Source organism: Vicia villosa, linkage group LG6 (genome assembly GCF_029867415.1).
Source record: "Vicia villosa cultivar HV-30 ecotype Madison, WI linkage group LG6, Vvil1.0, whole genome shotgun sequence".
NCBI lineage: Eukaryota > Viridiplantae > Streptophyta > Magnoliopsida > Fabales > Fabaceae > Vicia > Vicia villosa.
Genome location: NC_081185.1, coordinates 160163349 through 160229258, shown reverse-complemented (window position 1 = coordinate 160229258; position 65910 = coordinate 160163349). Strand labels below are relative to the sequence as shown.

Here is a 65910-nt window from a genome sequence, read left to right as displayed (position 1 = left end):
CTACATATCAAAGTGTTTATTAGAATTGTACCTTGTCATTATCACAACAAGTGGTGTCCACCGTAGAGCAAAGGAGTATAGTTTACAAGTAGGCATCATGGTTAAATAGGAGATCATGATATTTTCTAAAGACAACGATTTTGGGTTGTGGAAAGTGAAGATGCAGACAATTTTAATTCAGGAAAAGTTTATAGATGCTTTTAAGGGTGAAACACTGATGCCTGCAGTGCTTACACAAGCACAAAAGACCGAGATGGTAGATAAGTCCGGGACTGCCATTATCTTGTGCTTCGGGGAGAAAGTTTTAATAGAAGTCGCCATGGAGCAAACTACGGTTGCGATGTGGGTAAAACTTGAATCATTGTATATGACCAAGTCCTTGGCTCACAGGTTATGTCTGAAACAACAACTTTACTCATTCTGAATAGTGGATAAGAAATCCATAGTGGAGCAGCTTACATTATTTCACAAAATTATTGATGATCTTAAGAATATTGAAGTGAAGATTGGTGACGAGGACATGACTATACTCTTGTTGAATTCATTACCCATATCCTTCGAGCACTTTGAGAATGTCCTTCTTTATGGTAAGGAATGTACCATTACTTTGGATGAAGTCCAAACGACGGTGAAACCCAAAGAATTTTCAAAGGTGGAAGATTTGAAAATTGATGATAATGGTGAAGGCTTAAGTGTCTAAAGAGGAGGAATCGAGTGTAGAGGGATGTCCAAATTGAATAAGTTTGACAAGTCAAAGGTAAAATGTTTTAATTGTCAGAAAGGTATACATTTCATTAAGGTTTGTCCTTAGAGAAAGGTCAATGATAATTATGTTTAAGTTGTGGTTCTCTTGGATGAGGATGGTTATGAGGATATTTGTGCACTAGTGGTATCGAGTTTGGAAATTGAAAATAGTTGGGTCATAGACTCAAGTTGCTCTCATCACATGTGTATTCTCTAAGACTTTGAAGTTGATGCAAGGCGGAGTAGTTCGCCTTGGTAATATAAAGACTTGCAAGGTTCGTGGTATTGCTATGGTCATATTTAAAATATTTGATGATTGTGAATTTCTTTCTTCATGATGTGAGGTGTGTTTTAGAAGTCAAGTGAAATTTGTTATTTATAAGCATGTTCGATGATCTAGCCTATTGCATTGTAGTTAAACGTGAAATGTTTAAGATTTCTCATGATGAAGTGATTATTGCTAAAGGGTCTAAAATATGTGGTCTATATATTTTAGAAGGTTCAAATGTTGTTATTCATTCGTCATTAACTAATTGAGACTTCCATGACAAGAAAGAACTATGGGATTTGAGAGCCAGGCGCTACAGATGCCTTTAGGCTGTTTCAGAAGTGTATAATGAATTTTGCAAAGAACAAGGGATAAAGATGCATGTTACCGCTGAGTTGTTATTGAGTTTTTTGGGGAAGGTTAATGCCAAATCAACTTACTTGGTTCATAGAGAATTTCTTCAGAGGAAAAACAGTAAAAACCAAGAGATAAACCTGTTAGAAGCTATAACGGAAAAAACTCAGTTAGAGGTGGAATTTCCTACTACAGATACTAGTCGTAGTGATGGAACGGTTACATAGATCTCTAATTATCATTTGACTTGTGATAAGGTAAGGAGAGGGGATTGTTGCATCTTAAAGGAAAAATCATGTTAATCTTGGGTGTTAAGCTTTGAATGTAGCTTAAGGGTTGCAAAATACAAAAACAGGGACTTTAAGGGATGTGTTAAAGGCACGTGGAATCGACGATGGTTGAAGAATCCTACCTGTGGGCTTGTTAGATTACCTAGGCATAAAAGGGTAATTGGAAACAAGTGGATGCAAGTGGCGAGATAAATATTTAAGGGTGCCTTGAATTTGATCTAGATTATGGATTGCAGTTTCAATATGGTAGAGAGCAACAAGGTGGTTGATAGTTAAATTGGCATCAACCACCATACTCACTGCATATTCAGTCACCATTGCTAATGGTTAAGACGCCCCAATATGAAGGTGGACCCACCTCAAAAAAGGCTTCATTAAGATTACTTTTTTTAGCAACAGAGGAAGTGATTGTAAAATAAACAGTATACCCATGAAGATTGAACATTTTTTTGGGACTTTTGAGCACTCGTTTGTAATTTTGTTACCTATAATGCACTAATTATTCACATGCAGGAAAACAAAGTGTCAAAGAGGAGTATATTCGCTAAGTTGAGAAAATGACTCATAGAAAAGCAACTTTGACTCTTAAAGAACTATGCTCTAACATGTAAAAGGAAACAAAGTCTATTAAATGTGGGAGTCGCTAGTACACAATACTTAAGTGTTTCATTTTCCAATAGTTGTAATGACGTCACCTCTAAAAAGACGTTTGAAGTATGGGGCATTAAAAGCGCGAATCTCCAAGAAACTGGAACATTTACTTTTGCTCCTTCATAGACAAATAAGAAAGTGGTTGGCAGCCAATACTAATGAAACAGACCTTTGCCTTGCTACACAAAGGTAAGAGCACGATGACAACTACTCCAGTCGATTACATCGGTCACGACCGACCTCTCTGAAGGAACTACAAATACAATCCTTCCAAAATCTTCTTACCACACTAGAACTATCCTACATATGATCACAAAGAGATATGACCTTCATGTGCATCCAACAGCTCTTCGCGATCCACGCTTGATAAATAACAAGTTTGTTACTCCTTTTATACTATATGTAGAGAAGGCGCCAATTCAAGTAATAAATTTCAGACTCAATTTCAATTCACTCTTCTCCCTCGCATACTAACTAGAGTGTTGAAGTACTAACAACGTAGGTCAACCCACTCTTCACCACACCGAAAGCTCAAATATACAATTACTTTTGATCCTCACTCCATTGTTGGTTATAGTACAAAACACTTATCATATCACGAAAAACTTTCCCAAATTTTAAAGTCACAGAAAAGCATAACCAATGAAAACTCCATATTGCGAAAGTGCATTCACAAAAGAGAGAACAAAGTCAATCCTTTATAAATCTGGAAAAAATGTCATTTACATAACAATAACAAACATAGGTAAAAGTAAAAAAATAATTTTTTTTCAAATTTTACACCACATCTTAACAGTAAGACACATAGAAAAACATGTTATTTACGTATAGCTCTATCAATAACATATGACAAGAGAACCAAAAAAATGAAAAAACAAAACATAAAGGAGTAAAGTCATCTTGTTGTGAAGAGCAGAAAAGTAGAAAAGATAAACACCATTGGTCATAAACACAAAAAGAGAAAAATGCAAGAAACAAATAACACAAAGTTAGCAAAAACAAATAAACTAAATTTCATGAACATAATCAAAACTTTGAAGCAAATTAAATGATATAGAAGATACTAATGAAAAATGGATGGAAAAAAACGAAAAACAAACAAAACGTTAGCTCATGAAATCGATTAGAAGAAAGGAGGAAGAACCTGAAAATGAAAATAGCTACTGTAACAATAAGAAGCCCGTTAAATGGAAGGGAAGTTTGGAAATAAATAATGGAAGGGAAAGTAGAACACTAAGAGAGTATGAAGAGTTATTTTGATTTTTGAGAGGAAAATAGAGTGATAACGAAATAGATGGAAGATGGAGAAACCAAATATTTGAAGAATAAAGAGATGAAAAACTATCACGCGCATTCCATAGTTATAATATATTGTAAACCCTTTAAAATCCTCCAAAACCATCTTCCAATACAATTTCTGAATTATACAAATTAGAAGATTTTATGTTATTCAATTTTATTTCTTCAAGTCTGCCCTTTCATTCCTCTCCTAACTTCTAAACAAGTAAAGATCCTTTCCATTTCGTGTCTTCTTCATTTAGTTTATTATCAAAATTTTGAAAATATAAATGTAATAATATATTTGATATATATTAGCCAAATACATCAATTATTTAATAAATATAAAAAACAAAATTTACTTATAATTTAATAATAATATTTAATAAACTCATTTCTTTTTTATATACATAGATCTCTTTAAAACTATAGTAATAATAACAGAAAATAGAGAGGATACCGACCTCTTTCAAATACACTCTAAAATCATTGTTTCTTAAAACTTAAAATCAACACATATTTTAAAAAATTTAAATAAAAACTATCTATCATATAAGAAAATAGATTGTTCTTGAAAAACCAATTTTGCCCTTCTATGCATTCTAACCTGACACGTGGCTATGGCCTTCAACTTCCTTCCAATTTTGCACTTTTTCTTTCCTACTTCTATGCTTCTTTTCCTACCTTTTCAAAACAACTTTTTTGCAAAACTACCACGTACCAAAACTACTTTTCCTACCTTTTGTATAGCACTTTTTCTTCCATACTTTGCTTTTTTTCCTACCTTTTGTATAGTAATTTTTTTAATAAACTACTTTCTGCAAATGACTTTTTCTTTTGCTTTTTTTCTCGAGAGCACAAATTTTGCACCCATCCTTTCCCATCAATCCACTACCTATCAGACCTACTTTACTTGCATTTTTTGTTTTCTTGCTTCCATACAAACCATTTGTTCTTGAAAATACAACTATAGCTACTTCATCTTCCCCTCTCTCTTCAATATCCCACCCAAATACTGCTTACATTCTGTACTCATATTCCTTTTTTCCTCCATCGAAAATCTCCCTTCGTCTCTCTACCATGGCCAGACCGTTCGAAAAAATCTCCGACATCAACGACACAAAAGATTTGTGGAAGGTGGCGGTTCGTGTGGAGCATAAATGGAGTGTTATTTTCAACAACAAAGAACACTTTGAAATGATTTTCGTCGACAAACATGTAAGGCTTTAACGTTGAATATTTGAAAATGTATTGAGTCATCTAACAAAAGGATTTAACGTTTAATATTTGAAAATGTTGCATTAGGTCTTGCATTTTTAGTTTGACGCTGCTGCAACAATTAGTTGTTAGGGTTATGAGTTGAGTTATATGCTTAGACTGTAGTTTTACAATATCATATTCTTCATCGAAATATGTATGTATGTCTGTCTTAAAATTTCAATATCTACTTGGATCTATGTATAATATACTGACTCATATCCTACCTTTCTCCATCATAAATAATTTTCTAATTCTTCTAATGCTTTCATTGATGTATGCATGCTTAATGGTTTGTTGGACTCAGTATTCACTTAATTTTATTTTTAGACAAATTTACTGTGGAGTTAAGTCTTCAGTTTTTCAACCAAGTTGAGGTAATGTTTCTTCCTTTGTATATTCTCTTATGTTCATCTTTGTGTATGCTTATTATTTGTGTTCTTATATGTTTTTGTGTTTGTGTTTGTTTGAAGTAGAAAAAAAAGATATTTTGACAGATAAGTTTCCCCTTTATCCTTTTGTTGCATTTATATTTTTGTAGCTAAGGTTTACATCTACTGATTCCTTTTTTTGCATCAGATGTTTATTATGTTATTTTTTTTTCCATAAATAACATTTAAGAAGGAAGAGGAAACGAACATCAAGAAAGAGATAAAGATGAGTTGACATTGGAGTAGATTGAAACTTGATGGTAAACTGTGGTTCCATAGTTCATTGTTGTGGTGTATCTTGAACTCTGTAATTTCTCTACCCACACAAATAATTTTGTATATATTTTATACAAAAAGTCTCTATTAATTGTTATCAAAGACAATGTTTTACACTTTCTTCATTTTTTAGGAGATGGATAGAAGATTTGTGAACTTAGAAAGACATTTATATAAAGATTTGTGAACTTAGAAGATTTACTTTTTGAAGCTTGCAAAATGTGGGATAAAGATGAAGCTTGATGACTAAAAACCATCTCAGACATATTTTTGTGATTTTACTGGTCTTTCTAGGAATGAGATTTTAGGAAGTGTTATTGGGTTGTTGAATAAGACAGGATATTAGGTTGGATTTTGGAGTTTTGAGAATCTATTGAAATTTGATTTGTCGAAAATAGGTTGAAGTATTTGGATTTGTTACATAATTGTGGTCTTGAAAAACTGTGTTCTAATTTGAAGAATAAGTAATAATGTTGATAAAAATTTCAAAGAACAATTTATTTAAAATAAATAATTCTAATATAAATGAAACTATGTTTTGTTTTTCTACTTTCTAGCTACCTACAAATTTACACAACTACCTACTAATTTATAGCTTTGATGTGAATATTACAATATTATTAATATAATAAAAACTTGTTTTATAGGAAATGGTAAAAATCTCGAGTAGTGGAGTTTCAAAAGTTAATTATTAATTAGTATAATGGTGCATAGTACTCTTACAAAATAAAAGCACCTTTAATTCTGAAAAGTTACTTACTCTTGGCTCTCTTAACTGACAATTTAGAAGTCTCGTACTAGCTATACTTATTGCATCACATGCATTACATTAATGATTGTGTAACTTTTCATTTTCTCCAAATTTCAATCTCACCATTTCATACAACCAAAATTTCAATGACATAGAAAAAAGATTGATTCTTTACTGTGACACTTGCGGAACAACAAAACATGCAGGAAAAAAGTAGACAAGTTATGAAATCTTAATTTAAATTTTTATAATATTACAAGCTTTGCAAAAAATATTATAACATAAAAAAATTTAAAAAATTTAATTTAATTTAATTTTTTTATTAATATAGAAACATCTACTTATACACCTAAAAAAATAAAAAAATATATAGAAAAAATAAAACTTATATAAATCTAAATCAGATTTTATCTTTTAAATCTTATTTTTTTAATATTTATTCTATTGTTTAACTTTAATACTCCATCCGTCTCATAATAAGTGTCTCATTTACATTTTTTCCTTGTTTCAAATTAATTGTCCATTTACAATTCCAATGCATCAATCATTATTATTTTTCCACTATTATACCCCTATTTATTAACTTTCACTTTATTCAACTACTATTAATAGGGGTATTCCAGTAAATGACATTAACTTTTTTACTAAAACCAAATCCAATCATTTTCTTAAAAACCGCGCATTGCTCAAATGAGACATTTATTATGAGACGGATGAAGTATATCATATAAGAAAATTTATTGTTCTTGAATTACCAATTTTTTAAATTACACCTTTTTGAACGGATTTCTTATTCTATTTTATTTCTTCGTATTCTACTTTCTTTCAGCTTTCTTTTCTCTTTGCCACTTTTTCGATTTTCACAATATATTTTGATATCCCATCAGCTCTGTTGCGACAGGCTATAATGTCTACTTTACTTGCAAATGTGTATTTCCTTCTTTCCATACACACCACTTCTTTTGAAAACTATCATTTGTCTCTTCAACCTCCTTCCTCAAACTAAACCAAGCACCAATTGTGAGATGTTTTGTCTTCTTCATAGAAACAATATTTCAAAAAACAACTATTAGAAAAATGTTTTGTAATGGATCAATATTATTATTTTTCAATCTATTTTAAAAAAATTACAATTATTCTACTTTCTAAAAACAACTATCTTTAAAACTTATTCTATTTCATGTACTAAAAAAATCAATAAAATATAATAATTGATATTAAATTTTAGACTTATGGTATAATATTAATATTATTTTGTATTACGATTATTATTAAACTAAGGTGAAATTAAAGAAAATAAAAGTAAACATACTTAAAATAATGTATAAATTTAAATGGCTTTGGCTTACAATTGGAATATTTGGATTATGTCGTTGTTCTTTTATGCTGATTAATTCAAATGAGATTAATTTATTCTTATTCTATTTTTAAAATAAAATTCATGCATGTAGAAATATTTCTCTATTATATTTTTAGACACAAATTTAAAGTAAATGTTGTAATATTTTTAAGAATAAGAATAAAAGGATTGTAGAATGGTTAAGAAATGCACAATAAATGTTATAATTCTGTGTGTCACTCATTGTGTGACGGAAGTATAATTCTCTATTATACTTTATTACATAAGTACAATATATTAGATTTTTATTAAAATTTAAATTTGTTTAGTTGCTATTACTTTTTAAAAAGATAATAAATATTATAAAATATTAAATATAATCTTTGTTTATTTCTACTGCTATAACATTAGGGGTTTGGTATAAGGTTTGTCACTAAAGTAGAGTAAATAGGGGTAGTTGATTGGTCTTATTTTTCTAAAAATTTTGAAAAAGTATACGATGGTTCATTGTATTTATATTTTCTTAACAAATCAATTATATGAGAAAAATCATATACAATTATACATAATTATAAATAAAAAATATTTCAGATTGGTAATAAATAATAAGAATATAAAATTGTAATATCCTAAACTAAATATATTTAAAATCAATGTATCAATCCAAACACGGAATAAATTTTGTTGTTTTTATAATTATAGTAATATTTTTTAGTATTTATTTTTGGATATATTACCATAATCTTATTGATCTAAATATTTTTACGGGTACCAGACATTTTTCTAAACATTTAATTATTATTTTTCACGGGTACTAGACATTTTTTTATACATTTAATTATTATTTTTTCACGGGTACCAGATTTTTTTTCTATACATTCAATTATTATTTTTTTATGGATACCAAATATTTTCTATTAAAAAAATATATATTTAAAACAAATGCGCGTCCCGTACCAGAACCCGTGCGGATGCACGGGTTTGTTACTAGTTTATAAAATAATAAAAAACTTAACGTTCTAGTGAAGGGGAGAGTTTAAAAATAATTTTCTTAAGCAATTCTACAAATTAACTCGAAACCCAAACAGGGCCTAATTCTCTCTCGTGTCATCCTTGTCAGAACCTATCTTTCTCTCTCAAAAATTAGCTCCCAAACGGAAACCCTAACCAGTTTACGTTCTCAACTGGGAACCAAAGAGACTCACCGGGGATTGAATTCCCCTAATAACATCAACTAATTAATGCGTGTTGCTTCACACTGTAACGATATTCGTTATCAACGATGGAGCTCTGGAACGGCGATTTATCGGAGCTGGAGGTTGGGAGTTCCGTCGAGTCGTTCCAGAGGTTTTTGGCTTCTCAGAGAGAACTTTTGCATAGTCAGATCGATCAGTTTCAGGAAATCGTTGTCACGCAATGCAAACTCACCGGCGTCAATCCTCTCTCTCAAGAAATGGTGATTTCTGTTTTCTTCGAGCTGCTCTGTATCCCTTACATCTGACATTTTTTGAACTGTTTTATTGTAAATATCGTGTTGATCCTCTTTTTTATGGCAATTACATGCTTAATTATTAGTAGTTGACAATGGATGGATACTTATTAGGATAATGTAGCAAATTAGGTTTGCAATGTTGTTGGTTTATGGTAATTAGTCCATTGAGTTTTGTTTCACGCGCGCACAGCGCACGCGTTGACCGCGTGATACGCCAATCGAACACATTCTGGTTGTATATTTGCTGTTTTGTGTTAGTCAACTCTTTCAATGCATCATTATTTAGTTTGATCTTGTCCAATTTTACTTCATTTATTAATAATTTGTGTGTGTGCAGGCTGCTGGTGCTCTGTCAATAAAAATCGGTAAGTCTTCGCTGGAATTTTATTTATATTTTTGATATGATTAATTAACATTGAAAGTTGAAGTATGTGATTGTTTGTTTTATATTTTTGAGCCTAAATTCGTGTGGAATTTTTGAATTTACTTTTGTATTAGATATCATCAATGTGGCTTACTATGCTGACTTCTAACTTGACAATCCTTGTTACATTGCATTATCATTTGCTACACTTTCACATTAGGCTTATATCTAGACACAACACGAAACTGCCTCATTGACGTTGATAATAAATTGAGAAAATGAAAATGACCGAGTGTAACCAAGATAGTTAATATCAAGATTTTATGCAAAATCGGGAAGGGGAAGTGAAATCGTAACACTAATCATAATATTATACAAAAATTCTAGAACTCATTATATAAATCACACTTCAAATACTTATATAAATTTAAATTCATTCATAAGCATAATCGCAAAAACATTTCAAAGATTGTAGACTCAACGATTAACAAGGGGATATTCCACCCAATGCCACCAAAATAGGAATCTGCATACACGCTTAATCGCCGAGGGCATTAACAAAGGAGATTCCACCCAACTCCACCAAAATAGGATTCCGCATAAATTCTTAATTGCAGATTTGTAAAATTGTGGGATTTCACTATTCAAATCGGGATTTTAACTACAATGAATGTAACTACACGTGTAGGCGTCATGTTGGTGCTACATAATAGAGTAGTAATAGAGTAGTGGTTAAAATAATTTTCTATTGTGTGTGTCAATAGCATAGTGGGCAGAGTAGTGGAGGACATGTTCCACTACTACTGCTGAGCTGGCCCTAGCTGTTAGTACCTTTGTCAGTATTTGTTCCTTTTGCTTGCCTTTATATAGCAAGCTTTCTGTATCACTCTAATTAAGAAATACTATGAATATTTCTCTCATCTTATCCATTTCAATTGTTTAACAAATTCTAACATGGTATCTTGAGCTTCTTTTCGATCCATGGAGTCCCTTTTTCTTTCCTCTCAAGTGAAACTTTCTCACCTTATATCTGTCAAACTTGATGACAAAAACTTCAAACAATGGAAACAACAAATAGATGGAGTTGTTCGTGGTCATCGTCTCCAAAGGTTCGTCACTGTTCCGGTGATTCCTTCTCCCTCTCCTTCAGATCCCGCATCTCATAGTGCCTTTCTGGAGTGGGAGCAACAGGATGCTCTCATATGCACCTGGCTTCTTTCCACCATCTCTGATTCTCTTCTTCCTAAACTTGTTGAGTGTAAACACGCGTGGCAAGTCTGGACAGAGGTGCACCGCTACTTCGACACCCTTCTTTCCACCCGAGCTCGTCAGCTGCGTTCTGAACTTCGTCGCCTCACCAAAGGTTCGCTCACGATTGAGGAGCTTCTGAAGCGTACTCGTGAGATTAGCGAGTCTCTTGTTTCGATTGGGGATCCTGTCCCTCTACGTAACCTAATCGAAATAGTTCTTGATTCCCTTCCTGAGGAATACGACTCCATTGTCGCCGCCGTCAACAGTAAGGATGAGCTAAGTTCCTTGGATGAACTTGAGTCGTCTTTACTTGCTCATGAGTCGCGCCTTGAGAAACATCGCAAAGCTGCTGTTGCGGAGCCAGTGACTGTGAATCTCACTCAATCAGCGTCGTCTTCTTCACCTGTTACTACTGCTCAAACTTCTACTGAAGGTTTTCCTCAGGGAACGAGTCACGTCACTGCCAATGCTGATAATCACAACTATAGCTCTCGTGGAGGTCGTTTTGGTCGCAGCAGTGGGCGTTTTGGTCGTGGTGGAGGACGTTTTGCCAAACAATCTTGTCAAATTTGTCACAGATCTGGACATGATGCTTCAGTTTGTTATCATCGTTACTCAAGTGGTGCTGGTTATCCTCAGCAAAGAGCTCCATTCAATCCATTTCATGTGGCTCCCCGTGCTATGTTTCCTGCTCAATTTGCTCATGGTTCTCTCAGAGCTGCTTCTCCTAGATCCACAGCACCACAGGCTTTCTTTGCAGGTAATGAAGCAAGCAACAGCAATCAGTGGTGGTATCCTGACTCAGGGGCTTCTCACCATGTTACTCCTGAGGCCTCAAATGTGTCTGATTCTTCTTCTGTGCCTGGAACCGAGCAAGTCTTCATAGGAAATGGCCAAGGTTTGTCTATCAATTCTGTTGGTTCCATGTCTTTTCCTCTACCACACAAACCTCACTTATCTCTCACCCTTAGGAACCTCTTACATGTACCACAAATTACCAAAAATCTCATGAGTGTGAGCAAATTTGCTCAAGACAATAATGTATTTTTTGAGTTTCATTCTAAATTCTGTGTTGTTAAATCTCAGGCTACTTCTGAAGTTCTGCTCAGTGGTCATGTTGGAGATGATGGCCTCTATAAGTTTCCTAATCCTGCTGCATCTCCAGTGTCAAAGCCTTGTCCCAGTCTTAACTCTTGTAGTACTAGCAATAGGTTTATGTGCTCTCCTGCTATAAGCAGTTGTAATCCTTCAATTTATATGCCTAATGCTACACTTCTTTGTAATGATCCTTCTATTAATAAAACTACAAGTCTCTTTTCCAAATCTTCTCTTAATTCTGCAAATGCTAGCACTAATTTATCTTTATCTCATTCTAATAGTCCTACTGCTATAGCAACAAATCCTTATGTCCTGTGGCATACCAGATTAGGTCATCCTAATCATCATGCCCTTGTTGAAATCCTAAAACTTTGCAATCTTACTGTCCCTTCAAAACCTCCTACAGATATGTGTCATGCCTGCTGTGTTGGCAAATCTCACAGATTGCCTTCCTCTTTATCCACCACTGTCTATACCCATCCCTTTGAACTGGTTGTCTGTGATCTCTGGGGTCCAGCTCCTATGATATCCTCAAGTGGCTACACCTATTTTCTTACATGTGTAGATGCTTTCTCTAGGTTTGTTTGGGTCTTTCCTCTTAAACTGAAGTCTGACACTATGCTTCAGTTTATTCAATTTAAGAAAATGGTTGAGCTGCAGTTTAATTGTCCCATCAAGTGTGTTCAAACTGATGGAGGAGGGGAATTTAGACCCCTCACCAAATATCTAACCGATTTAGGAATTGGTCATAGATTCACATGTCCTCATACCCACCATCAAAATGGTCTTGTTGAACGCAAACATAGACACATTGTTGAGACTGGTCTCACTCTCTTAGCTCAGTCCACTCTTCCTTTAAAATATTGGGACCATGCTTTTGTTACTGCAGCCTACCTTATCAACAGAATTCCCAGCCCTACCCTTAACAATAACTCTCCCTACTTTAAACTACTCAACAAACCTCCTGACTATTCCACTCTCAAGGTTTTTGGTTGTGCTTGCTATCCTTTTCTGCGTCCCTACAATTCCCATAAGCTTGATTTTAGATCTCAACAATGTATTTTTCTAGGATATTCATCTTCTCACAAAGGTTACAAATGTTTAGCTTCCAATGGTCATATCTACATCTCTAAGGATGTTATTTTTCATGAATCTCTGTTTCCCTATTCCTCATTATTTTCAGTCTCTTCTACCTCTCCTGTTCCCTCATCCATTCCTCCTTGCCCTTCTTCTATTCCTCCCTTTCCTGCTACTGCTAGCCAGTTTTATCCTCCTCTCTCTTCATCCAATGCTCCCTCTCTCTCTTCCTATAATCCTGATGCCTTTCACAGCTCTCCTTCTAGTTCTTCTTCTTCCCCTCATATGGCTGTTCCCTCCCCTGAACTTTCCACTTCTGCAAGTCAGCAGGTGCCACATCCTATCCCACAGCCTCTCACTGCTATTCCTACCTCCTCTCCCTCTATATCTCCTGCTCTTATCCTCCATGATCCTGCTGAAACCAGTACCGTTTCCCCTACTTCTTCCAATGATCCTTCTGAACAGTCTAGCTCACACTCAAATTCCAGCCCTCCTGGTTCACCTTTACCTTTCATTCACCCTGACAATATCCATCCTATGCAAACCAGAGCCAAAAGAGGTATCATTCAACCTAGATTAAATCCTACTCTCCTTTTAACCCACATGGAACCAACTTCTGTTAGTCAAGCTTTGTCATCTCCCCATTGGTTTCAGGCAATGCAAGAAGAATACAAGGCACTGATGAGAAATCAGACCTGGACATTGGTAAAAGCTCCTACTTCCAGGAAACCTATTGGCTGTAAGTGGGTTTTCAGAACCAAGGAAAACCCTGATGGATCTATCAATAAATACAAGGCCAGATTGGTGGCAAAGGGGTTTCATCAAAGAGCTGGCAGTGATTTCCAGGAGACTTTCTCCCCTGTTATCAAACCTGTGACTGTTAGAATTGTTTTAACCATTGCTGTTAGCAACAAGTGGCCTATTCAGCAGATAGATATTAATAATGCTTTCCTCAATGGCACACTTGAGGAAGAGGTGTTTATGCAGCAGCCTCCTGGCTTTGAAGCTGCTGACAAGTCCCTAGTGTGTAAACTAAACAAGGCCATTTATGGATTAAAACAGGCCCCAAGGGCCTGGTTTGACAAACTGAAGAGTGCTCTTGTTCATTTTGGTTTTCATGCAAGCAAGTGCGACCCAAGTCTCTTTCTATTGCATCAAGGCAAGCTTCAAGTCATGATCTTGGTCTATGTTGATGACATCATCATCACAGGCAGCTCTGCTCCCTTCATTAACTCTCTCATCAACCATCTTAACAACAAATTCTCTTTAAAACAATTGGGACAGCTTGACTATTTCCTTGGTATTGAAGTCTCTCATCTTCAAAATGGTTCTTTACTTCTGTCCCAAACCAAGTACATTTCTGACCTCCTAACCAAACTGAACATGCTCAATGCCAATGGCATGCCCACTCCCATGATTTCCAGCAGCAAACTATCTAAAGTTGGCTCAGAAAATGTTGAAGATCCCACTCATTTTAGATCTGTTGTTGGTGCATTGCAATATGCAACCCTAACTAGACCTGAAATTTCTTTCTCTGTTAACAAGGTGTGTCAGTTTTTATCAAATCCCTTAGAAGATCACTGGAAGGCAGTCAAAAGGATTTTAAGGTATTTGAGTGGTACACTGTGTCATGGCTTACTTATTCAGCCTGCTCCTGTTCATCAGCCTATGCAGCTTTTAGGATTCTGTGATGCAGATTGGGCATCAGATCCTGATGACAGAAGGTCTACTTCAGGGGCATGCATCTATCTTGGTCCTAATGTTGTATCATGGTGGTCCAAGAAGCAGCAGCTTGTAGCCAGGTCTAGTGCTGAAGCTGAATACCGCAGTATGGCTCAATTGGCTGCTGAACTTATCTGGATACAGTCTCTACTTCAGGAACTTCACTGTCCTATCCAGGTGCCTAAGATTCTATGTGACAACTTGAGCACAGTCACACTTGCTCATAACCCCATTCTCCATAACAGAACCAAACATATGGAGCTAGATATATTCTTTCTAAGGGAGAAAGTTCTCAGTAAACATCTTTCTGTTGCTCATGTTCCAGCTCAAGACCAGTGGGCTGACATCCTTACCAAGCCCTTATCTGCTGCCAAGTTTGTACCTCTACGTTCCAAGTTATGTGTGTTAGACAAAATCACTTTAAAGCAACCCCCTACAGCTTCTAAGGGGGACTAATAGAGTAGTAATAGAGTAGTGGTTAAAATAATTTTCTATTGTGTGTGTCAATAGCATAGTGGGCAGAGTAGTGGAGGACATGTTCCACTACTACTGCTGAGCTGGCCCTAGCTGTTAGTACCTTTGTCAGTATTTGTTCCTTTTGCTTGCCTTTATATAGCAAGCTTTCTGTATCACTCTAATTAAGAAATACTATGAATATTTCTCTCATCTTATCCATTTCAATTGTTTAACAAATTCTAACACTACATAGGTGTTTCCCCAAACTATATAAATTTAAATTCATTCATAAGCATAATTGCAAAAACGTTTCATAGATCGTAGATTCAATGATTAACAAGGGAATGCCACCCGATTCCACAAAAATAAGATTCTGCGTATAGTCCTAAATCCTAATTGCTGAGGGCAAGCTAGAACATTAATAACAATTGAGCCTTATCACATGAAGTGAGGGCAAGCCTAATCGTATTCGTACCCAATTTTACGATTAAAGTCGGGATTTTAACTATCATGAATATAACCGCACGTGTCGGTGCCGTGTCAGTTCCACATAGGTCTTTTCGAGAACTATATTTCAATCATAACATCTTAAAAACCATCAATTCGGTAATTGAACCCTTCATTTTAACAGATGGAATAAGTGGAGCAAGACGCAAATGTCGTGTTTATGCCTCTTTCAGCCTTATTCTGAGGATTACTTGCACTAATTACAAATTTATCTACTTTTTGTTTGATGTCTTATATCTCTTATTAATTAAAACTTGCAGGAAAAAGACCTAGGGATTTATTAAATCCAAAGGCTGTAAATTACATGCAATCAGTTTTTTCTATTAAAGATGCAATTAGTAAGAAAGAGTCTCGGGAGATCAGTGCTTTATTTGGTGTAACAGTAACACAGGTTTGTATGCAGAAACATTTCCGATCCCGAACTTTTGTTGTTACTCATCTGTTTTGGATTGTTAGATTATTAGATTCACATTTATAATCAATATCCTTTTCAGAACAAAAGGGACATATTCACTTCAAATTTTGTTGTAAGATTACACGTGTTACCCTGTTCTTATGCACTAACTTTTACGAGTCTTTGTACTTCGGTTTAGGTGCGTGATTTTTTCACTAGTCAACGTTCAAGAGTGAGGAAACTAGTTCAGTTGTCAAGGGAGAGGGCATTAAAATCTAATTCTTGTGCGGAATCTCTTGATGTACAAATGAACTCTGATCCTGTGAGATCAATAAATCCAGCTCCCTTAAACTCAGATGGTGCCACCAATGTGGAAGAAGCATCCTGTTCAACACAGGAAGCTGCTCTTTCTGACCTGGACGACCTAGATAAACAATTTGTCGAGAATATTTTTGGACTAATGCAGAAAGAGGAAACATTTTGTGGACAGGAGAAGTTGATGGAGTGGATTTTGTCAATACAGAACTTTTCTGTCTTGTTATGGTGTGTTATTTGTTTTTTCAAAAGCTTTTTTGTTCAATAATAGTATTTATAATTTTCTGATTTCGTTTTATGGCTGTATACTTAGGTTTTTGACCGGAGGAGGTGCAATAACTTTAGCAAATTGGTTGACCAAAGCTGCTGTTGAAGAGCAAACGAGTGTATTGCTTCTTATCTTGAAGGTAAATCTTAATCATCTCGTTAATATGCATTGTTTGCATTATTTAAATCTGGACGCAGCTAAATACCACTACTAGACTGACTGGGTAACCGTTTTGTAGGTTCTTTGTCATTTGCCTTTACATAAAGCCCTTCCTGCACACATATCAGCTTTATTGCAGAGTGTTAATAGACTACGGTTCTACAGGACATCAGGTGTGATTTTTCTTTTCCATGCCTAGTGACCATCAAACTTGACATCGATTGTTCCTTATAATATCACCTATCCCGGTGTCCCTCAGTATGGATGTATTATGTATATTAACTTAGATTGTACCTTGATGGCAAGTGTTTGATCAATAACGACTACAGTTGAAGGATGTATAATAGCAGTGTAGCATATTTTCTTATAGCAGGAAGTATTTTAACACGTCGTTAGCTTGTATTGTAGCCTGTTTACCCTAGCAAATTTTCTTACATTAACATGTCCGATTCAAAGTTCTCAGTTATGCTTGCTTCTTTGAGTTTCATATTCGTATATTTCTCTGTTTTCCTTTTCTGTGGGATGTTGATTAGGAAAGTATTGTATGAAATTTTATTTTCATATTTTTTTAGTTGACAAATAGCTTGTTATCATTAATTTATGATGTCTCTCTTATTAGAAGTAGCAAGATAGAGAGGTGGAAGGGGGGTTGACAATTGAATCTAGTTATTCATTTGATTCATTGTCAGTCTGTCACCTTGTATCACATAGCCAATTAAGAGATGAAATGTTTTCTTTTTTTCCTTCGAGCAATAGATGACACTTTTAGATTGATTTATGTAACTAATCACTTCAAGTTCTATTGTCCTTTTTATCATTATCTTAGATGACTATAAATAGCTTCAAGTCCTGATTTGAAGGGGTGCTGTTTACAAATCTAATAATTATACTATCTTGATAAACTTTTATGAATTATAGTCTCACTGATTTGAGGATCAGACATATCTAACAGGGCAAGGGTTTTGTTATCAAAGTGGAGCAAATTGTTAACAAGGAACCAAGCCATAAAGAAACCCAATGGTGTTAAGCCTTCCTATGATGGTCAAAAAGAGATGATATTTTCTCAGAGGCAAGCTTATGTCTTGATCTCATGATCTCATTTTGATACAGAATTTGTATGACCTTCTTTCTCAATTATTATGATATTTATTTTTGCAGTATTGGTCAAATAATCAGCCCTGAATCTTGGAGTTTTGATGTTCCTGTAAGTGTCTTCTTAAACTTGCATTTCAGCTAGCAATAACTTTTCAGTTTGCATATTTCTTAGCTATCCTTTCTTTCTACCAGGAAGACATTCTTGCTCTCTCGAATGAATTTTCAGATAATTCCAGGTTTGTGTTTGTTGTGGCTGACTGCTTTATTACCTTTAGTCATCTTTTATCAAATAAGTTTCTCTGCCTACTAATTTTGTACAGATTTTGTGCCAACCTATTATAGTTGGTTGTCTCCGCTTTTACTGGCTGTGAATTATGCTCAGATTTGTTTCTTTTTTGTTCAGGAAACTGGGATCTCAATCTGTGAAATTGTTGCTGCCCAGCTCCGATGATTGTAATAAGAAACCTCCCCTTGGTGTATCTTCATCTCGTATCCTTCGAGGTTTTTTTTTGTTGACTACATATTGTTTACTGGTTCCTCAGAATGCTGATGGTATCCATCTATATTCTGCAAGGCGCAAGCATATAAAATACCAAACACATCAAATTAAAAGCTTTAGGCTGAACTTAGATAATCTTTTGGAGTGACAATTGTGGGCTAATTTTCCTTCAGAAAAGCAAACTCAGTGGCACTCTTGCAATGCCTAAAACAATTTGATCCTGTAACTTCTCTCCTCGTGACTCTTTCTGAATAACCAACTGTTTTTTTATTTATGAAAACATACTGATTTTTCAGCACAGTATAATTACCAATTTTAAGTTCGAAGGGCCTTCTTTATCTAATTTATAACTTGGGATTATTTTTCATGAAACTAGCCGGTTAACGAATAGAAATGGAATAAGCCCCCAATTTGATATTTGAAAAACTTTCAGAATGTTGAAGGACTTCCAGAATATCAATTTGGTCTTCGAAAGATTTGTAACATCAAAGTGGTTCTCTACTTAGAATCTTTGTTTACAAAACAATATTAGTTTGCTTACATTAAAGCATAACATTTTTGACTATTTTAGATGTTAAAGCAACATTCTTCAAGTGCTAAAATTGTGATTTGCTCAATAAATTTGTCAACTGTTCATGTTAGCTGTTGAATAATGGAAAATGTCAACTTAACCTATCTCAGATTCTAGAGAGCGCAGAAAAGTGCAATTGGTGGAACAGCCAGGTTCAACGAGTAGAAGTCCACAGGCGGCAAGGTCAGGGCCGGTAAGTCAAGGCCGTCCTATGTCCGCCGATGATATCCAGAAAGCAAAAATGCGTGCGTTATTTATGCAGAGTAAGCATGGGAAAACTGCTTCAAAAGAAAATAAAGAAGCTAAAATCAATAGTCTGAGTAAATCTCCGAAGGCCAGTATTGCAGTTTGCTCTTCTAAAGTTCCAGCGCCACTCAAAATTGAAGAGAAGAAGCCTCTGTTGTCTTCCTCTAAAACCACTAATAGGCTGGAAGTTTCTAATTCTAAACTGAAAACGGATTTGAAGGAACCTCTCTCGGAGAAGTGCAAGAGGGTGAAAATCTTCTGGAAAACACCAACAGGTACATTTGCGTATTTTTGTTGGCTCTATCAATTCATGCCTTTTAGGATAGAAAAATTGGTAAAACTCATTGACTGCCGAAAAAAAAAAGCTTGAAAGACTGAGAGCAGACCGTATTAAGAGGTATGCTGTCCTTGAGATTTAAGAGGTATATGCAGTAGAATCCTGCACATTTTCTGGGAGGATAATTCAGAGGCTTCTTTGCAACTCTGTTGACCCAATGGTTTTTTTGCTGTTTTTTTAACCTTATTTTACAAATGTTAAATAGAACAAAAGTCGTGATCTAACCTCATGTTATGTGTCCATATTGTCCATTTGTACATGTTCCTACAAGGTGTTATGAGATTTATAGAAGTTTGCTGTCAAATCCGACTCTTGGAATTTGATATCCAAATAATAACACTGATTTGCTCAAGGATTTTAGGACCATCCATTATCTCTCTAACATCCGTCAGTGGTTCAATTTGAATATTTTCCCCATGCCTTATTACTAATTGTGGGATAGTTCGAAGTATGTAATTATTAATACACTATTTTGGATTTTGTAATTGACTATAACGAGCTATGATAAATCAGTAAAAGGGGATCGCAAGGACGAAGAGGGTCATTTTTTTAACACCAATTATCAACAGCTTGTTAATTACTATCCGATTTTCTTTTAAAGACAATTAAATTATATTGCAATTAGCTGCTCTAATTTCCATTGCCTAAGGAGTAATAGTTCAGACATAGATGAGTTTGGTTTAGGCTTGAATCAGCAGTATAAATCCATGTTTTCCATCTTCGTTTAATGAGCTAAGCAAAGCAACGGTGAAATTCCATACAAATCCATGTTTTCCATCTTCGTTTAGTGAGCCAAGCAAAGCAACTGTGAAATTCCATACATTGCTACTGATGCAAGTATATATATGATAGAAATGTATGGGGTGCTTCAGTCAAAATAAAAGATGCAACAACAACAATCAAGCCGTATCAGTCTTTTATATGGATCAAATTACGGCATATTCATTTCGTTAATCTTAGATATTTTTAATAGTTTTTCCGTGTCTTTCTTTATCTCTAGTTGTTTGACCACTCTCCATCTAACCTACTCTCCATAAAACAGAATCCATTTGTCTTCTCTCTACATGTCCAAATTAGCTAAGCTTATTTTCCACAATCTTTTTTACTGGAGATGCTACTCCCCATTCTCTCTAATATTGTCATTTCTATTCTTTTCTCTTCTAGTCTTGCAACAATTCCAACACAACATCATGTTTGCTACACTTGGTTTATTATTGTGTTGATTCTTAATCGCCTAACTTTCTGCCCCTTACTCATCACAAGTTTTACAACTGTATGGTAAAGTTTTTCCTTTGGCTCTAGCGGCGGTACTTTTGTGTCACATAAAGTATTTGAGGCTCTCCTCCATTTCAACCACCCAGCTTCAAGCTTCAGTTAAATGATTTATGTCTTCTTCTATTTCTCCATTGTTTTGTACTATAGACCCAAGATATTTAAATCATATAATTTGTAGTACAATATGATCGCCAAGTGTCACCTCTAGGTTATAAATGCTGCTCCTTTTGCTAAACTTACATTTCATATAATCCAACTTACTTTTGTTTAGGCAAAAACAATACGCCTCTAAGACTCGTGTCCATATCTCTAATCAAATTTAAATTCTCCTCCGATTCTTCTAATAGAACTAATCATCTGAAAAAAATATATATCTCGGTGTTAACTCTTGGATGTGTTCTGTAAGCATATTTAAATTTAAAGTAAAAAGGGAAGGGTTTAGAGATGAATCTTGGTGGAACCATTTTTTTATAGAAAAATTGCCTCTCTCCATCGTGTCTTGTAAGCATGTTTAAAATTAAAGTAAAAAAAGGAAGGTGTTAGAGATGAACCTGGTGCAACCTTTTTTTATAGAAAAATTGCATCTCTCTACCGTGTCTGCACACTACTTAATACCTCCATCCCAAATAAAAGATGAAATTATGTAATTATGAATTGAATAAACAATTAACTTAGATTTTAAGTATCATTCTCTTTGATTTGGTTCTTAAGTATCTAAATAATAAGTAGTTCCTAAAGTATACAAAATCTATCAATTTAGTCCAGAAAGTATATAAAATTCCGTTGTGCTGTGTTAGTCCTTAACATCTTAATAGTAGAGACTAAATTGACAAATTTTATATAATTTAAGCCTATTTATTATATTTATGTGCTTATGAGCAATGTTGTCAATTGTGGGAAATGGAAAATGGCGGATTGTTAAAATTCCGCTATGCAATAGTGCAATAGTGACTATTTGACAATAATTCGTACTAAACAGCGTATCGTGGGGCCAATAATGGTATGTCCATATTTTGTTGAGCTATAGCAGTAGCTGCCATAATGGCTATTTAACAACACTGATTCGACGACTAAATTTGAAAGAGAATGATATTTTATGGATTATATTGATGGTTTATTTATTATTCATTTCTTGAAATATACAGTTTTTTACTTTCCGTCCCTGTTCAAGTCAGAATAAGCATTCGTGAGAACACTCTTTAAAGATAATATTTCTATACACGGTATTACCCAATGAAACAAGTATTGCATTTGGGTATTTTATTTTGTAATTTGCAGTCATGATCGCAGATCGGGTTGGATTATTGGTTCTTTATCTGCCCTGTGATGGGATTATGGTTTAATTCATGAAGTCTGCTTTGCATGTTTTTACTACAAAGCAGATCAGGCAACCGAATGTAGTTACTATTTTTGGGTAATATGTGTAGGTTTAAAGTCGGTGCTATTTGTAAATTACATCCTGTAGTCATAAGACTTCCAGCAATGTACCAATCCTGCACCTATGACTATTATTGTTGGCTGTAATATTAAGAAACTTAACAGCAAACGGTTGTTCGTTTCTTTTGGTGATTTGTATGCTACATTCTGGTCTATGATTCAATTACAAGCCTTGAAAACTCATGACGGGCTGTATGTTAATATTACCAGTCAAATGCCCGATGCCCGCAACATTTGCTTTTAATCCTTTTCCACTTCTCATAAAACATATTTGATTTGCTCCTTCTGGAACCTTGATTATTCGTTACCAAGTTATGAAGTTTGTAAATCTTGTAATTTATAAATAAATTGGGCAAATGATCTGATGGAGGCAATTGTTTGTATTGATACTTACACGGTCAACATGTCATGGATACATTTGTAGCACTTTTGATATTCTATTTTCCTGTCATTTTCATTTTTGTATTTGGCCGTGATGCCTATTGCTTCATTGCATCCACTCATACTAAAATTTTGCTCCTGCTGTTGGTTTTATGTTCTAATGTTTTGTTACTCTCAAATCAATGAATTTCTTGAAATTCCTGGCAAGTTTTTTTCGGTTTTCAAATCTTTCTTTTTTGGTTCCCTTTCCTTTTTTTGCAGAAATAATACTTAAAGATACGTGGAGAGTTGGTGCTGGTCAAAATAGCAAAGAGGTTCATATCCAGGAAAACAGAAACCGCAGGGACAAAGAAGCTATTTATCAGACAGTACAAGAGATGCCCTCTAATCCCAAGGAGCCTTGGGATATTGAAATGGACTATGACGACTCTTTGACACTGGAAATTCCTATTGAACAGCTACCAGATAGTGATGATCCAGAAATAGTAGATGCATCCAATGAAGTTGCAGCTACAACTCACGCTGCTGTTCAAGGGGCGGCCTCCTCGTCTTCAGCCAGTAATGCAGCCACTGCTGAACCTGATTTAGAGTTGCTGGCCGTACTGCTAAAAAATCCAGACTTGGTATTTGCCTTAACTTCTGGACAAATTGGCAACATCTCAAATGAGGAAACGTTGAAGCTGCTTGACATGATCAAGAGAGGCAGTGTGAACACGGGATTAAGTGAAAATGCAAATAGAAACTACGGTACTAGTGCAATGGCCCCTGAGAAGGTGGAAGTTTCTCTCCCATCTCCAACCCCTTCAAGCAATCCAAGCACGGTGCGTGATTTGAGTTCGTACTGCAACAGCTATTTGTCAAAGATCTTATCATGTCTGATGTCTCCTTTCAGAGTGCCATGCACTCTCCACTTTAGCCATGTTGGCTTGTGTTTGTTGAGAGTTGAGAGCAGATTAGTACTTGTAGCATGGGGTGTTGGGGAAATGGGTTTTTCAGTTATGGCCCAAATTGAGATCAAAATGAATTAATTTATTAGTTCTTTTTGATTCCTTGTTTGTTTTATTTAGTTTTTCACCAAGATATTTCATTGCCAAGTTCTTGGATGCCACGTAAAAATCATTCTATATTAACAAATAGCCAATTTAGAGTAACAATGGGTTAGTTTCTTAGATTTCCGTACTGTAAATAGGGTTTAATTTCCTTGGAGTATTTTGCTTATATTTTTAGAGTAGGCAATTGGTTTGATAAATTTACGGTGCCGACATCCTTTGACATCCTTAGCCTGCCCAAAAATGCATGAAGCCCCCACACTATTTCTTTACAACTGTCAGCGTGATAAAAAATTTTCAAACCATTAATACAATCATTAAACATTACAAATATTATTGATTAACTGCATTAACTGATGGCTTCCCATTTTTTCAACTTTTCAGAGTGGATGCAGCATAGAAGCACCAAAGAATCCATTTACAAGGCAAAACTTAGCACCTGATAGAAGAAGTTTCCAGAGCTCTTCTTCAATTGCAACTGCCAACTTATCATCTCATATTTCAGCAACTAGTACTACAGTAAGGCAGCAACATACATTTGTTCCATTTTCGAAGCAGCTCCCTGGCACAACAGTTTCTCCATATTCACTACCTCAGGCAAATAATACTATTCATGAAAAACAACCACTTCACTCTCTTTCCTCAGTCTATGCACAAACACCATTCTCTGATAGAGGTTTAGCTATAAAGAACACAGTCACCGCCGATGTATCTCCAGTCGGTGCACATACACATGCAATACGGGCTGATGTCATAAGTAACATAAAACCCGTAGTACCTAATTCTACTATGCAAGAGGGTTTGCCTAATTCATTCCCACAACCCTTCACGTTGAACTCACCAACATCACGCTCAGCCACACAACAACAAAGACATAGTAATATGATGCCCCACCAGCCCCATTTTTCGGAACCTTCTTATCATAACCCTGTCCATCCCTATCAACCACAGTTCGATAAATCAGTTCCTGCATCAGATTACCGGAGAGTCAGGCAGGATATGCCTCCGAGTTATCATTCTCAACAAAATCATGACAACTATAACAACACGTTGGTTGGGGGATCCATGCAATCTGGTTCTTGGGATAGAAACAATCATCAAAGAGGGGGATTTGAAACATGGAGTCCGGATAATAGTCCAACTAGGAATCCTAGGTATGTTCAAGGTAGGAATCTCCCAGATTCCAGAACGAATCATGTAAGAAATAATAGACCTGAATGGTCAAGGCAGCGGGGTTCTTCTGGACATTGGAACCCTGGTAGGCATGACAACAGAAAGTGGAATGATCAGAGACGATAATATCAGTGTTTAGATGATTTGGTCAATGAGGGTTCAATCAGTCCCTTAACATGCTGGTGTATAAATTTGGACTCTGATAACAATAATTTTTCTTTGGTTTATGGGGATCTAAATTGATTGTTGGATAAGGATGACTTTTTTTATTTGATAAACTGAGCGCGGTTGCAGTGTTTTGAATGCCATGGTTTTGACTTGGGTGTCAATTGTTAAAAAATTAAAACTTTTACCCTTCCAAAAAGGATTGGGTGTGCATGAATCTGAAGCTTAGATTGGCATTCTTGGTAACTTTTAGATTTTAAAATCTACAATTTGTGAATCCAATTTTATGTTTTGTTTTTATCTGCCTAAAAAATTTATTGAAATTAATATATTATTTTTTTTTTTACAAAAGTACTGTTTAGATGATAATATTATTTTCTAAACAATAACCAAAAATACAACAAAGGAGAAAAGATTAGCTAGACCTTAAGGGTGTGCGAGTTTGTTTTTGAAGAGTTTTGGAGGAGAGAGAATTTTGAAGGATTATGTCTAGAAGTTAAAAAAACAAGATTTATATGATAATACATCTTATATTAGTTTTTTAAAATTTTCAAAAAATTTAAATATACATTTAATATATAGCCATAATATTAATAACCCTTCAAAAAGGGTAGAGAACCTGCACTTTTTATCCAGTGAAATGTTAACAATTTATTTTTAATACAGTACATTGATTAGATGATTAGAAAAATGATTGAACGGTGGATTTGAAAACTACTGGACTACCTTCGGTGAATTTTTCACGGCGGAATCCATATCCCTTCAAAAACCTGATTACAACTAAATCTAAATGTCAAGTTACAATAAATAAATGGGTGCACTAGTCTCATTTTCTCTCTCACTTCGGATACCAGACACCTCCCAAATATATGAAAAGATAAAAATAGTTCAATTAAATTTTTTATCATTCGACAAAATTTTCAGTTAAATACCGAAATTTTCAAATTTTCAGAAGTGATTTTGGAAATTACACCCTATAATAAGAATTTTTGGTAATTTTGAGAAATTTATGATACAAAATCACAAAAATTTCAGAATTTTTTTATTAAAAATTTCAAAATTTTCGATATTTTTTTGCGGCATTTGTATTGGAAATTTTAAAAGTTTCGGTAGTTTAATTTTTATTGAAAAATACTAAAAAATTTCAGATTGGTGAAATGATTTCCACATGGCCTTGACATCTTCGTCGGTTTTCAACTCAATCAAGCTGTATTTCACTTTTCCATTACTATCACGAAACTCTATCTTCATCACCCTTCTGTTATCAGCATCATCAGTATCAAGAGTAATTAATTCACCTTGTCTCTCAAATTGGCGTGTGAGATGTGGAGCCATCCGGAAATTTGAATTCAACAAGAGGGTTGTTTCTTTTGAAATAAACTTTCGCCTTAGTAAGAAATTGAGGAAGAAATATTTTTTGAGATGTATTTTTCTATAACATATGCCCCTATTTATATAAATGACGATTCATTTTAGACCACACAAATTTGTCGGTGCAATCAGAATCCTCCAAATATGTCGGCATGAGATATGGCACCATCCGGAAGCTTGAATTCAACAAGAGGGTTGTTTTCGTTGAAATAGACTTTCGCCTTAATCAGAAATTGAGGAAGATAATTTTTTAGATGTATTTTTCTTAACACATGTCCCTATTCATACAAATGACAATTCATTTTAGATCACACAAATTTGCCGGTCAAATAAAAAATCTCTAAATATGTCGGCAAAATTCTGATTGTTAAAATGTTTTGAATGGGTACACTATCGAAAATTTTATTATACCACTAAATTTTTGGTATAGAATAGTAAATTTGAAATTTCTAATAAAAATTAAACAATAGTAAAAATTTCAAATGCACTATCGTACCTTTTAACGTACCAGATATTTCATATAAACTATCAGAAATTTAGTCTGTACTAAACATTTTGTTTTCACTACCAGAAATTTTATTCATAATGTTTTTCCTCCATTTCACCATTATTTTGAAATATTGAAAAATGAATGGGTGTCATGTAAAATTCTGGGGATAAGAAATAAAATTTTCTCACTTCTGGGGTAAAGCAAAGACCCAATTTTGTGAATAACGATAATTTTACTTGCCATCCCCAAAATTATACCCGACACCTCCTAAAATGAATGAAATAACCTAAATGTCCAACAAAAATTCATTATCATATTTTTTAAAATTTGTGTGAGAAATTGGATTTTTCAAATCTTTGGGCGATACCAGAAATTTGGCGAAAACAAGTAAGTTTCCGATAGATTTATGAAATTTCCAGTATTATGTATCGGAAGTTTAAATTTTTTTGGTATATTTATAAAATTCTAAAAATACCGACAATTTTGAAATTTCTGGTATTTTTCCCATATCTGAATTTTTTAGTGAGAACTAGAGGTAGAGATGGTATTGTTGCGGGTCGGGTCATTGATAGAGCCGATGCTCGTGCTCGGGCGGCTGCTGATGAGGCCGGTACCTCAGTCTTACTTGCTGGACGTGTTTCTCCGACCGGTTCTAACTGGGAACGGAGGACTGAGCAGGCGGGTAGGGGTTTCCGTGCACCTCGCCGTCTGGGTGGTAGAGCATCCACTGATGTGGACGAGCAGGTGCATCAGGATGAGGTTGAGGCGGTGACTGTTGTGCGGGAGCCGCCTATTGCTGAGGAGCAAGTGTTTGTTGCTGATGAGGAGGTGCCTAGAGTTGAGGAGCGGGTGGCTGTGGTTGAGGAGGGGATTATTGAGGAGCGGGTGGTGCATGATACATACACCACCACAGGTACATCTACGGAGCCATCAGTACACACTGATGGAGGTTTTCCAAGAGGACCTTCTGACATGTCCGTTTTGATAGGATATGCTGACCATGTTGCTTATAGGATATGGCAGGAGGACTATTGTTGAAATGATGTGTTATTCAATAACCCTAACACCCCTATTTATATAAATGGTGGTGCATTCTAAACCACACAAATGTATCGGTGCAACCAGGACCCTCCAAAAGTGTCGGCAAAATCTCAACCGTTTAAAAAACCAAAAACTGAAACATACCGGAAATTTAGTTAATTTGAAATTTCTGGTATATCGGAAATTTGAAAATTTCGGTATACCTGAAATTTGAAAATTCCGGTGTACTTGAAATTTGAAATTTCCGGTATATTGGAAATTTCAAATTAATTATATTTCCGGTATGTTGTACCGGAAATTTCAAATTAACTGAATTTCTGGTATTTTGTACCACAAATTTTGAGGTACATACCATAAATTTACTTCAGAAATTCTTTGTTTCTCACATTTTTTTTAACAGGGGTAAAATTGGATTAAATAAAATTAGGGGACGACAGGTATAAAAAAGGGGGTGACAAGTTAATTTCTCCCTGACTGATTTAAATTTGATGAAAACGAAATGTTCTACTACCTCTGTCTCAAAATAAATGATGAACAAAAATGTGAATTATCCTCATCCTTTGTCAATATAGCGTTGATGTTTTTTCAAAAATCCTGCCACATGCTCTACTTTAAAAGAATGAATTATCTCCTCCATGACATGTTTTACACCTCAACTACCCATCTTCCACCTTATTTTCTTTAGGCTAAGACTTCAAGAGATTATAAGATTATAAATAAGCGAGGGTTCATGAACACTAGCCATAAACATAAGTATATGCGAATATCTATTTGAACTCGCCGCGAGTTTGACGTAGAAAATCTGTTTTGATTGAGTTTGGATTTTTCTCGATTATAATGTATATGAATGGTTCGGATAATGCAGACATTAATACTAACTCTAAATCTGTCCCATTTATAAAATAGTTGCATATAGGAAGCAATCACAATAGACTACTATATTCTAAGCACTAGTACAATATGTATTAACATGTTAATACAACACTCTTTACTTCTAAAAAAATACAAACAAAACACTATCACTTTACTCCCTCTTTTTAGCCACAAATTGTTAAAAATTGAGTAAACGTAAATAGAAACCGAAAACATAGTAGCAATGGAATCAAACAGAAACACATTTTTTTGTTATATATTTTTTTTAAACAAAACAAAAAGCAGCTATCCAATCCTTTCATCTGAGGCAATTAAATTGAACTAATCTTCATCAGTATCTGAGTCAGAGTCATGTAACTGAACATGATTTTTATTGAAGGGTTTCATCTTTGTCACAAACTTCTTCCCTATCACTGATGCTCCAGTAGATGATCCAACAAATGTTACAACTTTGGACTTAACCTTCTTTGGATCAGTACTTTTATCCTTCTTGGGTTCCAGCAAATGAACCTTTTTATCATCAACATTTTTGATAGATTGGCTCATGTTGAAACACAACTTGAGAGGAGGAACAAACACTAAGATATTAAATAAACAGAGAGTTACCTTGTTTGTAACGATATCTTGCATGTAACGATAGATTAGTCAATGAGAGCATTTTAGAAGGAAATGTAATTATCCTTATTAGCAATGCACCACTCCCCATAGGAGATAGACACTCTCTTGTTTTTCTTTCTCTCTTTCAAATCTTTGATTGTTGAAAATGTTACAACATTTTAAATGACATTCTCTATGTCATTGAAAAATATTTCTCCTGAAATTGCATGCATCACTAGATGAAGGAGGAAGAAATATTGTTGACAAGCCTTCTAATCAATAATTTATATGATTCTTCAGCAGTACAAAATTCCCAAATCACCCCTCAAACTCTCAAAATGGATTGCCTCCAAAGACTTAAGAAAAAATATATCTCCCAGTATATTCTCAGGAGTCCCAAGCCTTGGAGAAACAATATTGCATGTAATAAGATCACTGACTAAGAGATGGCTAGTATTAATGAGCTTTGTCCTGCTATGCAAATTGACATCCTTGAGTATCTAGACTTAAACCAACTTTCCATAATTCAATGTCATGATATTCTGTTGGACATTGTATTCCTCAGGCATCCAAAACAATTGAGAGCAACAACTTCCTGCAACATTATGCCTAACTTTTGTGGTAGACCAAGATTATCTCATTGTTAATCCAAGAGACAAAACTTGTTTCTAAAGAAAAAACATTCTCCATTAATACTATCTCCATCAGACTTGGCCAATAATTTTATTCATAAATTCACCATAATTATATATTTAACTGAGCTCTAGAGAAAACTTTGTTGACTTGAGAGTTCTCTAATTCAGTGGCTGCTAACTCTTTTAGAATCTGTCTCATTTTCTGGAGTTCCAATGTGCTGAGATGATGTTCCAACGTCTGTTTGGACATTAGTCCCTTTCTCAACGATGGAACCAATGAATTTGGTTATGGAGTTAACATGCATAAATTCTTCTATCACCAGAGTAAATCAGAAATATCCCCTGATATCTTTGAAGGAGTTGATAAAGATCTTTGATATTTTCTTCGCTATAAATCATCTAGGTCATTTTAGAAAAATCACCAACAACCACATAGACATGCCTCTTTCCACCAAGACTTTTACCTTTATTAGATCCATAATATGAAGTTTTAGAACTTTGGAAGCTGTCTGATGTTGCAACTTCTGGAGTGACATCTAGACTTCATCTTCCTTGAACTTCAAGCACATGAATGAACAAGTAGTTCCTTGTGGTACACACAAATAGTAACTGTCTTTGGACTTAACTTCCTCATCATACTTCACATATCTCGTTAGTGACCAAACATTCTTTATTAATGAAACTTAGCTCTAGACCTTGATCACATAATTGGCTTATGTTTATCACATTAGTCATCCTTTAGCAAGAAGAACATCATCAAGACTAGGAAATCTCGTTCCATCCAGTTTCCTAATCAAGTTAACTACACTTCTAGCATTATCACCAAAGTAACATGGAATATCGAGTGATACTTAAAGTCCACCAAAAACACCTTTACTCTAGTCATGTGAACAACCAATGTCAGAGAAAATATACCAATCTTCTTTTGCTAAAAACTCTAAGATAAATAAGAGTAATAAGATAATTAGCACCTTCCTTGCATTTTATCCACTGATGGGTCAACCTTAGGCTGAGTCTTACCTTTAGGATGGCCATACAACTTTAAACAAAGTGGCCTAATATGATACTCCATCCGTCCCAAATTATAAGAGAAATTGACTTTTTAGATTCATTGAATAATTAATGTATCTGGTCTGCATATAGACCAGATACATTAATTATTCAATGAATCAAAAAAGAGAATTTCTCTTATAATTTGGGACAGAGGGAGTAAACTTTTACCACAAAAGTCATATTTCTAGTGCAAGCACCTACCATTTGCTTGAGAATTCTGATGTCTGGCACAATGTTAAGATATTTTGTTTGACATCATTAACTCATCTTTGCCTTTTGATGGAAAAAACTTTATTTAAAGTCATGAAAATTAAATCCTATCCCTTTTAGGTTTCCCGTCATCTTCCAATCTTGAAGAATCTCACAAATATACTCGAACCAATTGTTCACCATCCTCACAGTCTTGATCATGATTCTAAGTTTGGAGGTAAAAAAGGTCACCTCATCTGGCAGGTTAAAGATAGTATACAAGCAATCTTCCTTTTCATCATGTAGTTGAGAAATAGTTACCTTTTATTTTTCTTCATGGTGACATACTTCTTCACTTTGAAAAAATGTTTAGTCACAAGAATGAGTTTCTTTGTACTTAAGAGTGGGGAAACTTCCAAACTTTTAGGTCACCATCAATTAGGGGTGTTCGCGGTGCGGTTTGGGCGGTTTTGACGAAAAAAATCATCCGAACCGCAAGAGAAAAAATAGTGCGGTTTGGTTTGGTTCGGTTGCCTTTTAAAAAAAATCCGAACCAAACCAAACCAAACTAATGCGGCTCGATTCGGTTCGGTTGGTTCGGTTTTTTACAAATATTTTATTGAGCCATACATACACATATAGATGACAACATAATTTTGTATTTAGACATTCATACACTATCAAATAACAACAAAACTCGTCATATTTTGACAACAATTTTCCATTTAATATGTAAAAATTAAATTAGACAAAAGTGAAATATTAAACATAAAATAATAGCATAAAATAATATAAAAATTATTATAATGAAACAAAAAATAGAAGAGACGAAAGATTAGTGAAGGTGGAAAAAGAAAAAAAAGTGTTGAGAGATTAGAGAAGAAGTTGTGCGATAAAAACAAAACTGAAATACGGAACATTTACATAAAAATGAGAAGGTGAAAAAGAAAGAATATAAGAGAGTAGAGATTATAGAAGAAGAGGGAAGATGTATGTGGCAAAGAAGGTGAGATAATATTATTAGAGATTTGAGAAGATCGGGACTGAAATTATTTGTGTAAGGATGAGACAATTGTTCGTAATCATAAGGCTTAATATATAATAGGTTTAAGTTTGGGTTGGATGTGAGTTAAGTAAAATTTAGGTTGTAACATGCGGTTTGATTCGATTTAAAAAATACAAACCGCAAACCGAACCGAACCGTGCGGTTTTGTTAAAAAATGACCCAAACTAATCCGTACCATCAATTGAAGGAATGCAGGAATGTCTTGTGTTAAATTTTTGCCTTTGGGCTTTTGTGTTAGATTTTTGCTAAGGGTTTTAAGCCAGCTAAAAAAGTTTGTATCTGAGACAATTAAGTCTTGCATAAATTTAACAAAGAATTTTTAATAAAAATTTTCTATAAATTTAACAAAGATTATTATATAAAAATATTCTATAATTTTAAAAAAGAGTATTAATTAAATTGAAATTTTAAGATTTTAGATTTAAAATTAAACACATTTGTTAAAATTATCTTACTTTTAATTTATATATAAATAACAAATGAAAAGAATACTTAGTTTTTTAATAATTAAAATTTTTGAATTATTTCTATCTACAATATCAATAATGCACAATAATAGCTATTTATTCATTCAAGCTTTTATAAAAAAATTCAAAATAAAATATTTTTATTAATTGTTTACTGAAAAGCATAAATAAAATATTGCACAGCTATATCATCTACAATTTTCAAAATGTAAACTCGGTAATTTATTTAACGTGAATTATCTAAGCTAAAAAAAAAGAGAAAATTAAAAAAAACAAACTGAGAAAAGCATCACATAAACAAATATAGAGAAAATTTAAATTCATGAAAGAGTTATTGATCAGATAATTGTAGTCTGAAATTTGTCAATCGTCATGATAAATTCGGATCGGTATATCATCAACTCAATGGCTCTTTCAATTCATCATTTTATCAAAACAATTATAAAAACTTTTAATAATATGAATAGTATAGAAACGAAAACACAAAAAATTCAATCAGATTACTCAAATCTGCAATCATAATTGAAGGCTCAGAGGATCCATTGAAATTTTTTTAATCACGAATTTTTATTCCTTCATAAAATAGCTAATCATCATTGCCTTCAAACTAAAACTTACAGAAAGAAAAACTCACTAGAGTTTTGCAGAAAATGAAAAAAAAATTAGATATCAACTTCATCAATACACTTCTAACAACTTTTAGAAAAATAAATAGCATAGAAAAATCGAAAACCTAGCAAATTCAATCCAATTATACAAATCTACAATAAAGAACAATGAATCGAACAAAACGCATATCATAGTTGAAGGCTCAGAAGGATCCATTGGTAATTTTGTAATCACAAAGGAATTCTTATTCCTTCATAAAATAGGTAGTTGTAAACATCATTTCCTTCAAAATAAAACACATAGAACAAAAAACGATAAGAAACTTTTGCAGAAAATGAAGAAAAATATTACGGGAAACAAAGGCGTAGAGAGAACGACTGAGGCGATTTAAAACGAATAAATAATGGAGACAGAATTTCAGCGGTATAAATAGTGGTGAAAGAATTAGGTCTAGGGCTTGAACCATGGGCACAATGACAGAACTACCCTTGTATTTTGAACGGGTGAGCCTCTTACATCTTATGGGCCACAATTTTCTAGAGAGACTTTATATTGTAGGCCCAATTACTGTATTTGAATGACCAAGTCTAATCTAATAAATTAACTAACTCATACTCATTTATTTTATTTTATTTTTTTAAATACTAATACTAAGATATTCTAATTTTCCGTAAACAGTTAAATTAGAATATATAACCTTTCATGTCATTGCAAGCACTATATTAAATATTGGATTCACATATAATGGTGAAAATAATTTAATGTGTAGTTATTTTTCATATAGTAAAGAGAATAATTATTGTGTTTTTATTGTATATTGTTAAGAGTAAATTATTAGAATGGATAATTAACTCTTTAATTGTTAGTTGCATTCTTTTTTATTAAAGTTGTATTATGAATCTTTTAAATTTCGGTCTTTAAGCTTTGAGGTTTTTTCAGAAGTTGGTGATGGTTAGTCTTTGGAGTAAAATCTATAATATAAGAAAATTAATGGTTGTGGAAAAGTCCAAAATACCCTTATTTGATTTTTTGCCACCACATGAAATGTGTGATTTTTTGGTTTTTGTACCATAAAGTTCTTAATTTTATTATTAAAATAATACAACTCTTATATTTTATCAAACTTATCAAATCTCTCTCTATTCTCTATTTTTTTTCTCTTTTATCACTTTCTCACTTCTTTCTTCCAAAAAAAATCTCAATCTATCTATAATATAAGAAGATTAATGTTGTGGAAAAGTCCAAAATACCCTTATTTGATTTTTTGCCACCACATTAAAATTGTGGTTTTTTGGTATTTGAACCATAAAGTTCTTAATTTTATTATTAAAATAATACAACTCTTATATTTTATCAAACTTATCAAATTTATCTTTATTCTCTATTTTTTTTTCTCTTCCATCTCTTTCTCACTTCTTTCTTCCAAAAAAAATCTACCAATCTATCTATAATATAAGAAAATTAATGGTTGTGGAAAAGTCTAAAATACCCTTATTTGATTTTTTGCTACCACATTAAAATTGTGGTTTTTTGGTCTTTGTACCCTAAAATTCTTAATTTTATTATTAAAATAATACAACTCTTATATTTTATCAAACTTATCAAATCTCTCTCTATTCTCTATTTTTTCTCTTTCATCACTTTCTTCTTTCTTCCAAAAAAAAATCTATAAATCTATTATTGATATACATTTTTTTAAATACGAAAAGTGGTATTTATGATCGAAATATTTTTTAGTAAAAAATGATATACGGGAAAAATTTATTATTGATCTAAATATTTTTATATACGAAAATTTAATATTGATCCAAATATTTTTGTAAATGATACCTAAATAAAAATAATATTTCTATACGGAAAAAAACTATTATCTACGAAAAATGGTATTTATGATCCAAATACTTTTTATTTAAAAAGGATATTGGGAAAAAATCTATTATTGATCTAAATATTTTTATATACGAAATTTACTATTGATCCAAATATTTTTGTAAATGATACCTAAACAAAAATGAAGTTTGTATACATGAAAAAAATCTATTATTAAACTAAATATTTTTATATGCGAAAAATGTTATTTATGATCCAAATATTTTTTATTCAAAAATGGAATAGGCCAACAAAATGTATTATTGATCTAAATATTTTTATATACGAAAATTTGATATTGATCCAAATATTCTTGTAAATGACACCTAAACAAAAATAATTTTTGTATATGAAAAAAAACCAATTATTTACGAAAAATGGTATTTAAGATCCAAATATTTTTATTCCAAAATGATATACGGGAAAATAATCTAATATTGATCTAAATATTTTTATATACGAAATTTACTATTGATTCAAATATTTTTGTAAATGATACCTAAACAAAAATGAGGTATGTATACGGGAAAAAAAATCTGTTATTGATCTAAATATTTTTATATACGAGAAATAGTATTTATGATCAAATATTTTTGATCCAAAAATGGTATAAGGTAAAAAATCTATTATTGATCTGAATATTTTTTATACGAAAATTTAATATTGATCCAAATATTTTTGTAAATGATACCCAAATAAAAATAATATTTGTATTATTATTTACGAAAAATATTATTTATGATCCAAATATTTTTTATTCAAAAATGGTATATGAGAAAAAATCTATTATTGATGTAAATATTTTTATATACGAAATTTACTATTGAACCAAATATTTTTGTAAATGATACCTAAACAAAAATGAAGTCTGTATCCGTGAAAAAATATATTATTGATCTAAATATTTGTATATACGAGAAATTATATTTATGATAAAATATTTTTGATCAAAAATGGTATACGGAAAAAATATATTATTGATTTAAATATTTTAATATACGAAAATTTAATATTGATCCAAATATTTTTGTAAATGATACCTAAACAAAAATAATATTTGTATACGGAAAAAAATTCTATTATTTACGAAAAATGGTATTTATGACCCAAATATTTTTTATTTAAAAATGATATACGGGAAAAAATTTATTATTGATCTAAATATTTTTATATACAAAATTTACATAGATCTAAATATTTTTTGTAAATGATACCTAAACAAAAATGAAGTTTGTATATGGGAAAAAAATCTATTATTAATTTAAATATTTTTATATACGAGAAATTATATTTATGATTAAATATTTTTAATCCAAAAATGGTATACGGGAAAAACCTATTATTGATCTAATTATTTGTATATATGAAATAATCAATTATTTATCGAATTTTTTTTCTTTATTAACATTTTTATTTAAAATAAATGATGTATCCAAATTCGCATAACCGAACAGAACCCGTGTGTATGCACAGGTTTTTTACTAGATTATCTAAATTTTATTTAAAAAATTATGTTATAAAATCTACTCTCATATTTCAATCTATTTTGTGATAAAGTGAAACGATTGGGTAGAAATATTATTTGAATGTTTACTTTTAATGCTAAACAAACATTTAAACTCTTGAAAATTAAAACAAACTTCATCCGTCATATAATATGTGGCATCTTTTTTATTTTTATTTATTTTAAATTATTTATTTTTTTACAATAATAATATAATATTTATTATTTCTTTTCACTAATTTATCTTTATTTATTATATTTTAATCATATAACTATTTTACTATCTATTATTATTAATAAGAGCATCTGAGTAAATAGTATTTATTTTATCATTTAAATAAACATAATTTATTATTATTTTAAAAAATGCAAAAATTTTAAAAATGACGTTGATTGTGAAATGGAGTGAGCAGGAAAAAAACACTTGAATGACTTCATATGAATATTGACGCAACATAAATATCCTAAGGTGACACTTTAAAATGATACTTTGATATTCTCATGTATTTTTTTTTTTGGAATTCTCCTATATTGAAATTTGTTTAGGATGTATGGAATTCTTATATCTGTCACAATAATTTGTGTATTTTATTATACAAATATTCATTAATATTATTGTCTTTGATGTCATGTAAGGTGGCTATAATTAGGAGTATAATCGAATTGGTTTGGGCTGGTTTTTGATTTAAAAAAATTCGAACCGATGATATTTTTATCGGTTTGGTTTGGTTTGATTTTCAACATTTTTTAAAAATAGAATCGAACCAAACTATTCAGTTTGGTTCGTTTTGGTTTGATTTGGATGATCGGTTTACAATGTTTATTTTTTAAAACATTATATTCATCAGTATATTCTCTGCTATCGTGTTTTTTGGTGTATTTTATGCTATCATTTTGCAAAATATTACATTTCATGTCATTTATTTCATGCTCTATTTTTTCAAACAAATTAAAGTTTCTCTTAATCTATATGAAACAGTCACATGATTTCCATTGCATCATGAAATAAGTTCACTATCTAATATAAAAGTTAACACTTGACATAAGATTGTTGGAAAGAGATTTCAAAGCTTAACAAATAGAACACAATAAAACCCACATCAATTAACATGTTTCACACCTTAAACAGACATCAAAACTATTTTGTAATAAGATTAGAAGAAATTTTGTTGAAGAAGAAGAAGAAACAAGAAAGGTGAAAATAAATATATAAATGTTAACGAAGAGAACTTGAACACGAAGAAGAAAGCCATAACATATCAAAATGATGGTAATGAGAGGAACAATGGTTGTGGATTGCACGAGCAACAGTTCAGTGAAAACTTGTTTTTTGTGACTTATGGTTTCTACTTTCTATGTTTTAGAGTTTGGTTCTAGTTGCGTGTTTTGTTGAAAGGAATAAAGTGTAAACAAAGATGGATAATGGTTGGATTGATAAAAAAATTGAGCTTAATTATGGGTGGAATACAATATTTATAACGTCATTATTTCCATAGGTTCGGGTCATCGTTTGGCGGATTCTAATGGGATTGTTGGTTTAATTGGATATTTTAATCCGCTTACAATCCTAGCTACAACTGAGGATATCGAATTTGTTATAATTATTGTAAATAAATGGGGCCTCATAATTCATTACTATATAAAACACCTTTCACAATAGTTGAAAAATAGATACCACTATGTTTGACCAACCGCTGTAAGATAATGAGTGGTTGTATGTATGATGTTTTCCACCACGGATGTGTGACCGTTGTGTAAAGTAGGTAGCGGGCTATATGTCATAATGATTATAGTAAACAACTATTGTGAAATATATCTAAAGGTCTGGAGTTCGAAACTCAGTGATTGTTTGTGATCTTATTGGTTGATCAGAACCAGAGGTGGGCTAGAGACGCCTTACACAATGGTGGTGGTGAGGAGGATGAGGTGTACCTGCAAGGCACTCTCATGATGAAGTAAGTAGGAGCACAAATACGTTTGAATGTTTCTAGGTTTTGAAATTGTGTTACCTAACCCTCTCAAATGAAAGGGTTTTTATATTGCCCTAGCGCCTGGCCTTTAGTCCATGTTTTGGTCTGAATTATGGATTTAAACCTAAAACGCGTGACCGCTAGGATTTTAAGAGACTATTTAGGAATGTGAGAGGATGTCAGAAGCTAGTCTTTGGTCGCGATATACATACTTCTAGGCGGTAAAGGTGCCCAACTAGTAGAGGGCCACTTGTCCTTGATTGAGGAGCAAAGCGAATATCTTGCTGCTGGCAGAGATGGAGGTCTAGCTGAGATAGTGATGGTCAGCTCTCCTCAGGCCAGAGAAAGGTGTGTCCTTAACAGAGGGATATGAGGAAAATGACTTCCTTTGCGTCTTTTCACCAAAATATTGAGAGATTTTATTAGGAAAGACTCATAAACTCCCTTATACAAGCAAATTGTGTTTGACCTTCAACCAAAATATTATATGACGATAGATATGGGCATTTGCGTCTTTTCACCAAAATATTGATGAGAGTGAAGTGGCCAAACTTCACTCTCAACTGCGGATTGAAGCGGTTAGTCTCATTTCCATAAGCACGGCCTTGTAGCGGTTAGTCACCAAGTTTTGAAAAATATGAGCTCAATTTGGTTTGACATGATAACCAAATAATTTGAGATTTTAACTAGACTCTCAAACCTAGGAAGCTTTTACTATTGGCTAATCTTAAACCAATCCTGGTTTTACAGGCTAACCAAGAACCAGAGGAATATTTTTGTAACTACTAATCTCCAACCAATCTTGGTTTTAACTAGCTAACCAAGATCTAAAGGTAGATTTTAAAATTGGTAAATCTTCAACCTAGATAGGAACTGATCACATAATTCCCAACCAAAAATAATTCCTAATTGAACAGTATTCAACCAAGGTATATAAAACATTTCTTAGGTGAATTTTACAATTCTAATATTCTAGAATTACAAAAATAACCTCACTCTCAAAGAGACTTTCCTTACAAAAGCATTTGGCTATAACATCTAGTGAGAGAAAGTAAAATAAAACTTAGAGAGAAAGAGAGGAGGTAGAGTCAAAACACGTTTATGGACAATTTGAAATGAGAAAAGAGGTCTCTATTTATAAGGAAGATTTGTGCCTCAAACAAAATTCTCATTTAATGAAAGGAGGTGTCTGTTTATCGATTAGTTTTAAAAAAATCAATTATATGTTTCCAAAATGGAAGTTTATAATATGTTACTGTTGCACATCATTAAGGAGTTGTCTAAATTATTTGGGTTTAAGTTTGAATTGATCAAATCATTTATACCAATGTCCCAATCAATTACATTACTCAAATATTTCCCTTTAGCCATTTCCATAGCTCCCAAGTCATTTGGTACAACTCTAGGACATATTTGAAAAAGTTTTCTCTTGATAAAATATATTTAAAAAGGTTTTAGTGTGTGTGCACTTATAGCGATATACTTTTATGGAAAAGCCCTTTTACATTTTACATAAGATCACTCATTTACTAACTTAGGAGATTAACTCCTTCTACAAGCCTTTTGCTATATATTATCTTCTGTGTTGGCATGACTTGAGTTCTCTTTAGGATTTAGATAGATGAATTTTGTTTTCCTTCCTTTAATAGTCAAGTTCATCAAGCCATATAACTTAGATTTGTATCTTTAACCGCTAAAGCACTATGCTTGACTTATCATCAGTTATCTTTATGTTTGTACTTATGATTGATCTTATAGATGCCTTTACATTTGTCATCATCAAAAGACGATGTCTTGGTTAAAAGTATATTACTTGCAAAACAAGATTCCACATTCTCTCCCTTTTTGATGATGACAACGCATCTTTTAGGGGAGGTGGTAAAAGTATACCCTCAGGAGAGGGTATATTTCTCCCCCTTTGTCAAAATTAAACAGACGTGTAAAGATGCAATGCGAGAATTCAATATGCAAAATAATGACAATTTAGACATTTAAAAGAAAGCATGCATCACACTCATATTATTATTGAATTTCAAAGTAAAACAGTAAATTTGCGAAAGATAAAATACATTAAGGAAAATAGCAAAGTAAAAAGTTGAATGTAAAAATGGAAGACTAAATATCCTTTTCCCTTAACTTTTAAAAGTGTCAATATCTAAGAATTGAACCCAGGCTATGGAGATAGCATAACTAAGACTAAAACACTTAGCTACATCACATTTGTTGCTATGTTTTACAAATTGGAAATATATATCAACATTCTTTACCTGAAACATATATTTAAATGTCAATATTTGTCTCCAATATTTAAAAGTTCATGGATTTATTTATAAATTTAAAATTAGTTTAGTGATCCAACTACAACTTTATTTTTTTAAAAATGAAAATCAATTTAATTAATTCTATTCTCATTTAAAATTTAAAATAAATATTTATAAATAGAATAATAATAAATAATCCATTATCTTCTTCTTGAAAAATACTTGCATGAGCACAAACATACAAATATAACAGGTGGCTATACAAACAGCCAATCACAATTGTTTATTAATTAAAAATAAAAATTATTTTTTCTCTCTCCTACTCAATTACAAACACCCCATGAATCCAATTAAAAAAGAAATTAAATTTTAAATAAATTAATTTTTTTTCTTTTTTTATTGGTTGCTCCTAACACTCATGATTTATGTTTGTATCCATGCAAGTTTTTCTCCTTCTTTAGCATTTATCTTCACCCCTCTATGAATCATTTGCGTTTTTAGTCAATTTAAACTAAACAATTGATATTCATCATGTTTCAATACTCCAAAAATGTTGTCCACTAAGAACAAACCAGAATTAAACATTCTGCTACGGTTATCATGTGAATCATACACAGTGACAACTTCCCAGTAGCTTCAACATTCTGCTACGTGCCTCCAGAACTTTCCTTATCTAATATAGTAATTTACATCGTTGTCCATAACAAAATAACGCAAGTCCTCATAATTTGCTTCTAGATTTTCCACTACTAACTAACCTCAACAGTTTCCTCAATTCTTTGCTCTAACCATAATTTTCTTCTTGTTTATGGATTTTGAATTCTTATATTTGATGCAAATGGGTAATTGGATGGTACTGCTGAAAAATGGCGTTGGGAGAAGAAGTAAAACATCATACACAACTTCAACAGTATCAAAGATGAAAGCATATGTTCCACCAGCTTCTAATTACGACTAGTAATTACTTTTGATTTATGGTTATATTTTCAATTTAAGATTAGTAATTACTTTTGATTTATAGTTATATTAAAATTTGGATATGAAAAGAGATGATAAATTTTTGAATTTTAATGATGAAATTAATTTTCTTGATATGGATGGGATGATGAAGTTAATTTTTTTAAAAAGAAATTAATATAAATGATTTTGACAACATGTTTGATAAAAATACTTGAAGATATGAGACTAAAAACCTTATATTTGGTGATTTTTGCATATGTTAAATAACTGCATACTAAAAAACTGAAATTCAATATAGGGACTAAAAAACTGCATATGTTACCGATTGTTAGTTGGTCCAGTGGTGATTGGCGCTGCACTTGGTTGGGAGAATCACGGTTCGATCCCCCGCAACTGCGATCGGGAGGGGGATGGAATCATTTGATGCCAGAACTTGCCTCCGAACTGGACTAAATCGGTGCTATAAAGAAAAAAAGAAGAAGATATTTAGCCAAAATAGAACTCGCCTCCGAACTGGACTAAATCGGTGCTATAAAGAAAAAAAAGAAGATATTTAGCCAAAATATAATCCAGACAACTTAATTCATCTCATTGTCATCCTCACTAGAAACTACGGGAGAGATGAAATTTTTTTAGCCATTTTATCGATGAGCATGTTGATTTTTGCATTTATTTTTATTTGCTAATCATGGATTTCATTGTAAGGATTTAACAGTGGAGTATTTCTTTTCTCTCTGACTCTACCAAAGGATAATCGTTGTAGTGTAGGATTTTTACGATGAGCTCAGCATAATATATGGTGTTGTTCTTTCTTTTGCATTCTAGCATATGAGTGAGTACAACATCTTCCTAATTCTCTAGAACTTGGTTTTCCAAGAACTAGATGACTAGTATGTTTGATTTTAGGACACTACTATAGTTTCCTTTCCTTGGAAATAAGACGTAGTTCACGTTGTAGTGGATTAACCTAACGTTTGGATGAAGGAGTCCAACACTGAAAGGAAATGATATGGTGGTGGCATGATCACTAAGAAGAGTGTGATCAAGAGTATCAAAGTTAAATTATTTACCTTCAAGATCTATTTGACCATAGTCTTGCTCTATGAAAGTGAGTTTGTAGATTGTGGCAAAGTCTTCAAGGGATAAAGTGAAGGGATGTTTCCTAACTTTAGAGTTGATGATTACATTAGTGTAGGAAAGATTTGCATAAAATATTTTTACAAACTCTAGGTATCTCTCTTGAATTTTCTCAAAAATGAATTCTTTCAGCTCTGCAACAGTGAAGACTTTTATGAAAGATCAATTTTTAAAAAGCTCTTTATCTAGATAACGGGTGGAGAAAATTTCCCTATGGGAGTAAAAGAGGTTAAACTTGGTTTCTTGGGCTTGTGTGGAGAAATCTTGGGAGAAGTATGGGGAAGAAGGTTGGGAGGAACGGTTGGATGGTGATGATGAGAGAATATAATGTTTATATGCAATAGCAAGTAAGAAAATGGTGTAATGGAAAGTTACCTCTTCAAAGTTTTTCGTTGCAAGTGTCTGTTACAACATTTAACCTTCCGACTATTCTTTGAGGGGATCTCCAACATTCATATTTTTTAATTTCATCCTACTTGGTGTTTGTTGGGTCTTGTGTTAGATTTTTGCTATTATGTACCGCCCATTTGTCTTTGTTTGCACCTTTAGCTATGCAACTTAACACAAATGCTCATTTTAGAGATTAAAAAGAATTTTGTTCAAGTGAGCAAAATAACTAAAATATATAAAATAATTATTCCAAGGGGTTAATTAGATTTTCCTGATCATTTCAACTTTAGTTTTTTTTATCAAGAAATTTCCTAATAAATATTTTTCCATGAAGGAACAACAACTTAAGATGTGTCCTCCACACATCGTTGGACGGAGAGTTGGTAAAATTATCTTATGGTGATATGCAGTAGTGTAGCTTTTGTTTAGAACTTTTAAGCCAACCAAAAGAGTTTGAAACCTTGAAAACATGTCTTCAAATGTCTTCAATAGTTTCATCATCCTCAATTTTGAAGTAAGGATGAGACAAGTGACAGCAACAATGGTACAATAGTAGAATCTCATGGAAGTGGAAGGGATATCAGCATCTTTGTCTTTTTAGGAACATTTGATTTTTCCACTTTTAAAGTTGTACTATTCATAAATATTTTTCAATCATTTATATTTCAATCATTGGCTTCATATAGATTATGAAATTTGAAGCTAGATGGGAGTTCATAGCGTGTGTTCAAAATTTGGTGAAAAGAGACTTTAGAGTCTCGAGGTTTCAAAGGCTTGACCATTGTATAGACACATGTTCATATTTTAACCCTAATTTGTTGAAGTTTCAGACTCCCTTTCAACAATGTTCAGACTCTGCTATCCTTTAGACAACAAAAGGAAGGCTAACTTTAACCCTTGTATAAGAAAGCGCAAGAAATGGTTGATATCAAGTGTGAGCAAGTCCTAATTCTCCTATTCTGATAATGATTATCTTCATCATTCAATTTATTTAGAACTTGTTTTTCTTTTGAATTTCGCACTCATTTTCCACCTACTAAAAAAGAGTATCTTCATCCATTCGATTTATTGAGATTCCAGGTCCATTTCAACTTCAAAGGTTTAGTAAAGTTCCATCCTTTTCAACTTATATAACCAACTTCCATCTTTTTCAACTTAAATAACCAAATCCAATCTTTTTCAAATTAAATAACCAAATCTCATCTTTTTCAAACTTAAATAACCAAATCTCATATTTTTCAACTTCAAAGGTTCAAGCAGTAGATTCCATTTTATTCAAATTCACGTTCAGGGTGTGCTAAATTTTTATTTTTAAAAATAATTTTTCAGAACTAGAAACGATTATTTGTTTCTATTCTAATTCTAATTCAGTTGGTTTTTTAATTGAACTATTTTTGTTGATGTATGAAGAGAGAAAACTGTTGTCCAAAACAACCTCGCCGGAGTTTGTAACAAACATATGCAAGATCCCATGATGGTTTACTGAAAAACATTATTAAAATATTGCACAGCTATGTCTTCTGCGATTTACAAAATATGAACTCGGCAATTTACTAACCGTGAAAAGCATCACATAGACGAATATAGAGAAAATCTAAATTCATGAAAGAGTAATTGATCAGATAATTGTAGTCTGAATATTTCTATCGTCATGATAAATTCGGATCGGTATATCATCAACTCAACGACTCTTTCAATTCAACTTATCAAAACGCTTATAACAACTTCAAACAATATAAATAGTATATTAACAAAAACGCAGAAAATTCAATCAGATTACTCAAATCTGCAATCATAGTTGAAGGCTCAGTGGATCCATTGAAAATTTTCCAATCACAAACGAATTTTTATTCTTTCATAAAATATGTAATCATCATTGCCTTCAAACTAAAATTCACAAAATTAAAAATCAACAGAATTTTTGCAGAAAATAAAGAAAAAAATTACACAATCAACTGCATCGATACACTTCTAACAACTTTTTAAAAAATAGTGTAGAAAAATCGAAAACCTAGCAAATTCAATCCAATTATACAAATCTACAATAAAGAACAATGAATTGAACAAAACGCAAAACATAGTTGAAGGCTCAGAAGGATCCATTGGTAATTTTGTAATCACAAAGGAATTTTTATTCCTTCATAAAATAGGTAGTTGTAAGCATCATTGCCTTCAAACTAAAACACACAGCAATAAAAAATTAAAATAATTTCTGCATAAAATGAAGAAAAAATTACGATGAATAGAGACGGAGAAACAACGAATGAGGCGATTCAAACTCAATGACTAGTAGTGACAGAATTCAGCTGTATAAATAGGGGTGATTTAATTAGGTCTAGGGTTGGAGCCGCGGCCGCAATGACGGAACTACCCTCCCGTTTTGAATGGGTAAGCCTCTTACATCTTATGGGCCACAATTTCTGTAGAGGGACTTTGTTGGCCCATTTACTGAATTGAAGAACCAGTCTGATCTAAATCTAATAAACTAACAAACTAACACATACTCATTAATTTTATTTTATTTATTTATTTATAAAAAAATATTACTCCTATAAATATAACACTACATAAATAATTGATAAAATCATATAAACTTAGTACTAATTCAACCACAAAAAAATTTGTTGTTAAAACTCTTTTTAAATGATTTTAATTATTAGTATAATCTGAATGAATTTAAGCGTCTATTTTATTTATTTATTTATATTGAAGACACAATTCAACATCGTTATTTTGTTTACGTTTAAAGTCATTTATTTAAAACACATGATAAATAATTGATAGTAGTATATGAAATTAGTACACAATTAACTAGAGAACATTGTTATTACAACACCTGAATTTTTTTTCATCACAACTCAATCATCCCAAATTGATTTCTCCATAGGTGAATCCTGATGTGGAAGATGATGATTATGATGATGATGGAAATCATTCATAATTTCCAACCTATGTTGTTGTGGTTCATGCAGACTTGAATTTGAACCTCCAATTCCCAAGAAATCATGCACTCTTGCCACATCACTAACCTCTTGTGCCACATTTTTCATCAATCCTTGGCCAAACATTCCCATGTCATTAGCATTATTATCAAACAGTAATGAAATTTCTTGCTGTTCTTTTTGAAACAGTTGGTTGGTAAATGCTCCACCACCACTAACACCAGCCATGTTAGATAAATCATTGTGGTGTAGTAGTGGATTGAATTGTTCATAAGAGGGTTGATTTTGATTTTGGTTATGCTGCATCATGATGGAACCAGAAACATGATCATGATTAGGACTAATCATACTACTAACAAAGCTTTTCTGCATCATGGAAGAGTTAACACTATTGCTTGCAGTAGCACCCATCTGTGCTGCTTTTTGTAACAAAGCCGTAGCCGACATTTGAACCGAGCCAGAAATTAGTCCTCCGATTTTGCTATCGTTGAAGTAATTGTAGCTATTGGAACTTGAACTGAGTTGAAGAGATGAAGAAGAGGGAGGTAAGGTTTTCGGACCACCGAAAAGCGCACCTGCACTTGTTGAAAACATGCCACCACATGCATTGGTTGCATTGGTTGATCTGAATTGTATTGGAACATGTTCTTGAGTTGGCGATTTCAGCGAGTCGTTGATTAATTCCGATGAAATGCTGGAAATAGTTTTTAGTGGCATAGTAGAGATTGGATCATGCATTTGATTTTGTAAGTTTGGTGGCATGCCACTAGTTAATCCTTGGTTCACTCTGTGGTTTTCTTCAGTTAATGCATCACAGAAAGCTCTATGAGTTATAAAACTGTCTCTCCTGCATTATGCAGAAGAAAAGTTCAATTAGCAACGGACTAATCTAAGAGACCGATCTTATCGTCTACTATCAGAGGGCCATTTAAAATCAGAACAAAATTCTGTATGGAATGGCCTAACACAGAAATTGTTAGCACCTAACAGAATTCGAACCTGAGAACTTAAAAGAAGCACGCTCTCAGGGCACAGGCCTTCACCAACAGGACAACCCCAGGGGATTCACATCATATTTGTATTAAGAAACAGACACAAAAATAAGGGACAAATACGAATGCTAGGGTAGTGTTACCTAGAAAATATGGTTCCACAATCACATTTGTATTCCCTTGTGCCACAAGTTTTCTGATGTGCTTTCCAATCAGATTGAACAGCATATCTTTTAGAGCACTTATCACATTTCCATTTCTTCTCACCGTGTTTGCGGCTATAATGTTTTTTGATACCAGTAAGGTCGCCTAACGCGCGAGCGGGGTTATGGTGGACACACGAAGATTCGGGACACACATACACCTTTTTCTTCACTTCTGTGCTTGTTCTCTGCCTAAGTTTCCATGGAAGATTGTGACCTCTACGGTGTAACTGAAGATTTTGATCTCTTTGGAAGCCTTTGTTGCATATCTCACACACAAATCTATTTGTCGCCATTAATGTTGTTGGTGATAAAGCTACAACTTCAGCACTCGGATCTAATCAAAATACATCCATTAATATAAGAACTTTGGCATATATAACAATAATATGGTAGAAATTTATAGACTATATAGGATTATACGAAGCTCAGCTGTCTTCGAACATGTTTGAATTTGAATTAACTTATTTGAACTTATATACTCGCACAATCAATTGCGAGATTGTTTGAAAGAGTTTATGTAAATAGCTCATGACATGTCCATCAATAGTTTTCAGCTTATTTCTACAAGCTCTTCAAGATAGTTTATAAAAACAATTTATAGCTTATGAAAACAAGTTATAGCCTATTCCTATGTCAAAATAGTTTGACTTAAATTTCTCTTTTGTTAGTAAGAAAAAATAGTTTATATACATAAGCACTTTAATCTTTAAGCTGGCAACTACATATAAGAATTATCATTTTAATGCAAAATTCAACTTTCAAAAGCGATTATAGTTTTGTAACAAAGTTCTGCAGAAAAAATTGAAGTTGAGTATTTGCCTGGTGTGCCAGGAAGATTTCTTTTCTTCTTGGCTTGTTGTTGATTACTGGAACCATTGCTATTAGAAGCAGCAGATGGTCCTGAACTTGAATCATTGAGATTATTTAGAACCTGTTCTTCACCATTGTTTCCTGAGGAGAAGCTTCCTTCATCACCTGAAATATTTGACATTTTCAATGTAAATTAATTGAAACAAATATAGAAGCTTCTTTTCTTGTTATTGATGGTGGACCACACTAAAAGCTATGATTGATGTTTGGTTTTTTTGTGTAGTCTAAACAAGAATCCACTTTCTCTCTATAGAGGAATTAGAAAGATATTGCTGCCATGAAAACAATATTGGAAGCTGGTCTCCTTTGGCTTTATATAAATATATATGATGTTCATTATTAGATATTTATGATAAAGTTTATACAAATAAGTATTGCTACTTTTTTTAATGATAAAATAAACCCTCTTAAAAATTACATCCATTAATTTATGAGACTAAACATTATTTATACCGGAGTCTTTTGAATTTTTGTAAAAGATTCATTGTTTCTCCGATGTTTGACCACTTTACTCAGTTAAATCTATGCAAACATATTTCCATCATACTCAATAACAATACGCTAACCAATCGTTAGTTGGTCTAGTGGTGATTGGCGCTAGACTTGGTAGGGAGAACCACATGCCAGAACTGTCCCCCGAACCGGACTAAACCGATGGTGATAAACCAAAAAATTCGATCCCCGCAACTAGGATCAGGAGGGAAAAAATAACTAAACCGGTGGTGATAAACCAAAAAATTCGATCCCCGCAACTAGGATCAGGAGGAAAAAAATAACAATACGCTAACGACTGACATAAATGTCGGTAATTAACTAATTAATTAAAATTCAAGTCATTATTAAAACAACTAATATAGGTAAATGCCCCAAACTTTTTGGTATAGATTATTGTAATATTAATGTGTAATATTATTGTAATATTCTTGCATTCCCATTATAGACAAAATTAATTTCTACTTTCCCCTCTTTTAGGAAGAAAATAAATAAAGGCTCAATTGTTAGCTTTGTCAATTCTATCAGCAAGTTTGTTTCATTTATTTATATTTATCTCTCTTATTTTTCTTCCTAAAATAACTATAAGGTTGAAATGAAACATGGCAATCAAGTATCTTCACATAGATAATGACAAATTAGCAGCAACTAATTAGTTTATAATGACATAAAAGAGTGTTGCTGGCGAGTTAACCAAGATTTATTCTAGTTCTAGCTTACTATAAGAGTAACGACAATAACTAAGACTAAGAGCACCCTATGATCACTCAATATTCCATTGTTTAAACTAATGTATGACATTAGAAGAGAAAATAATTTGCTATAGTCCTCGATTTTCTCAAGGTATAAGTTAAATTTAAATTTGAGTAAGAATACTCTTTCTTAATCTTATTGAAATAAATGACATACCATCCTTGCAATATGCGTAATTCAATTTAATAGAATAAGATAAGATTGTGTGGAAAAATTTTCAACATAAGAAAAGAAGATTGTATGGAAAGGACTCTCAAGTAATGTTCTTTAGGTTTTTTTAATGAATAATTTAATTTGTTGACGATAATACCTTAAATGATGAAAAATATATATTTTGAAATTTCATAAATAAAAAATTAGTAAAAGTAATAAAGAGATCCGCAGAAGGCATCAGAAACATAGGCAGGAGGTTTGGCGGAGGTGGACGGTGGTTGGAAGCGGTGAAAGACTGCGACTGATAGTGATTGTTGAGAGTGTCAGATGGCGGGGTTGGAGCCACACGACACCAGTCCAGCAGCCAGGACTCGACTCGACGGCGGCTCGACGTAGCTCCGACGGGAGGGAGGGAGGCAACAGCGGCTCGAGTTTTCAGTCATCCTGTTTGGTTTTCTCAACTCGTGTGTTTTGGACTTCTTTGTTTCGGCAAGTGGATTTGTTCATTAATGAGTTTTTTTGGCTTGTTATGGATCTATTAGGTTCCAATAGTTATAAATATGTATCTCTGACATTTTGGTCTTTGCAACCTTCAGAACTTTAAAACTGAAGCCAGAGTGAAGAGTTTGAGAATCCTTTTGATAATTCTAAATAGGTAAGGATAAATTCATAAGTGTGTGTTCTGGAAATTTGGAATAACCTAGAAAATATCTAAGGGGGATTGAGAAACACTTATAAATACCTTGGACTTATGTGATTCATATATATAGTTGGAGAGATGAGGAGACACTTGTTGAAAAAGCTATTTTTCTGTCATATCTATTGGTGTAACCGGTTACAGGATATGGTGTAACCAGTTACGAGCCCGATAAACAGAGACAATGGCATTTTGGTTATGTTGTAATCGGTTACGCTATTTGCGGTAACCGGTTACCACTGCAACTGTCAGTTTTTGTGTTTCAGTTTTAAGTGTGTTTAGCTTTCCCAATCATTTGTAACTTATTGTATATAAAGGGTTCAATGCTCCCAATCGTTGTTAATGTCAATTTCTATTCTCACCATCAATTACTCTCTCTCTCTCTCTCTCTCTCTCTCAATTTTCTTAACTTCATCTTCTTCAAATAAACCTAATTCTCCATTAATTCACCTTAATAAGTTTTGTATATTCTAACATTTGGCATCAAGAGCCTGGTTTTGATTCAATTCCGCTGCAACAATGAGTATCGTTTCCAACGATCGAATTCCCACCAACCTACTGATTCTTGATTCGAAGAATTATGAAAAGTGGGCCAAACAAATGAAAGTTGTATTTGGGTATCAAGAAGTCATTGTTGGTGCAACAATCGGGGGAAGGTCGAGTGATGAGCATTCTTATTTTGTGGGACTTTTCTTTGAGCAACACACCTTTGTATAAGACACACCACTTGTCCACCTAAAACCTTAAGGTGATATGTGAGTGGGTTCTCCCACTTATAAATGCTCAAGTCACCATATTCCTATCAAATGTGGGACTATTTCCCCATACTCACACTTGTTATATTCTTAACATTCCCCCTAAAGTGTGAGTCCACAATGCTCACCCTCAATTGGAAGCTCTCTCATCCACATACACTTATACCGCAGTTGAATCTCTTCAACGGGACATTATTACCCATATGCGGGACGCTTACCCACGATTCCATGTGGAGATATTTTTGATACAAGTAAGCCTGTCCTTTTCTCGAACCAAAGGCCCATGATATCATTTGTTGGTGCAACACACCTTTGTGGGAGACACACCACTTGTCCACCTAAAACCTTAAGGTGATTGGGTTCTCCCACCTATAAATGCTCAAGTCACTACATTCCTATTCAAGGTGAGACTATTTCCCCACACTCACACTTGTTTTATTCTCAACAGTTCTCGAGGTCGTCAACAATGGAGTTACACCACTTGGGGATGAAGCCATAACTTCACATCAGACTACATTCAAGTAAGAAAAGAAGAAGGATTACAAGACATTCTTCTCGATTAATTCTTGTGTTAATAGCGATAACTTCGAAAAGGTCGGCAATTGCGAGTCGACAAAGCAAGCTTTGAATATTTTGGAGAAAGCTTATGGAGGGGCTGCTAAGGCTAAGGTGGTGAAGTTACAAACTCACAAAAGGCAATTCGAGTTAACACAAATGGAAGAGAAGGAAACGATCAATGATTAGGTGACGCGTATTACACGTTTGGTGAATCAAATTAAGGCATGTGGAGATACCATTATAGAGCAAAATATTGTGTCGAAGATTTTGCGTTCTTTAACGTCAAAATTCGACAATATTGTAGTGGCTATCTAAGAATCGAAGGATCTTACGATGTTAAACAAGGACGAGCTTCAAAATTCACTCGAGGCGCATGAACAAAGAATGGACGAGAGAGGAAACATTAAGGCAAAGGCATAGATAACTTTGCAAGCTCATTTCAACGAGAAGAGTAAAAGATCGAAAGGAAAATGGGCTTCCAAAGGGAAGCAAATTTCTCAGACTTTGGGTGGAGGTGATCCATAAAATTTGAAGGTTTCGATGGGGAAAAAAGGTGAGAGTAGCAACTCCAACATATATGGTGATCGAGGCAACACGAGAGGCGGAAAACCAAGGGATAAAAGTAAAATTAAGTGTTGGAAATGTCAAAATTTTGGACATTTCTCAAATGAATATGGTGCAAAACAGAGGGATTCCCAAGAGGATGAAGCTAAGGTTACTAGGCAAGAGGTAGATGATGAAGATACGCTCTTAGTGATGATTACCGAGGAGTTTCATGGAAGGACAAAAGTGTTGGACAATAGTTGCAAGTTGCGGGATAACAGGTGCGACAATTTGAAAAATGGGGCAGAAATGCATTCACTACAAAACATAATGATATCAGTGCGAGATGGAGTTCAAAGAAACGATGAATGGTACTTGGACTCCGGTTGTTCAACGCATATTACGGCTAGAAAGGATTGGTTTGTGCAAATCAATCAAGTCACGAAAAGTAGAGTTAAATTCGGGGATGATACCACTTTTGCAGCCGAAGGTGTCTGTGATGTCTTGATCAAGAAGAAGAATGGTGGACATTCTATGATCAAATATGTGTTATATATTCCAGGTATTAAGTGTAACCTCTTGAGTATTGGACGATTGCTTGAGAAGGGTTACAAAATCGCTTGGAAGACAAGATTTTATGCATTGTGGATGCTAGCGGGAGTGTTGATCCTTAAGGCTCCTATGGATTCCAATAGTACTTTTAAAGTGTAGTTGAAAGTATTGGAGCATATGTGCTTAGCTATAGCGGCAAGTCGAGAGGAGTGGTTATGACACTACCGTCTTGGACATTTGAATTTTCGTGATCTCAAAGCGTTGCAACAAAATAGTATGGTTACCGGTCTGCCACACATTAATATTCCAGTTTAGTTGTGTGAAGAATGTGTGGAGGGAAAGCAACACAAGGGGAGTTTGATCAAGGATGTGGGTCATAGGACCAAAACTCACCTTAAGGTGGTGTATTCCGATGTTTGTGGGCCGATGCAAGTTGACACATTTGGTGGCAATAGGTATTTTGTCACATTTATCGATGATTGTAGTAGAAAGCTAGACTTATCTTATCAAGAGGAAGGATTAAGTGTTTGATGTGTTCAAGAAAATTAAGTCCATGGTGAAGAGGCAATGCGATCACATATTGAAGATTCTTAAAACGGATGGTGGAGGTGAGTATACCTCGAATGTGTTTAGGAAATATTGTGATGATGAGGTTGTAGTGTGTGATATTGTGCCACCCTATACGCCACATCAAAATGGTATTATCGAGAGGAAAAATCGCTCCTTTATGAACATAGTTCGAAGCATGTTAAGTTGTAAAAATTTGTTGAATGAGCTATGGGGAATAGCGGTTTCTAGAGCCACCTACTTGTTGAATAGACACCCTACCAAGAAACTTGAGAAGCTTACACCAAAAGAAGTATGGTTCAAAATCAAACCGAATCTGAGCCATTTGAGAGTTTTTTGGTTCAGTAGCATATCGATATCTATTGGGTCAACTTGGAAAGAAGTTGGACAAAAAGGGAGATGAGTTAATTTTTGTTGGATATCATTCCACAGGTGGATACAAATTGTTTGAAGCGAGAAATCAGAGGATTGAGATAAGTCGGGACATTATTTTTGAAGAAATTGGTGATGTCAGTCCCAGTATAACCGGTTACCATTAAACAGTGCAATCTGATGTAACAGATTACCAGCAGAAGAAACAACCTTTCAAGAATGACAAGTATAACCAGTATAACCAGTTACACCCAACCAGTTCATTCTGGTGTAACTGGTTACATGCAGAACAAAATCTCCAACAACTTTATTTTTATGATCATGTCAGTTCTGAAACCGTCGTGCAGCCCCCGAATGAGGTCCAAAATGAATAAAACCTTATAAGATCAACAAGGCAAATGGTGTTGCCTTTAAGACTCCAAGAATGCAAGAGATACCAAGATAACAAAATCAATAATGAAGGTGATTTCATTCACTTTGCGCTTATAATCGAATTCGAACTGGTGAATACAAATGAGGCTCTAAACTATTCAAAGTGGATCTGTGCAATGAAGGAGAAACTGGAGTCTATTGAAAAAATGGTACTTGGGAGTTAGTTGAGGTGTTCATTCTCCCTCCTTATTCCATCACGAGCCAACTAATAGTATGAAGCCATTGTAGATTTCTTTTCTACTCATTTGTGACCCAATCTCTCATCCTCTCAGTACTTGAATCACTTAATTCCAAAGTGTTTGAAAATATTATCTAACCTTAAATAACCTCTAAATGTTACCAAATTATTAAAACAATAAGTCCCAAGAACTCACCTTTTTGTATTTATAAGCTTCTTTCCAATTCTCTGAGAAAAAACACCTTTTACTAAAAAAAAGACACAAAAGCTTAAATAAGACACATGTTCCAAGACAAAATGTCTCACATTTCTTCTAGATGCCTCGTACCTTTCTAATAAACACCTCGCATTTTACATTTCTACTCATTTGTAATCCCATCTCTTATCCTCTCAATACTTGAATCTCTTAATCGCAAAGTGATTAAAAATATTTCCTAACCCTTAGATAACCTCTAAAAGTTACCAAACTCTTAGACCAATAAGTCCCAAGAAGTCACCTCTTTGTATTTTTAAGTTTTTCTCCCACTTTATAAGAAAAATCACATTTTGCTAAAAAATGACATAAAAGCTTAATTAAGACACATGTTTAGAAATGAAATGCTATATATTTCTACCAAATGCGTCGTATCTTTCTAGTAAACACTTCGCATTTCACCTCAAATACATCATGTTTGAGGCCGATTCAAAATCTTTTAGAAATGTTTTCCTAAAAAGTCGCACGTTGGAGCCATAATTAAAATGGATGAATCTTAAGTTTTCTTGAGTCACACTTCACATGTTTGACACCTTATATTTCATACACACTACTTGTTAAAACTCCTTCACACTTTAGAAAGATCAAGGGAGCCTATCATAACCAACTAGGATTAACAAAAGAGCATAATATGACCAGCTATGCTATCTATACACTCATTTTTCTATACACCGTATCTTACACCCAAAATTTTAACAAAAAATTACTTTCTGCACAAAATTCAAAGCAAAATAAATTATTTTTAAAATGGAACTTATACTTACACAAATGAAAATACGGTGTTGGTATCGTAAAATGGTGTAAGTTTATCAATTCTCTAATATAACCAATCAAAAGGATTAGTAATGACAAAAGTGGTTTTTTCCTCACAGAACAAACTACATATTTTTCCTCCGTACACTACCCAATTATTTCTCATAAGAGAAATATTTTATGTGGATCACACTTCAAATTTAGGTTTAGACCTAACTATAAAAAGAAATAACTAATTCCAATATTAACATAGATGAGAGGCCTAAAACCCTTAAAAGTTAAAATCCTGAAAAATAAACACTATAGATGGGTGACATACTCTTATATATTTCTTTAAAATTAGGTTACCACCTTCGATAAGATAATTGACCCTTAACTATGACTTAGACTTCTATTCTAAATTAGAGTAATGAATTATATTAATTTATTGAGTTTTGCTAATTTGTGTCAAAAGGAGGTAAGTTTAATTTTTTTTTACATTATTTAAGACGAACATTTTTTAATAGAATTTCTTATGTTTTTAAAATACTAGACGTCTACCCGCGCGATGCGCGGATATATTTTATTTATTATCATTGATAAATAATTAGTTAAATAAATATAAAATATATTTGTAATGATACTTTATATGGAATTTATGTTTTTATATAAAAAGATTAACAATAATTTAATAGTTTATAATATATATATATATATATATATATATATATATATATATATATATATATATATATATATTAATAATCATGTTAAAAATGATAAACTTAATAAGTGAATAAAAAGATTTAATATAATATAATATAAACATATTCAATACTAAGAATTTATTAAAAGTGATATTAGACATTTTAAAAAAACGATTCTTATACCACTTATTTTCGCTTGAAAGACATGTAAATCTCTCGTACTATATATTTAATCCATAATATTGAAAAAAAAAACATACAAATATAACAAATTCTAAAAGAGAAGAGAATTACAATAGTGAGATGTCAAAACCTAATCTACTAAATTAACTAATGAAAGAATAAATAAAATAAATGACAAAAATAAAACAATTCAAAATTGAAAATATAAATTAAAAATAGGAAAATATAAATTTGGGAGTCAAATTTTCCACTGCATTGTGCATTTGTTTCATACACAGTATATATGCGAGTAAACCATATTTAAGTGAAGTGACTTACAATTTGACTATTATCCTTAAGTCCCAAATATTTAAGTTAAGTGACTTACAATTGACTATTAATCCCGAGATTCAAAGAGGTTGACACATCAACATTTGTGTTATATTAGAATGACACGTCATCATTATGTTTAGGATTGTTACCAAGGTTGTCATCATGACAGCCTTGAATTTATTATCTAAATATTTTAGATAAATAATTGCCCTATTGAATCACTTTTGGCCTAGATACCCCTCAAAACTCTTGCATGTGCTTGTTTTGGAGTAGATATAATTTACGTTTGCAATATCTTGTATTCGTTAAGCCGGCTGCAAAAATATAATATGTTTTGACATGAAAATAGAATAACCAAGTATGAAACTTAATAATAAGATAAACAAATATGAAAATAGTTAATAGAAGAAAAAAACTCTCTGAATGGAGTTGAAATCAATAGTAGACATTGAGAAAAATCCTAGATAAAAATGTATAGGTGAAATGGATAGCAAAGGCAGTGTGAGTAAATAATGAATGTAGAATTAAAGGTGGTTTTAAAGATTTGTAAGAATACAAAAAGACAATATTTTATGACAGTTTTAACATCATTTCTAAAAGTTCATTCTTCTATCAATTATAAAAAATAGTAACTCATAAACATAAATTAAGTATTGTATTAAAATAATATTTTTATGAGACCTTTGATGGAGTTAAAGAGATGGAATAAAAACTAAATTGTTATATATTATATTAATTTACACCAGAATATATTATTATTATTAAAAATACAATAATATTAAAATTAAAAATAAATTAAAATATAGAAATGTTAATATTTTTCCTAGAGTTATGCATTTTTTTTAATTTTAATATGTTGAGTTTCTTATAATAATATGTAAATTATTTATATAAAATATCTTATTTAATTAAATGTAGTGTTTATGATTCTAATTAAATAAATGTCACTATGTTTTAAAAAAGTAAAGTCAAAATATAAAAACATTAGTATTTTCTAGAGTTAAGTATTTTATATTTTGATATATTATATTTATTAAATATATTAAATTGATATATTGATATCAAATTGATAAAATTTCATTAATCTGTTATTAAATATAATATTATATCTAAACATAATAATTTTAAAATTAAAAGTGATATATTATTAGTAAGTAATATCAATATTTTATAATTATAAAATAAATAAGTTTTAATATAAATTTATATTTCTAAATTAAGCAATGAATGCAGCAATTAAAATTAAAATTTATTATAATAATCGTAAAATGTAACATAAATTTAAATTGTTGTTAATAGTTCCAATTACTTGTTATTAAATAAAAATAAATATATTAAATTGTAATAATTGAAAAATTCTGAGAAAAAATAATTTGTATAAAATATATTTTTCTAAAATCATATATCTTTACAAAATTTAAATCTGAAATGTAGAAAGGGAAACATTTTTATTTAATATTTTTTTAATTCTAAAAATAGATGAGCTTAATTATATATAAATTTTATTTTGATATTTTTTATATGTAAAATTTTCCACATAGAATTAAAAAATTATCGAAATGATAAATATGTATGAAATTATAGTAAAAAAATTATATTTAAATGTGAAATTAAAATTAATATAGTTGAGATATCGCCAATAAGTGATATATAATTCTTACGTGAAACATAATTGTAATATAAATATAATATGCTAAAAAATATTGAAAGTTAAATACTAATGGTAATATAATACAATCTTAGAGAAAAATTAATGACTGCGCAATGTAAGATGATATATTTTATATAGATAATCTTACAGAAATATTAGAAATTGAATCATATTGTCAGCTTTTATATATGACAGACCTGTAATTATCTTTATAACAGTGGTAGTTCATTAAGGTAGTTATGAGGTTTGCTTACATATATGATTGGCCTGAAATTATTTTTACAACAATATTAATTTATTAAGATAGTTATATGAGGCATTAAGCCTCTAGAAAACTTATTATAAAATATAATTATAGAGAATAGAGATATAATAGCAAGAGAGAATCGTACTTTTCTTGGGAGTACTGTTCTTGAATGTGCATATGAATTTGTGTTCATAAATCTATATAAAAAAAATAATAATATGTTTAAATTCGTGGATAGATGTAGAAAGATAGATATTTGAGTGTAACATCAAAATATAATCTTGAAATCTCAAAATACTGATATGTTAAATTTTTGGATGAATATAAATATTATAGTTAAAAACATAAAAAGACTTACATGAGGTACCATAAAAATATAATCTTGAAACCTCAAAACAAATGAATAATCTTTTACCCTGTGATGGAAATAAAATTAATAATCAATACACATGTATAAAGTAAGAAATAGAAAATAAAAACTACCATACAAATTTGAAGAATAGCATAGAAATGAAGATATGAACTTAAAGCCACATATTTATACTTACATCAAGAAAGAACATGTAGACCAATAGAAATTAATAAAAATTTTGGGTTAAATATATTAATATTGAGTGAAAAATATAATTATAAAATGTAAGAATTAAAATTAAGAATTGAAGAGGTTTATAAACATTAAATACAATACAAATGTAACGGAATTATTAAAATTATTAAAATTAATTTATGTAAGAATTAAATTTTAGAAAATGAGTCATTTTATAAACGGCCAATTAAATAATTATTTAAAGGAGAAATTAATGAAAGAAGTTATAAAAATAATTTTCAATTAAAATATATTAATGGTAAAGAAATTATGAAGATTAATTTAAATTTACATTAGTATTATTAAATTTTATATCTTTATATAATGACAAATAAAAACTAAAAATTTATTAAAAACAAAGAAAGGTCATCTCCCCTGTTGTACGTTTCAAATTTAAAAAACTATAAAGAATAAATATTTTAATATAAATGAAGAAAAATTTCTTATAAATAAAATTAAATATTATTTTTTATTTTTATATTATCAAAATATTAAAATAAAATATTAAAAGAAAGAGAATTAGGATATTAAGATATAATAGTGTTAATTGAATATATTATTATTATTATTTATAATTATGGTGGTTGGTTATTATATTATTATTTTATTATTATTATTATTATTATTATTATTATTATAGTTATTATTATTTTACTATTATTATTAGTTAGATATATTATTTTATTATTATTAATAGTGATGGTTTAATATTAATATATTATTATTAATAGTGATGGTTTAATATTATTATGTTATTATTAATATTATTATTATTTATTTTAGTATTATTATTAATTGTGGTATTTAATTGGAGTTGTGTGAAGAATTAAAAGAAAAGTGATAAAAATTCTAAATTTTAATAGGATGCCACATAAGCATTGGGATGCTAATATGATGCCATGTAAGAATTAGGGTTAGGGTTGTGTCCTAGGTTGTCATCATGACAACCTTGGATTTATATTAAGTAGATATGTTAGCATTTTTCTAATTTATTTTAGAACTACCATACGTATGTACTATGCTTAATGTAATATAAAACAAGAAGACAATGAGACAAAAATTAGAATATTTTGAAACATGCCTAGACTTTCAAATTTTGAGTCAATTAAAATTTATATTTCCTTCAAGTTGCATATGCTTTTTTTCACATCAAACTACTTAGTATAAAATCGAAGAAAAAGACATCGTAGAAATTATCGCTATAGAGATCGATACATTTGATGAAACATGCATACATACAAAAAAGTAAGGACATAAGCTTGCCAACATTTTAATTTGAAATTAAATCATGGTAATAAATAAATCCCAATAACATATATACTACAGAATTTTGGTTTCAAATTCTTCATAATTATTTATTGATTTGGTTGCTAGCTGACAAAGACAATGAAGCCATATAGATAAAACCAACATAGAAGACAACATGGATATCTATAGTTCTCTGACAATTTGTTTATATTTTATCTAAGGATAGGAAACATAAACGTAATATATATATGGTTGACATGGACGTGTTTTGAAAATGTTAAATAATTGCTAAAAAATATTTTTAAGTATTTTGTTGTCATCAAGCCTGCATGAATTAAATTTTTAGAGTTGGTAGATTGATGTTAATATGGTATTATATGGTTAATTTAGTTTGTGTGTGATGAAAACATCTTATCATATCAAAATTAATTGTCAGTGGTACTAGATAGATGATAATTGTAGCAAAATTCAATGTATTGAAAAATTAGTTTGAATGAGTATTTTTTTTATTTATTTTTTACTTTTCTTGAGAATTAAGAATGTTCTATTTAAGAACTAGAAGATGTAGATTCTGATGCGGTAGTGCAAATTAGTATGTGTGGTTGTATGAGGTTGATATGCAAGACTAACACTTAACGTTCAAGTGTTCAAGTTAATAGTGAAAAAAGGGATAAAGTGATAATGAATATACTCATATATATATATATATATATATATATATATATATATATATATATATATATATATATATATATATATATATATATATATATATATATGTTCGCATCGGGAAGAACAGATGGCCAACAACGGTAGGCTTAATCTTCGGTGATGGTTGAGAAAAAGGGGGTTGTACCTGCAAGGTACTCCCATGCCAAAGTAAATAAGATAACAACAAAGTACAATAGAAAGTATGAGATTTTGGGCAAAGTTTAGACAACCTTGCCCTCTAGAGATAGAGGGCTATTTATAGTGCTCTTGTTGGAGTGGAGTGGATCTCCTATCTTTGTGGGTCTGAGCGTGATTTCTGGCCTAGAACATAGGGGATAATTGACTAGTCGTGCCCGGGATACTAGCCGTTGTCGAGACGGGATCCCGGCGTGCTCGGCTAATCCCCAGCCGTGCTCGGTCGAAGGGAAAATGTCTTCCCTATCGTCTCTTGCGGGTTGAGCCAATGCTTATTGGGCCGGTTTATGCCAAAGAGTGGATTGGACCAATTGGAACAATTGGGTTAGTCCAGAACAATATATATTCTTTTTGGAGCAGTGGTATATATACGATGAACGATGATTGATCCTATGTGGTGTTGGGCCTATGGCCGGCCTAGAATAATTATCTTCAAGGTTTACCGTGGTGTGATGTATGATAAGTGAAATTCTGGCACGTAGAAAACATATGTCGTATACGATGTTTGGACACTAGAATGTTGAATGCAGTGTCAAGACATCGTAAGAACACAAATAACAAGAAACAACTTAAAGTAAATTGCAGGAAGTAAATAACACAATGTAATTGATAACCCAGTTTGGTACAACATCACCTACATATGGGGGCATCCAAGCCAGGAATAAAATCCACTATAAAAGCATTAGTTTGAAGTCCTATGTCAACAACCTTTGGTTTACCGCCTTAATTCGTACCTAATCACTACCCATGGTATTTCTATCTAAGACTTTTCTAGATATGAGACCCTTCTCACTTTCTCTTAATCACACAACCCGTGATTACAAATATAACAATTAAAGAGGAGATGCACTCCAATAAACACAATCCACTCTTGCTTAAAAGTTTATGAGTGATTCACAAATACAACTCAACTAACAGTCTAACCAAGATGATACTAGAGTGGCTCACAAAAAAATGAACAATCTAAACCCTAATTCACACCATTACTTATGTAGCTCGTGTTCTCTTAGGTTTAGAGCCTTCCTTTAAATATCCAAAGAACCACACGGGCTTGATGAACAAAACGGGCTAAACAAACAGCAAATCCAAAAAGATCTTCTGCAGAATATTCCATAAGATAATATATTGCTTTCTTAAATGTTTTGACATCCAATCTTAAGAAAAAAATCTTCATATATCTCACACTTGAAACAAATCTTTAGAGAATAAAATCTTCATCCATGCATCTTGGACTGCAGTATATGTAAATCAAATCTACTGAGAATCTTGAAACAAATGTTTTGAGAATGCGAAACAAGGCACGCTACGATGTCATACCAACATGTCATGACATATTTTCCAACATATTGATCTTTATCCAAGTTGGAGCCCTTCTTTCGTAATGATGCAAAGGTCCATATTCTCATACTAAAGGGTGTTTAGTTGAGTTTTCTTCTTAAAATGACAAAATGTCTTTTCATTAAAAATCAATCAAAATAAACCATTGTGTTTTCTTCATAAGCAAAACTACAAAAGCTCTAACTTCCCTATAGCATGCAAGGGGTATGTAGGCACAGGATGCGATGTCTTGCCGAGCATAAATAAAAAACCATAAAAACAAGTTCTTTTCTCATCTCACAATATTTTGCAAACAATACATTGTACCACTGACACAGATTTCAAAAGAGGTTCTTGTAGAGTAATACATATGTAATGGGTGCTAGTACATTCCCCTTGCATAACTATTCCCTGTACCCTTTTCTCTTTGTTTTATTAGTTTTGTTTTAAAATTTCTGTGGGTTTTTTTCATTCTTTTCCCATTCATTTGGAAACAATAAAGATCAGTGGTGACTCTGTTTATTTGCGAGTTAAGTTAATCAATAGCTTAATCTCAATTTTCTCGCCGCGACAAATGGTGCTAAAAGCAGCAATTGATGTAAAAGTAAAGGTATCGATCCCACAAAGATTGTATTAACGTAAATTGATTCTCATTGTAAAACTTTGTGAATAGTCATGAGCAAAGAATACTGATAATTATTCATTGTCACGGGTTGAGTTTAAGCAATAAGAGTAATGATGTTAAAATAATAGTAAGAGGTATGTTGGAAAATGATCCATTTAATGAGCTTCATATTTTGTGTGTGAATGATGAGATATGTCGTGATATATGATGCCAGAAAGTGATTTGGTGGTGTATGTTTACAAAATCAAAGCACATGCATTAAGTAAAGGGAACAAATTTCTAGGTCTCATAATAACATTAATGCATGTTTGGTATAACTTCTTATTTTCCCTATGGTTTTAGCCCTTTATATCTAAAGTGGCTAATCTAGTGAATATGTATAGTCTACTATTTTCAACCATATTCACCATGAATTATACTTGTTAAAGGATCTTTTAACATTAATAAGATTTTACCTATTTTGAAGGTGATCAGACAAAAAATATATATATAGCAATATTTTACTTGATAAAATGCATCACTAGAATCACAACATCTAATACAAAATACTAATTTTTTTTAAACTTCATATTTCTCAACATAATGATTTTAACTCACAGTGAGTAAAAGAAATACAATAACACAAGTTCTTAAAGTTAACATTTCTAAACACTAATGAAAAGAAAATGAAAACCTAAGCCAAATATACATTTGACTTTTTTAATAAAAAAATACATACGAACTTTAAGATAAGAGTTTGAAAGTGGACTATGCCAATTTTTGTAAATTTAATTAATAAACTAACATCACTCTTCTTCTTTTATCATTACTATAAATTTATGATTTTACTAAAAATTGTAAAAAATTATTTTTTTCTAAAAATTTAAAAAGAGGATGTACCATTTAGCACAAAACAAAACGACCTAACAATAAAATTTTTGGGGGTGTAATGTTATCAAAATTGCTACATTGATATATTATCTACAATATTTATCCAGATTTTTTTTTTTCATATTAACTTTTAAACATTAAAATATATCAGACATTATTGTATTTTTTATTATCTTTTAAAAGTTTTATTATTATTATTATTATTATTATTATTATTATTATTATTATTATTATATATTTATTATTATTATAATATATCTAATTGACCAAGTCTTATTAGTTTCCCAAACAAAAATTGACCAAGTCATGCTAATTTTGTTTGATTCCACGGTGAAAACAGGTACATGTTACATTAGTTTTACATCTGACTTACCTTACTTTATGGAAAACCATCACTCCCATCTTTCAAAACAAATTCATCCTCATTTTTCTCTTCTAACTAACTAATCAAACACTAGCATATAACCCAAACCAAAATACAAACTTTTTCCCACCCTTCTCACATCACATTCTTACTTGCATTTCATTTCTTAATATTAAAGAACCTCTCCTATCGCGTTCATATATAATTTGCTTGCACATTCATTCATACGGTAACAACAGATTGCACCTTCTTCAAAATGGGTGTAGAAGAAGACGCGGTAGTTGTGAACATGGACACTGTAGAAAAGACACAATCCAGAAAGTATAAGAGAAATGATTCTCTTGAATTGGAAGCTCGAACCCCGGCTCACGCGCGTGACCCGAAAGTAAGTAGTGAGTTATAATTAGTAGTAATAATAATAATATAACTAGATGTATGCATGCATGCATGCATGTGCATGCATGCATGGTAATGCATGGTAAATTGCAACTTTTATGATCAAATTATTTATTCATGATTGAGCAGGGAGAATCAACTGCCTTAATGCTACAACTGGCGTTTCAAAGTCTCGGAATAGTTTACGGAGACATTGGAACCTCACCGTTGTATGTGTTTTCAAGCGTCTTCCCTGAGGGTATAAAGGACAACGATGATATCTTGGGTGTTTTCTCTTTAATCTTTTACACGCTCACTCTCATTCCTTTTCTCAAGTATGTGTTCTTCGTGCTAAGGGCAACGGATAACGGCGATGGTAATTAGTAATTTAGTACTTAAATTTTTGTGATAATATAAAAGTTTTTGAGCATTTTCACTAACTAGTGATTAATTTGTTAGGTGGAACGTTTGCTTTGTATTCTCTGGTATGCCGTTACGCCAAAGTGGGACTTCTTCCGAATAAACAAATAGAGGACACAGAGGTGTCTAATTACCAGCTGAAATTGCCAAACCGCCGTGAAATGAGAGCGTCGAAGCTTAAAATTATGCTTGAGAGCAGTCACTTTATGAAGATCTTCCTCTTATCTGCTACTTTGCTGGGAACTTCCATGGTTATCGGCGACGGTGTTCTCACCCCTTGTATATCTGGTTAGTATTGTCACAAATATTATCGAATATTGATATCTGCATGCTACAAACACACATAATGTTCTTCAATTTGTTACAGTATTATCCGCCGTGGGAGGGATCAAGGAAGCTGCTAGCAGTATAACTGAGAGTAGGTGCTCTTGATTTATGATTTAGGATTTAGGTTCAGGTTATGGATTAAGATAGTTTTTAATCAATGATTTTTGTTTCTGTTACTTGCGCGAATGCAGATCAAATTGTGCTGATATCAGTGATAATCTTGATTGGTCTTTTCATGGTTCAGAGATTTGGAACTGATAAAGTAGGTTACAG

General features: G+C 32.2%; 3 protein-coding genes and 4 non-coding genes across 7 annotated transcripts in view; 2 read left to right on the top strand and 5 right to left on the bottom strand.

The window, feature by feature from the left end:
- Positions 1–8702: 8702 nt before the first annotated feature.
- LOC131610850 (homeobox protein LUMINIDEPENDENS) lies at positions 8703–25108 on the top strand. Its single transcript, XM_058882904.1, has 13 exons — positions 8703–9095; positions 9469–9496; positions 15867–15997; positions 16200–16543; positions 16629–16722; positions 16822–16915; positions 17682–17811; positions 17901–17946; positions 18030–18073; positions 18241–18326; positions 19018–19428; positions 22845–23404; positions 24017–25108. The coding sequence occupies exons 1-13, from the start codon at positions 8922–8924 to the stop codon at positions 24929–24931; spliced, it is 3057 nt and encodes a 1018-aa protein (XP_058738887.1). The 5' UTR covers positions 8703–8921; the 3' UTR covers positions 24932–25108.
- Positions 25109–33084: 7976 nt separating this feature from the next.
- Positions 33085–33160, bottom strand: LOC131615411 (small nucleolar RNA Z155). The gene has a single exon (XR_009287825.1). It is a non-coding gene; the product is annotated as a small nucleolar RNA Z155 (small nucleolar RNA).
- A 115-nt stretch (positions 33161–33275) lies between these two features.
- LOC131615410 (small nucleolar RNA R41) lies at positions 33276–33358 on the bottom strand. Its single transcript, XR_009287824.1, has one exon. It is a non-coding gene; the product is annotated as a small nucleolar RNA R41 (small nucleolar RNA).
- Positions 33359–33556: 198 nt separating this feature from the next.
- Positions 33557–33650, bottom strand: LOC131615409 (small nucleolar RNA R41). Its single transcript, XR_009287823.1, has one exon. It is a non-coding gene; the product is annotated as a small nucleolar RNA R41 (small nucleolar RNA).
- An 11884-nt stretch (positions 33651–45534) lies between these two features.
- On the bottom strand, positions 45535–45628 carry LOC131615408 (small nucleolar RNA R41). The gene has a single exon (XR_009287822.1). It is a non-coding gene; the product is annotated as a small nucleolar RNA R41 (small nucleolar RNA).
- Positions 45629–46184: 556 nt separating this feature from the next.
- Positions 46185–48758, bottom strand: LOC131612992 (zinc finger protein GAI-ASSOCIATED FACTOR 1-like). Its single transcript, XM_058884721.1, has 3 exons — positions 48412–48758; positions 47530–47926; positions 46185–47241 (listed from the first exon to the last, which is right to left on the bottom strand). Exons 1-3 carry the CDS (start codon positions 48581–48583, stop codon positions 46311–46313), a joined length of 1500 nt encoding a protein of 499 aa, XP_058740704.1. The 5' UTR covers positions 48584–48758; the 3' UTR covers positions 46185–46310.
- A 16013-nt stretch (positions 48759–64771) lies between these two features.
- The window catches only part of LOC131615163 (potassium transporter 5-like), a 2975-nt gene continuing 1836 nt past the window's right edge, over positions 64772–65910 (top strand). Inside the window, exons 1-5 of the mRNA XM_058886653.1 lie at positions 64772–64900; positions 65041–65266; positions 65350–65598; positions 65678–65728; positions 65829–65910. The exon at positions 65829–65910 is cut by the window's right edge and continues 179 nt beyond it. Of these exons, the coding sequence (XP_058742636.1) occupies positions 64772–64900; positions 65041–65266; positions 65350–65598; positions 65678–65728; positions 65829–65910 (737 nt within the window). The remainder of the gene's footprint in view (positions 64901–65040; positions 65267–65349; positions 65599–65677; positions 65729–65828) is intronic.

Bases quoted from the DNA above. Each gene is read 5' to 3' on its own strand.
- LOC131612992 (XM_058884721.1), bottom strand. From the start codon at position 48,583: ATGTCAAATATTTCAGGTGATGAAGGAAGCTTCTCCTCAGGAAACAAT. The intron at 47,927-48,411 runs GCAAATACTCAA...TATTTTGATTAG, and splicing joins AAATCTTCCTGGCACACCAG to ATCCGAGTGCTGAAGTTGTA. The intron at 47,242-47,529 runs GTAACACTACCC...TGCATAATGCAG, and splicing joins TGTGGAACCATATTTTCTAG to GAGAGACAGTTTTATAACTC.
- LOC131610850 (XM_058882904.1), top strand. From the start codon at position 8,922: ATGGAGCTCTGGAACGGCGATTTATCGGAGCTGGAGGTTGGGAGTTCC. The intron at 16,544-16,628 runs GTGTGTTATTTG...CTGTATACTTAG, and splicing joins AACTTTTCTGTCTTGTTATG to GTTTTTGACCGGAGGAGGTG. The intron at 16,723-16,821 runs GTAAATCTTAAT...ACCGTTTTGTAG, and splicing joins TATTGCTTCTTATCTTGAAG to GTTCTTTGTCATTTGCCTTT.